The sequence below is a fragment of the Hibiscus syriacus genome, unplaced genomic scaffold (genome assembly GCF_006381635.1).
Source record: "Hibiscus syriacus cultivar Baekdansim isolate YM2019G1 unplaced genomic scaffold, ASM638163v2 tig00110160_pilon, whole genome shotgun sequence".
NCBI lineage: Eukaryota > Viridiplantae > Streptophyta > Magnoliopsida > Malvales > Malvaceae > Hibiscus > Hibiscus syriacus.
In genome coordinates, this window is record NW_024062608.1 from 2,549,692 (window position 1) to 2,621,780 (window position 72,089).

Below are 72,089 nucleotides of genomic sequence, written 5' to 3' on the forward strand. Positions count from 1 at the left end.
CGTCCATTGACTATTAAAAGTTATAAAATGGTAACTTGACTATTCATTATGTTTCAAAAACATCCTTTTTCGTTAAAAAGTTAATAATCATCTGAGTTGGACGTTAATATATAACTATGATGTAGTTTGAGATTATGACATCATATTTTATCATACAACAATCAGTAAGTTAATGTACATCTTAGACCACCATCAATTTTTTAACAGAAAAAGACGGATTTGAAAATAATGAATAGCCGATGATCATTTTGTAAATTCTAATAGCCAAGAGACTCAACAAACAATTCCGTATAGTCGAGAATTATTTTAATTTCTAATATCCAAGGGACTTAATAAAAATATCTATAATCAGGGGACCATTTATATATTTATCCTAAGAAATAATATAATGTAAATAAATTCACTCAGTTGGAAGTCTCCAGGTATAAACTAAAAAAAGTTTATTTTTTATAATTTAAAATCAATGATTTGTTAAATTTTTAATAAGATGATGGTATCTAATTTTATGTGCGGTCAATGAACTAAATAATAAGACATGTTAATAATTTATCATTATTTAATTTACTAGCCATGAAAAGATTTACGAGTGTATAAATAATAGTTTATATGTGAATTCTTTTTAAATTCAAACTCTTTCCCTATTAAATTTTACCTAATAAAAATGAGTGTTGGGATAATTAAATTGAAATCATGAAACTTACAAAATTTTTATTAGTAAATTACGATTTCTTTAATTGAAGGAAAAAGAAATATATCAGTTCTTCCCGTGAGATTAAATAACGAAATCTTGTAGGGACGGGGACATAAAGAAACGGTGGCAAAAGACGTTAGGAAGGATCATAGGTACACAAAAGTAAAGCAAAGCTCTTTACATTTCAATGGTTTGGGTGTTCTATGTGTGAGGCCCACAGCTCCTATTTTATGAGCAGATGGGTTGTGATCAAGGAAGCTTCTCTTCTCTTAGGTGATGTTTGTTTTTACTGTGTAAGGTCTGTAAAGTTCTTATTTCTATATCGCGCAGACCACGCAAAAACATTAGGCTTCGCAGACCGTTTGTTTTTAGAAGACAGAAGCTCTTCTAACGTCTGCGCGTGGTCTGCGCGGCGCAGACGTGATCTTTTGTCTGTAGACGTCTTTTAACCTCTTTAAAGAGGTTTTATATTTAATTTTATATTATATTTGATTTTGATTTAATGTTAATTTTTTAAATAAATTAAATATTAATTTTAATATTATATTATATATTAATTTTAATATTAAATTTTTAAATAAATTAAATATTACTTTTTTAATATTATATATAGATATTTAATTTATATCATATAAATTATTTATATATTATTAAAATTTTATATTTATTTTAATTATTTTGATTTAAGTTTAAATATAATATTTTTTGGATTTGTTATTTTTAAATTATATTTAAACTTTTTTATACAATGTAAGTATTTAAACCACATTGCTTAATAAAAAATTTCATTGTTTGATAATTAAGATTTTAAAATATAAAAAAATATAAATTATGTTAAAATTATAAAATATAATCACAATTAAATAAAAAAATAATCATAAAATTTTTCTAAAAATATCATAATTATAAAAATAAATTATGAATATATTTAAAAAATTAAAAGTATTACATAATTGCATATTTAAAAAACATATAATTAATGATCATTTATAAATTTTATTCTATAAAACTAATAATATATGTGATTATGTGAGACTTATAATAGAATTAATAAGGTGGTGTTTGTTTTTCTAAAAAAAATTATTATTGTAGTTGTATGAATGATTTAAATTTCAGTATTGTAAAACTAAAATTATTTAAATCTCAATATTGTAAAACTCTTTTAAGTTTAAAAAATCAGTTTATTTATTGTCGTAACCGTCTTTCAGTTAGGCCCGGAATTGGGTTTCGACTTGAAAAATGTGGATTGGGAGTCGCCACCGATCATTTATTTAAAACAATAGGTTATCGGATACCCTATTTCTTACATGATCTGCGTCTTTCCAAAGATGTCGGGTTCGGGAGTCGGTTACGGTCAAGGAAGGATTAGCACCCTTGAACCGCCCTTTCGGTACTACGTAATTTCCAGTTGTCTTTGATTAAGAAAATTGCAAGTTAAATTAAAGGTAAAATTTGATCCGAATTACTTACCCTTAATGAGTTTACGGAAATACCCTTAAAATTAAAAAGATGTTAAAAGAAAAATAATAATAAAAGAAAGTAACAAAACTAAAGTGTAAACCAAGGAAATAAATGAAACCAATAAGAATAAAAAAATAATTAGATGAAACAAATATAAAAAAAAATGAAATTGAATAAAATAAAATAAATGAAGAAAAAATATAAATACAAAAAAAATAAAAAAGGTAAAGTGTTTTTTAAAAAAAGAAAATAATAATAAGAGCAAAGAAACTAAAAAAATAATGAAAATAAAATAGTATAAATAATAAAATAAAATATATATAATATAAAAATGTATGTTTATATAATAAATACTAAATAGTAAGAATAATAAATAAATGAAAATAAATATACATAATATTAAATAAAAAATAGTAATCATAGAATATAAAATAAATGAAGTATATATATATATATAACGTTAGGAAAATATAGTAAAAAAACATAGTAAATAAGTAAAATAGATAAAAAATATAATAAATATATATATATAATAATAAAATAATATATATAACGCAAAGAAAAATGAAAAAAAATTATAAATAATAAATAAATAAAATATAATTAAATATATATATACATATAAATAATAAGGGTTAAATTAAAATAAATGAATTAGTGGCAAAATTAAAAGCCAATCGAAGAAAAAAATGACAAAACACGCGGATCCACACGACCCGTTTATAAAAATCTGAATAGTTTTTCAAAAACACAAGCCTCGGAGACTAGATCTACAAAAATAGATCTCGAAAACTCCCCCGTTCATCGGCTAAAAACACTTCTCTCAGTTTTCTTTCGAATCAAAACACAACAAGGGTAAGGAAAAATAACATGCGAAGGTATGAACTTTACCTTTCAAAATATAAATGTTTCGAAAAACGGCTACAAGTTGCTTGTAATTTTTTGCTTGGTATTTCGTATATCCTCTTCCGAATGTGTTACAATAGTGAGTTACAATGACTATTTATAATGCTTGTGGATCCTATCTTTAGGAGTTTAAATAATAGTAGAACTCTATCCTATTTTTAGGAGTTTGAATCCTAGCAAAATTCTATCCTATTTTTAGGAGTTTGAATCCTAGTAGGACGGAAATGTGTGTTGACAGCTGTCATTCTTTGCCCATAGTCGTGTAACGGGGATAGGGCAAAGATTAAAAGACACACTTTTCGTTCAGTGGAGTTGAAAATTGACTCTGATGTTTCAATAACTCCCTGTCGAATTGAGTTACGGATGACTCCTCCATCGTGAAGTCGAGTTCATCTTGAAATGATATGAAATTGAAGCCGTAGTTCGGAATTTGAATCAGCACGTGGCTTCTCGTTGCCCTTCGGTCTTCTTCTCGGTTTAAAGACCTTGGATCGGAATCGAACTCAAAAATCTTCATTAACAGATAGTTTTTTCTTGACTTAAGCTATGCTGTTTGAAAATGGTTGCTTGTCACTCAGGCACGGCTAACCCAGGTCCTCTTCTCGACTTGAAAACCTCGACTGCAATCGGAAAGTAGTGCGATTGATGTGTCATCGAGCTGAATGGAATCGAACTCGACAATTTTGATGGCAGATAACCCTTCTAGCGTTGAGTTATGTTGTAATGATATGCCTTGGAGCTGAGCGTAGTCAAATTCGAAGATCTTTGTTGACAGATCCTTCTTTGAGTTGGATATCCCTCGTCATGAAGTTGAATCCAATCTAAAGATGGATGATGCTTGTGTGCACGATTCCCTTCGTCATGAAGTTGAAATCCAAGTAAGTAGCATTGTTCCAAGTCCAATATCCTCCGTCGTGAATTTGAAATTGACTCTGGAATCGGGAAATTGTTGACCAGACCTTCGTTGTGAAGTTGAACTTGTATTGTATCGAGTCCAATATCCTTTGTTGTGAAGTTGAAATTGGCTCCGAAATGGGAAATTGTTTATTGACAACCAGCGGTCCCCATCGTGAAGTTGAACTTGCGTTGTCTCGAGTCCAATATCCTTCGCTGTGAAGTTGAAATTGGCTCTGAAATTGGGAAGTTGTTTGTTGACAACCAGCGGTCCCTTTGTCGCAAAGTTAAACTTGCATTGTCTGGAGTCCAATATCCTTCGTTGTGAAGTTGAAATTGGCTCTGAAAATGAGAAGTTGTTTGTTGACAACCAGCGGTCCCTTCGTCGTGAAGTTGAACTTGCATTGTCTGGAGTCCAATATCCTTCGCTGTGAAGTTGAAATTGGCTCCAAAATTGGGAAATTATTTGTTGCAACCAGCGGTCCTTCGTCGTGAAGTTGAACTTGCGTCTGGAGTCCAATATCTTTCGCTGTGAAGTTGAAATTGGCTCCGAAATTGGGAAATTTTTTGTTAACAACCAGCGGTCCCTTCGTCGTGAAGTTGAACTTGCGTTGTCTCGAGTCCAATATCCTTCGCTGTAAAGTTGAAATTGGCTCTGAAATTGGGAAGTTGTTTGTTGACAACCAGCGGTCCCTTCGTCATGAAGTTGAACTTGCGTTGTCTGGAGTCCAATATCCTTCGTTGTGAAGTTGAAATTGGCTCTGAAATTGAGAAGTTGTTTATTGACAACCAGCGGGGTCTTCGTCATGAAGTTGAACTTGCGTTGTCTTGAGTCCAATACCCTTCGCTGTGAAGTTGAAATTGGCTCTGAAATTGGGAAATTGTTTATTGACAACCAGATGTCCCTTCGTCGTGAAGTTGAACTTGCGTTGTCTGGAGTCCAATATCCTTCGTTGTGAAGTTGAAATTGGCTCTGAAATTGAGAAGTTGTTTGTTGACAACCAGCGGTCCCTTCGTCGTGAAGTTGAACTTGTGTTGTCTGGAGTCCAATATCCTTCGCTGTGAAGTTGAAATTGGCTCGAATTTGGGAAGTTGTTTGTTGACAACCAGGCGTCCTTCGTGTGAAGTTGAACTTGTTTGTCTCGAGTGGCACGATATCCTCCGCGTGGAGAAATCGCGGATAGCCACTTCGTTGTGAAGTTGAGCCTTGACTTGAATATCTTTCGTAGTGAAGTTGAAATCCAAGTATTGTATGTTGCGGGTGGACACAATTCCCTTCGCCGTGAAGTTGAAACCGTGGAGACCCCTTTATTGTGAAGTTTGGCTTCGAGCTAGATATCCTTCATCGTGAAGTTGAAATCCACTCTCGAGCAAATTGTGTTGTTTCGAGAGAAACTTTCAATCTGTCGAGTTGGTCGAAGTGTAGCTTCTTGCTGCTGATTTAAGCAACCAACATGAATCTTTAAAGGTGATTTTGAATCGAATATCCTTCGTCTTGAAATTGAAACTTGACTCTAAAAGCTGCAAAAAATTATGTATGTGGAAAATGATAAATATGATGCTCTAAAATGTATGCATAAGATGCATGTAACATGAATTGGTTTATTTTATCTCCTGAAAAGGTCTGATAATTTGCATTAGTATGTTGAATCCCCAAATGATGCCCCAATATCCAAAAATGCCCAATTTGATGTTGAATCTCCAAGATGCCCCAAATATTCCTCATTTCTTGCTTCAACATTGTTTCTGAGCATGAGTTTTGTCTAAGAGTCACATGTCATTTACCAATCCACTCTAGAGACTGTCTTGTTTGAAAAAAATGTTTTTCTTTTCTTTTAATATCATTAAAAGAGTTTTGAAAAATGTTTGATCCAAGTTTTGAAAATATTATCACTTTCACGGTTTTACAATTGAGACGAATCATAAAACTAGTTCATCGGATATCAAAGAATTAATTATACTGTTAATCCTTCAATGAATTATAGCTATTTGATAAGTGCCAAGATCAAAGCATTTTTGGAAGTGGTTAAGTAAGGAAAGGATAAAAAATCTCAGGTTATTGTGTTTGGTCAAAGGTTTGGCATTTGATGTTCAAAGGTTGGCATTTGATGCTCAAGGTTTGATGGGTAGCTTGCATGTTTCTCTGCTGGAAGTGTTCTCTGACTCCCAACCTTCGTTGTCACACTCGGATTGTGCGATGCCTTATCAAGGAATTTGTGTGATCACCTCAGTTGCATAATTTTTATATTCGAGCCACCTTTTCAGGTTTTCAACTCGAATCCTCCTTTGGTTTCAAGATGTTATTCAGGATTTACGTCTTGAACCCCCCTTTGTTATTTTTCTCTACCATGCATTAATTACATTGTGTTTACAAACAAAGATAATCCTGATGGGCGGGATGAAATCTGAAGATAGTTCTTCTGTTTAGAAATCCATGTATGATTAGAAGGGACTTTTAAGGCACGTAATGTAGGTCAGGGTTCATGGTTATGAAGAAAAGGATAAATAGGCCCAAACAAGTGTTTCAGGGTGTTGAACCAAGGATCAATTCATTCTGATGCCTTCAATCATGTCTTGCTCAAAAGTCTCTTTCTTGATGCTCTATGATCTTCGAGTGAAGTGATTCAGTGATTCAGGAATGTTTGTGTTTGATCAATCTCATAGTTTGAAGCTTGATATGCCATTTGTCTTTAGGGAATCTTTGCATGTGCTTTTTGTCCCTTTCTTTTTGATTTTTGTTCTTTTTTTTTGTTTTCTTCTTTTGCTTCTTTTCTTTTTTTTTTGCCCTTTTTATTCTGATTGAATCTTCACACTTGGCATTTGGTTCACCTTTTGGTATCTCATCTGAATCAATGTCTTCGCTCATGTGAGCATATTTTCCACCTTACTCCCCAGTGTGGAGGGTGATCCTTGGTAGGGTTGAATCAGAAGAAAATACTACAGGCTTAAAAGGGGACACAAGGGATATATTTTTCTGTTGTGAAGGGATAAAGAAAGAAAGCCGTTCAACATTTCATACATGTAAATCTTCACAGAAGAGGTATCCCAGGGGATAGATTTCAAGATTAATATTCACATGAAAACAGTGTAATTAATGCATGATAGATTATTAGAATTTTTCTTCTTTTTTCCCATAGTCTCAATGTTCAGGCTCCCCGCGAGATGCCCCAAGTTGGTTCTTTAGAAGAATGCTCATGTTAAAATGTACAACTCAATGCCTTGGGTTTTAATGGTAAGAAAATTATTTTTGAGTCTAAAAAAGACAGTGGTGTGATCTTATTGACTCAAAGAAAGGTATGAGTATCAAAAAGATAAAGGCAATGTTCAAGAATTTCAAAAGGAGGTAATGTCAAAATTTTGTCTTTTGGTAATGACCACGAGTTGTTTTGGGCAAAGAATCAAGGTATTTTATTCTGGGGTTTGAGACAGAGTAAGAAAGGTCTAATCTTTCCATATGTCAAAAATCTAAATTCTTGAAGAATTAAAAGAATCATTAATTCATTTAATATTCGAAGAACTAAAGATAAAATTTGTTCAATTGCTCCACCTTAGAAAATAGCATAAATTCAATCATTTAAAAGATTAAGCAAACATGAAGATCAAAGACGTGTTCAAACAAAACAATCCTCTAAGTGCAATGGTATATGCCATGCCCCTTCTTCGGCAAGCGCCTTACAGTTTTCAGAGGAATGTTTGGGGCTTCTTATGTGGTAACAGCTAACAACTTTAACATCGTAGCTCTTAGGATATGGGGATTCTTTTCTTAGATCATCCTGGCAGGCTTTGTCCTATAATCAGCTAATCAGGCTCCCACTGTATTGTTTTCATTTTTTTTATGTTACAATCTTGCTTCCATGTGGTGTCATGTGGTTAAAACCACTTCATCGAATCCTCCATGAAGAAATTTCATGTTATGAAAATGCTTAAAAATGAAATGTAGATGCACAACGCAAAATGAAAAAAATGCATGAAATGTTCGAGGCATTGATCCAGAAAATGTCCATTATTATAAATAATTATTTTGACAAAAATGTTTTATCTTGTAAGAGACATAAAAACAATCAAAGGTACATTCGGACTAAATCCTCTAGACCCCGAACAGCTTCCAGCAGGTTGACAAGTCTTCTGTTTTTATCTGTCACTGGTTGTATACCTTGTCGAACCACTCCAGCTTCCCTTGTCAGGCCATGTAGATGGCGAGCTGCCTTCTGTACTTGATCCAGGAAGTCTCGGATGCTGCGTCTCTGGCCTTCACCCTTTATTGTGCTTGCTCCCAACGGAAACACCACTGCAAACGCTTGTCGAAGGGCATCTCGCTCGCTTGCTTTTTGAATCCATCTACAATATTCTAACTCAGCTATTGTTTTAATCTCTCATGTTGTTTCTCCAGATCAGCCATTGGATTCTCAGACGTTGATTTTGATGCTGACTGTCTGCTAAGCGCCTCTGGGCATCTTCATTTGTTCCTTCCAAGTTCTCTCATCAGGCCCTTCGAATTTTCTTTTCAGGCTATGGGCTTCATCTTTCTAATACTCAGAGAACACTTTCGACTTGGAGTTATCCTTGACAGCATCTTGATACCCCTTTCTCAAATCTTCGAGCTCAAAACGGACTCTTTTCTGCTCTCTTTCCAGTTTATCTGCTCGATCTTTCTAAGAGTCGGCATCTAGCTTTCACTGATAGCGCTCGCTTCAAGTTCTCTGACTTTCTGCTTTAACTCATTTTTCACAGCTTCAAACTCTGCCTTAGCTATCTCAAGTTCAGAAGGGACATGCCTAAGATGCTCTTCCATGGTCCGTGTGTCCTCACAGTCTGGCACCGGGATGTTATCATTCTTTCTCAATCTTCGCCATTCCACATAATCCGGAGTGAGCATATTTCTAGCAGCCACAACATCCATTCGGGATCTTTCTTCCATGACTCGGCTATCTCTTTGATCTTCTTCTTATAACTGTCACCGTGATACACAAGCTCTGATATAGATAATCCGTATGTTGTTGGGACAAACTAACGTGCCCCATACTGTCTAAGTGTCAACAACGGAGATACCAACTGCACCCCAAAGTCCAAGTAAGGTCATAGTATTAGAATCCCCAAATCAAAAAAGAACGTCACTGAGAAACAACCAGGGGACTCTCCAAGTAATATCTCGGTCCTAAAGATGTGTGAAGACCTTCATCCATTTTTCCTTCGAAGCGCCTTCAAGCCATTTCATGGTGATGAACTCTCTCAAAGGTGAATACGTAGTGCTAAATCGGCGGTAGACAACCCCATTAGTCTTCCAGAAGTGGCTGTGAATCCAGACTTGAAGGAGCTGAACACATCCAATGAATCTACCTCCGCCAGCTCTTCGGCAATGGTTAAGAGACCGAAAGGTCTCGGCTAAGATAGTTGGTGCTGGGTTGACTCGTTTCGGAAGTTGCTCAATCAGTTCCACCACGGTTGCGTCAATGCATCCCGAAATCTTCGGAAAGATGATCAAGCCATACAGACCTAGTGCAAAAAAGGTCTATAGTCTTCCATTCATCAGGGTGGTCATTCATTAGTTTCCTTATAGGATCCACTCAATTCCTTACCCGTTACCTGTTTCGGAGTCGGTCAGTCACCCACTTTTCATCAACCCCTGCAATCTTGGCCAGTCTGTTCTTGAAAGGCTGACTCTTGATGTGTTTGATGTAGGCTCGCTCCAGTTTAATACTTTCACAGTGCAATAGTGTAGTATACTCCTTGATGGTAGGTACCATGTCCTCTTGGTTAAAAGTGAAGCAATTGTATCACGGGTTCCAGAATTGAACCAAGGCTCTGATTAAGGGCTCATCGGTTAACATGAAGCAAAAGTGCAATGTCACCATACCGCTGACTGAACTTCTATTTTCGATCTTCTTCCAACTGTCCCAGATGTCTCGAAGTTCTTGCACATTGTTCTATTTTAGGCTGATAGAGGCATAGCTAACAAGCTCTGACACATAACTTCCTTGAAGACTGTCTTCCTTTTCTTTCTGAGTTCTCGGACCATAGTCGTACTCGGGTTTTTAATCTCCTGTGTACAACACCTTTGTCCATTAATGCAGATTATTTATGGTTAACGAACACGTTTTTTGGTGGATCAAAACCTCTTTTGAATGATGCAGATGATGGAAATAAAATAAAAGAGGAAAAAAATGAAAATAGTTAGTAAGGTAAAGATAATCAAAGCAATCATGAAAATAAAAGTCCTACCCCACATGATATCTACCCCACATGCTTATTATTCCTACCCTGACATGATCTCTATCCGCAAGTTGATTTTTGAACAAGTCCTAACTGCATAAATTCTAGTTCACATGTTTTGAACAGAAAGTAAAGCAGAAAATAATTTCAGCATCCTAGGGTTTAAAACGAGGTTTTGGGGTGGGCTCTATTCTCCATAGCTTCCCGGTTTAGGTTCTAAAAAATGGTACCTAGTTCTCCTGCCGGTGCCCCCGTGGGCTTGCCAGACCCTTAGTCTTAAACCTATCACAGGCTTGTGTGGACTAAGTTAAACTCGAGAGGACACATTCCCTTATGCCCATACGGAGAATAAATTCACACGAAGACATAAGGTATATGAATCCCGAAGGCTACTTGCTAGGCCCATACGGTGAATAAATTCACACGAAGGCGTCGCTTTTACCCCCACTTAAAATGGGTTTGGAGCTCGGGTTTAGAGCCTTAAGTGAAAAAACTTTGAAGGCTGAAATCATGAGAAAACGATTAGTACAACTATTTACTCGAAATATAATCAAAAGTAAGTAAAAATGATCGAAATATTACCTCAATTTAAACTTACCCTTTTCGTTAAAAAGAACTAGGAATTACTTAGCCTGACTCACTTACCTGTTCCCCAGCAGAGTCGCCAAGCTGTCATAATCGTCTTTCGATTGGGCCCCAGAATTGGGTTTCGACTTGAAAAATGTGGATTGGGAGTCGCCACCGATCATTTATTTAAACAATGGGTTGATCGGATACCCTATTTCTTACCTGATCTGTGTCTTTCCAAAGATGTGTCCGGTTCGGGAGTCAGTTACGGTCAAGGAAGGATTAGCACCCTTGAACCCCTTTCGGTACTACGTAATTTCCAGTTGTCTTTGATTAAGAAAATTACAAGTTAAATTAAAAGGTAAAATTTGATCCGAATTACTACCCTTAATGAGTTTACAGAAATACCCTTAAAAAATTAAAATAAGATGTTAAAGAAAATAATAATAATAAAAGAAGTAACAAAACTAAAGAGTAAACCAAGGAAATAATGAAACCAATAATAATAAACATAAAATAATTGGATGAAACAAATATAAAAAAGAAATGAATAAATAAAATAAATGAAGAAAAAAATATACAAAAAGAATAAAAAGTAAATTTTTTAAAAAAAAAAAATAATAAGAGCAAAGAAACTAAAACATAATGAAAATAAATAATAGATAAATAAAATAAAAAAAAAATATATAAAATATAAAAATGTATGTATAATATAATAAAATACTAAATAGTACAATAATAATAAATAAATGAAAAATATATACATATAATATTAACTAAAAAAATAATCATAGAAATATAAAAAAATGAAGTAAGAATATATATATATACGTTAGGAAAATATAGTAAAAAATAATAAATAAGTAAATAATAAAAAAATATATATATATATATATATATATATATATATAATAGGAAAATAATATAATATAAAGAAAAAAAATGAAAAAAAAAATAAAAAAAATAATTAAATATATATATATATATATATAAAATAAGGGTTAAATTAAAAAAAAATGAATTAGGGGTCAAAATTAAAAGTCAATCGAAGAAAAAAAACGACAAAACACGCGGATCCACGACCTTTTATAAAAATCCGAATAGTTTTTCAAAAACACAAGCCTCGAGGACTAGATCTACAAAAATAGACCACGAAAACGCCCCCGTTCATCGGCCAAAAACACTTCTCTCAGTTTTTTTTCGAATCAAAACACAGCAGGGTAAGGAAAAAAACATGCGAAGGTATGAACTTTACCTTTCAAAATAAATGCTTCGAAAAATGGCTGCGAGTTGCTTGTAATTTTTTGCTTGGTATTTCGTATATCCTCTTCCGAATGTGTTACAATAGTGAGTTACAATGACTATTTATAATGCTTGTGGATCCTATATTATGAGTTTAAATAATAGTAGAATTCTATCCTATTTTTAGGAGTTTGAATCCTAGTAGGACGAAAAGGTGTGTTGACATTTATATTTCAGTTATTTTAACAGTCTGCAGACGTTAAAAAACAAACAGTTTTCTTCTTGCATACTGCAGACTTTGTCCCCCTTCTGCTGTAGATGCCTGCAGATGTGGTCCGCAGACTGCAGACATTTACCTCTGCAAAAACAAACACCACCTTGTTTGAATTTTGATAATAACCCACCTAGTGTGTTGTATTCATGTATTAGATTCTGGGACAGACACACAATATGTAAAAAAAAATCAAACTTTATAATATACTATATCTCAAGTCATGGACAATTGTGAAATTATTGAAATTATTTTTATCTTTTATAAATGTTTTTATTTATTTATTTATTCAATTTACTATTTTTTTGATTTAATTATCTTTAAAGATCTTTAAATTTAGAATTAGTTAAATTAAATCCGGATATTTTATTTTTATAATTTTTTTTAAATCGTATTCGTCCAAAACTAAACAATATATCCCTTTACAGATTCTAACTCTATATCTTATTAGATTGTGATCTAAATGTTGTTCTTAATGCTCAACATAAATCGCCTTTTAAAGCTTTTAGGCTCAACGATGTTAGTTTTGATTTTTTTTTTTTTGTAAATATCATGTTCAATTAAATTTCATCCTTCAATATATATATATATATAATCACCTAACTTTCATTGTATTATAAATTTGATATCACTTATGTTTTAAGTCTACTAAATTAATGATTATTATATATTGGCTAAATTATCATCTGAGACTAAAGAGAACCTCATAATCTTAGAATTTTACAATAATATTGAAAATTTCGTCATGATATGTCTTAATAGCGTCATGGAGGATGCATCACCTCGATAAGTTTGATGGAAGAGGGTACAAGGGGGTGCATGGAGGATGCCTCTTGGGTGGGTGCTAAGCATTAGGAGATGCGCAAGCTAGATACTAAGGGGTGCAAAGGGTAATCGTATCATATGGAAATTAATGATCATTATATTTGATGTTTTGAGATCTTTCGTTAATATGATGTCGATTATCCGCTTTTCAAACACTTCACTCAAGTTTAAAAAAAAAAAACCGATGCAAGACATTAACTAGGAGAGGCTACATTATAGTATTATCAACTAAAGGAGACAAACGTTAACGCAAAATGTTAAGTTAAAATAAACGCTTCCACTTCTTAAAGCATTAGTCAAATAAGTTGATCTTTCGAAGCATAACTATTTATTGAATCGACAAAGCAAGAATTCTCAGAGAATTTTCAAAGCTCTTAGAAATGCTTAAAACCAAAGTAATATGAGAGCTATGTGGCACAACTTCCCATCCAAATCAAGAAGGGAATCGTCCATCATCATAGAATTCCATCATGATCAACACAAAAGATGTAAAGAATCATTTTATAACCTTTACTCAATTAAGAGAGACAAGTGCTATACCCTTAATAATTTAATAATAATATCAAAGGGGTTCACAGCAGAAGAGAGTTTCTCTTCTCTCTTCGAGAGGTTTTCCTTTTTTTAGAGCGGTATTTGTTAGAAAATGTTACTCCGAGAATTAAAATAATATTATTATAAATTGAACGAAACAAAATAAATAAAGAATTAAAATAGAGAAACAAATTCTTTACTCATATAGACGTATATTGAATCAGCGGAGTCAAAACATAGAAGATGGATTTGTTGGGTTGTATGAACATTTTTCTTAAGACATGTTTGTCTTTTCCTTGGTGCTTTGAGTAACGTTGGACTTCAATCTCTCAGGATAAAACAAAAAAAAAAGATTACAATAGCAAGCAAAACCGTAATATCAATCGAATACAATCTTGTCTTTCTCTATCATTGAAAATAACAAATTTGGAATGAATTTTCTAAGTATTTTTCTTATTCCAAAGTTCTAAGTTATAAGATTTGTGCCTTAACTACCTATATAAAGGGATAAATGATTGAAAGGTTACTACCTTGACGAAGAGTTAAGACATTTTGATGAAGATTTTTGAAAAATTAAGAGGCATATTGAATGGATACTATCACAACCAGAGATCGAATCTCAACTTAAAGTGAATTTTACCTTTTAGGAGTCACCACCAACCTTTTTGATTTGGTAAGGTTAGATACCTAAATTTTACCTTTTACCAATACATCTTACAAGAGGTTCACTTGTAAGGGTTTGATAGTCGATTACTATAGGGAAAGATGAGAACTCTCGCATCGTCCATTCGATATCAACATGGTTATGAGTTGTCTTAATAGATAAAATTGAAGTTAGAGTCAAATTTAAATAGAATATTCAGATTATTTACCTTTGGGTTTTATTACCGTAAAATAAAATATATTAAGAATTTTAAAAAGAAAAGATCGAATCTAATCTTTAAAAAACATTGCTCTTTTATTGCTCTTAATCTCCATATTAAATGCCTTTAGTGACTTTTTTTCTCTCTCCTTGTAATACCCAAATCTGATCCGACCTGAAATCCACGGATTTGAATATTACACATAACTACTGAAGTCGCTAACAAGCAATATTTCTTTTAAAACAAAATTTAAATCATCATCAAATCAATCATAAAAATAACATAGGAATTAATTATACATTTTAATGTTACAAAATATGAGCTCACATAGTATACTTCAAAATACATAAATTTATTAAAATAAAGTTTACGACTCGAATACAATAAGGTCACTGTAAAGTACATGCCCATTTAAATATTCAAGACATACTCTAATCACTAGATCCTCGCTGGAAATATGAACTAACGATAGCTAGTCTTTCATCCTCCTAAGAACCTCATATGAAAACATATTATGAATGTTGAGTCATAAGCTTAGTGCCCTACAAATAACTCTACTATATTGCATGCATTAATTATGAGTGTACGAACAAGTAGAGTCATGAACATACACGTAAATTAACAAAACAACATGGGTAGGCATCATGGTGCAATCGAGGGTCCTTAGCATCTCGGGACTCACACCTCTATCTTCGCAAGGTACCTTAGATAAGACTTGGGTCACTTAGTATCAGAATCTTCATCTAGAAAGGCCCTCATTGTCTAGTACCTAATATGCCTCCGAGGCACATAGCATGAGAGCTTATGTTTTGCTAGTCTACCCCTTGGAGTACTTAGACGCCTCTAAGGTCACAATAACATCAAAGCCTCATCTAACTAGCTTTTAAATTCCTCGACATTTACTTATACATATCCATATATTTTTAATAACAAGTGATCATCAAAGTCATATAAGTAACTCGAGTGTCCTTGTTGTTTCCCGAGTGTCACACAAACACTAGCATTATGACATCTTTCCTTATAAATTTTTGAGTTTTGTTATATTCATTGTTTTTCTCACTTGTAGAGTCATAAGAGAAGTGTTCATGATCCTAAACCCCTTCCCAAACCTTAACCCAAAGTTAGATTTTTGTCAAAACATCAATGTAATGGTATTGATATTGACCCTTTTTGTATCACTACTGATTCTCGGTATCAGTACCCACCCTTGGTGCCATACTAAATTTGGTTACTAGAATTAATAAAGCTTTGTTGTACCGGTACTCCTATGTGGAGTATCCATATATCTTTATTATGGTACTAATAATATCTTAGGTATTGATAACCATATTAGGATTTGATGTTTGGAAAAAAATAATTTAGTATCAATAATCACTACTGATATCTCGGTATCAGTACCCACCCTTGGTGCCAATACTAAATTTGGTTACTAGAATTTAATAAAGCTTTGTTGTACCGGTACTCCTATGTGGAGTATCCATATATCTTTATTATGGTACTAATAATATCTTAGGTATTGATACCATATTAGGATTTGATGTTTGGAAAAATAATTTAGTATCAATAATCTTGGATATGGTAGCGATACGTCTTCTTTAATCAATATTGATATTCCCCGAGTACTGATACTAATCTAGTTACTAGAATTTGTAAAATGATGATAATATCGATACCATATCTATCAGTATCAATACATGAAGATCTGTATCGATATTACTCAATTAAAAACCTTTCGTTTTAACTAATTGATAAATAGTATCAATACTGTTCATTTAGTACCAATACCTAATCCTAGAAATAATTTGTTTTTACGCGAATTTGTCACTTAATTCAACTCATAAGTCCATCTAAGGCCATTAAGCGTTATGAAACTTATATAAGTTAAAAGGGGTCATAAGTTTTTACCAACCATTAAAATGTTTATTATTCAAACACATCTTCAAACCAAAATGTTCTTATATGTTTGTACACTCATTCAAGTCCAACAAGCACATAAAATGATCTAAAATTATATAGACAAGTTACAAGTGTGTTACCTTATCCTAAGATGTAAAAGAATCACTCCAAGCACACCCAAAAACAAGTTTCTCTTTTTCTTACTTTTGGAGCTCTCTCACACTTCTTTCACTAATTACAAGCAAGAAAACGAGTTACTAACTCACTTAGAAACTTTAGAAGAGTAGAAATGTGATTCCTAAGCTCTAAAATGAATTAAAACTTCTTTAATCTTAAAACCATCCTAAACCCTCAACTAAGGTTTTTATAGCCAAAACTTAAAAGAATGAGCTTGAATGAAAGCTTAGGAGAAACAACCTTTCTTATCTTCACAAATTAGAACATTTGATTCTGGCCAACAAAGTTATCACATTTGATAACAAAAAACTTTAATAAAAGAGAAAGATGAAGAGGAGAAGACAAAACTTGGGAGGGAAAATGAGGGAGGGAAAATGAGGGAATGAAAATGGCTTATTCCCCTACACGTTGGCATCATTCCCTTAATTGAAAATTAGTTTTTATGACAATAAAAAGGTTAATAGCTCTCCTATTCATTCTTCTTTTATCCTCAAATTAAAAAAAATTATGGCTAAATGGGCTCCAACCCAAACTAAAACAAACGTAACTTAACCTAAAAATTCCAAATAAACACCTAGGTTACCTAACTCACTCGGGCTTACCCAAAAAACTGCTAACCCAGAAAGGGGGGGTTACAATTTTCCTTAAAAAGAAATTTTTTCCTCGAAACTTACTTAAATGGAATAAATGTGGATATTAAAATTGCATAACCTCTTCGGTTTCTCAAGTTGCCTCTTTGGTACTATAGTTTCTCCATATGGTCTTCTCTAAATCGATCATCTTATTCCTCATCTCTTTAACCTCACGTGCCAAATCCTCAAGGGTTCTTCCACTTAGGACAAGTCTTGACTCACCTCGAGTTGATTTAACGAAATGATATGAGAAGGTCAGAATGATATTGCCTAAGCATCAATATGTGAAACATGTTTTGAATGCTCTCTATCTCAGGTGGAAAAGTTAACCGGTAAGTCATGGGACTAACTCTCTTGAGTACCTCATAAGGTTAAATGAAAAGTGGGGTCAACTTTCCCTTACGCCCAAAATGAAATACCTTTCTCCAAGGAGATACCTTAAGGAAAACTTTATCTCCCACAGCGGAATCGATCATTTTTTGCTTTAAATGTACATACAACCTCTATCTATCAAAGGCTTTCTTAAATCGACCTTAAATTAACATGAATTTTTTTACTTCTAATTAAGTATGGACCAACTATCTTTTTGTCACTAATTTATGTCCAACAAAGGGGTCCTACACTTCCTCTCGTATAAAGACTCATAAGGAGCCATCTGAATGCTTGACCAATAGCTATTGTTGTATGTGAACTTCACTGATGATAGATGGTCTTCTCAACTACCCTTAAAGTTTATGATACAAAATCTGAGCATATCCTCAAGAATTTGTATTACCCTTTCAGAGTAACCATCAATTTACAGGTGGAATACACTGCTTAAATACAATTGGGTACCTAAGGCTTCATGAAGTACTTTCCAAAATCTCGAAGTGAAGAACATATATTGATTAAAAATGATCAAGTTGGTACTCCATTAAATCTTACTATCTCTCAAACATACAATTGAGCCAACTTCTTTGATGAAATCCATTCGCAACGGAAAACGTGTCATCTTAGTTAACATATCTACTATGACCTAAATGGCATCATGTTTTAATCATATCCTGTCACAAAATCCATGGTCACCCTATCCCATTTCCACTGCAAAATTTGGATAAGTTAAAGCAGACCCAAATGAACCTAATATTCCTCTTTTACTTGTTGGAAAGTCAAACACTTAGAGATGAATTTGGAAACCTCTTTCTTTATTCCTGACCACTAATACAATTGTCGAAGCTCTTAGTACATTTTATTACTCTCGGTGTGAATAGAAAGTGAACTGCAATACGCCTCATGTAGGATCTTACCACGTAATTGCTTATCGTCCAGAACATATAATCGACCCCTAAAGTATAACATACCCTCTTCTCACATTTCAAAAATAGGTATTAAACCTTGATGGGCTTGTTTCATTCGGATTCTCAACTTGTCATCAGAGCCTTGTAATTTTTTCACTTCACCTACTAGCTCGGGCTCGACTTGTAACTCTTTTAGTGAACCCCAATCTTTGGTCAAACTTAAACGCATTAACAAGGCCCCTAACTCAGTCATCGATTTTCTACTTAGGGAATCTGTGACTATATTTACTTTTCCAGGGAGGTAGTTGATAACACAATCATAATCCTTCAAAAGTTCAACCCACCTACGCTACCTCATTTTCAACTCCTTTTGAGTGAACATGTTTTTAAGACTCTTGTGGTTGGTGAATGTGTAGTACTTTTCTCCAAACAGGTAGTGTCTCTAAATTTACAAAGTGAATACTACCACAGCTGGATCTAAATCATAGGTGGGGTAATTACGTTCGCGGCTTGAGCTGATGAGATGCATAGGCTAAACATTTTCTTCTTATTATGACCCCCAACCCATTCAAAGATGCCTCATTGAACATAGTGAGGTCCTTACTTGACATTGACTAAGTTAAAAACATGTTCTTCAGTTAGGATAGATTTAGTTGTTCGAAGGTTTCTAATGCATATCGTCCCACACAAAAATGACTCATTTCTGAAGTAGTTTGGTCATAGAAACAACTATCATGGAGAATCTCTTGACGAAACAACGATAATACCCTACAAGACTTAAAAAGCTATACACTTCAAATACATTATTGGGTAGTTCCCACTTGACTATTGTCTGAATCTTCTAATGTCATCTTTAATGTCATCCGCTACCATGACGTGTCATAGAAAAAAACCTCTAGAAACCATAATTCACACTTATTAAACTTGGCGTATAATGGAATTCCCTAAGTATCTACAACACGACACGGAGGTGGTGGTCATATCCCCTTCTGACTGTGAATACAAAGAATGTCGCTAATGAACACCAACCGAAATTCATCGAGATATGAGTGAAAAAATTGATTCAATGTCCATGAATGTTATCGGGGCGTTAGTGAGTCCAAACATAATCACTAGGAATTCATAGTGGTCGTAACAAGTTCTGAATGTTATCTTCATAGTGTTGGCTTCCTTAAGCCTTAGCTGGTAGTACCTAAACCTCAAATAAATCTTAGATAACATACATAGTTCTGATCTGGTCAAGAGGTCGTTAATTCTCGAGATGGGATATTGATTCTTTACAGCCAACTTGTTTAACTATCAATAATCAATATACAAATTAACCTATTTTTCATCCTCTTAAACAACACCAATGCTCCCTAAAGGGATATTCTCTACTGGATGAAGCCCCTATCCAATAACTCTTAAATTTGGGTATAAGTTTTTTTATCTCTGTAGGTGCCATATGGTATGAGCAATAAACACCGGGGTTGATCCTGGTAAAACTTCTATCCCAAATTCCAACTCTCGATCTGACAGTAATCCTGGCAATTCTTTTAGAAATATTCTGAGAATTTTGGAATGGTACGAATATCTTCTAACATTGGGTTTGTAATTATTGCATCGATCACATATGCCAAAAAAGTTTCACAAACTTGGTTGATTAACATCTGGGTTGCCAATGAAGAAATTATTCGAGAAGTACACAATTCCTTTACTAGAAATCACTACCTTAGATACTTCATTTTTTCTGAACTTGAGTTATCTCGCACTACACCTCAGACTTACATCATGATCAGTTAGCCAATTAATTCCAAAATCACATTAGATTCTCTAAAGGCGGCTTCATCATATCAGCTAAGAAGGTTTTACCTTGAACCTATATGGGCATCAATGATGAATTTAGTCTATTAGGAAGCCTAAAGGGCTCGAGACTCGAACTCCTACCTCTAAATCCTTAGCAAGATACCCCTCTTAAGAAAGATCACTACATATATATGAATGAGTAGATCTTAGATCGACTAATACAATAATTGAGAAAGAAAATACTGTAAAGACACTTAAAATCACATAGATGGTGGCGCACTCCTCTTGAGCCCTCATATTGTACTACCTTAAAGCCACTCTTGGCGTGGGTCTGATTACAAATCTAGTAGTACCTCAATTATGCTGAGCGAAAGTAGAATCACCACTTCTAGGGGGCCCTCAAATCTTTGAACAAATGACATTAACCCCTATATCGTAATGGTTTCCGCTTTGAGTTACAAAGATAATCTCGAATGAAGTGATCACGAGAGTCACACCTGAAATAAGATTTTGACACTCAATAACATTATTCGTGATGTTTGTTCTATAATTATTGTATCTGGGGTGAACCACACCTCTTGTCGGTCCACTAGCACTCGCCACTGATGCTGAAGTCAACCTTCTGCGGAACTCAGACCTACTTATTCGATTTAAACTTTGACTTGTTCTTTAAGACTGTACAACCGGGAACCTCAATGATCCCTAAGAGTCTCTGACCATCTTGTTTTAAGTTTAATGGGTTATCACCAACTCTTAGGTCCTCTAACTATGCTCAGAAGAACTGCTCATCAAAAGCCCTTCATTTTGATTGTTTGACGAATAATATCAGTATTGTTCATCCAATATTGATACTCGAACCCATAAATACCATGTTTTTATGTGAATTTATCACCCAACTTAACCTATAAGTCCTTCTAAGACCATTAAATTATGTGAAGGTATATAAGTTAAAAAGGGCATAATCGGTCTTACCAAACATCGAAAATGTTTATTTTATCCAAATTTGTTTTCAAGCCAAAGATGTTCATATATAGTATATACACTCATACAAGTCCAACAAACACATGAATGCTCTAAAAAATATAGAAGAGTTATAAGTGTACCTCACTCCTAAGTTGTAAGAAACTCCTCCAACTTCACTCAAGAACAAGTTTCTCATTGCCTTTGCTTTTGGAGATCTCTTCGACTTTTTCCCTAATTACAAGCAAGAAAATGGTTACTAACTCGCCCACAACTTAATATGAGTAAAAACATGATTCCTAAGCTCTAAAAAAAATTGGGACCTCTTTGAACCATAACCCAAGACCCATCCTAAATCCCAACAACTAAGGTTTCTATGGCTAAAATTTAGAACATTTGATGTTGCAAACAAAGTTATCACTTTTTATAACAAAAACCTTTTAAAAAAGAGAGAAAGGGGAGAATAAAATAAACTTGGAAGGGAAAATGAGGGAGTTAAAATGACTTTTTTCCTTGCATATAGACATTATTCCCTTAATTGAAAAGTAGTATTTATGATAATAAAAGTGTTAATTCCTCTAATAGTCATTCTTCTTTCAAACCAAAAAAAAAAATGACATTTTATGGCTAAATGGGCTCCAACCCAAACTAAAACAAGCCCAACTCATCCCTAAAGCTTCCAATAAACACTTAAGTTACCTAAACTCACTCAAGTTTACCCGAAACTACTAACCCAAAAATCGGGGCATTACACTCTCTTTTTCATTATATAAGATGAGTGCCTATTTATAGGCCTTCAAAAAATCCTAAAACAAAACTCTAGTATATGTTCATTAAATTATATACACAAATTAAAAGAAAATAAATCCTAACATAATAAAAAAGATCTTAAATCATCCTAAATAAATAAACAAAAGTCCAAGGTTGAATGTAGTACAAATAATCAATTAAAATTAAAAATATGTTAAATTAAAAACCTCTTATTAGACCCTTATTCAATTTTCTACACATGTTGTCTTTGTTAAAACAAGCATATATTGAGTTCATGATTTCTAGTTGAGGCATTTCAAAACGTATTAGAAAGCTAATTGAAAGTTGGTTTTGTTTAATAAGACATCATGTCTTAGAATATGAGAATCCTGTCCAAAATTTATTACATATCAGTTGATGTATCGAGCTTTAAAATCTGCTTCAATAAAAATGTTTGAGTCTTATAAATGGTAAGATGGAAAAATTGAATATTACAAATACAACTTTAAACCAAAATATTAGTGTATTCACCAAGTAACATGACTATTATAATAAGTCTATTCACCAAGAAATATGACTTATTATAAAGAGAATCAATTTATTAAATTAATTTACTATTTCTAACAATTACTCACATTAATGAAATTGATAACTTCAAACACTAACTCGATGTGGTGATAGATTCCATGTTTGATATTTTCATAGGATAGGTAGGCACCACCCTTTGGTCTTTCTCTTGTTAAAATATGTTTACCTTACTAGTTTTCCAGTTGACGTGATGTCCTTCAATTATTCTGTCATTTGTGTTAGCGATGACATACCTTACGCAAATATATCTCTGAAAAGAATTTGGTTCTCATGATTATGTCCATATATTCGTAGGCATATATTGGTTCTACAAAAGTTTGTTGAAACTACGCCCCCATAGTCTCTTTGGAGTTGTTCTATTTACTTTCACATAGGTGATTTATGTTGTTCGATTTATCAAAACATATATTAGTCATTAAAAGTATTGCTTGACATTTTCACATTTAGCCATTGTTTCATTATAGGAATGGATTGGGGATAAGAACTCTTATTGTGACCTCACAAGGTCTATGCAGTAGGTTGTCCCATTAAACTTGGATCTTGGGATCCAGTCAAATAGGTTGGTTTCCATCACATAGCTCCTTAAATATTCATGAGCTTTTAGTTATGTTTATTTCAATGTTTTATCAATATGATCTCATTTCGACCCTTTAGTTGATTTTATAAAATCAATATAGATAACTCTAGTTGAGTTCAATTGTCTAATGATATGTGTCGATAACACATGTGTGTCTATCAGTATATATTACGTTTCGTGCACTACCAAATTTGCTTGGTTATCACATTGTTTTCCTATTTTGGGCGTATACTTTGGCCATTCAAAATATTTATAGAAATTACCTTTGCAAGACACCCCTACACTTTCAAGTGTTTGTAGGAAAGTTTTTCTACATTTTCATAATTCATATGGCGTTGTCTCTAATAGAACAACTTTCCCCACAATTTTTATTTCTTTTAAGTTCTAATTCTTCTATTTTGTATTTATGGAACAATGTCATCCGTAATTCTTTAATCGTTTTATAGATATTACACTTCATGCATTGTATCTAACAATCTATTCAGGATGTAATTCGATATAGATAGTCGGAATGCTAAAAATACTAAACACGATAATAACATACCTATATTCTCTAATAATAGGAGAATAAAAAATAATTTGTTGTCATATCTTAAAATTATGTCACATAAATCCGTAGGCTTCTTATTATGGCTTATGACACCAACATTTTTAAATTTTGATTCGAAGCCTAAGTAGGAACCAATGGTCTATATAACAAGTTTAGTAAATTTGTCGGGTTACTCAATGTTTCGTTTAAGACACGAAAACTAGAACTAATAATAATTTCAGTAATAAATCAAAATAATATTGGTTATTTTATCCTTTGATTTTGTTAAACGATAGAATTTAATTATAAATTAAATTCTAAAATAAAAAATTGTAACATTGTTGTTACTTACAAATAATTTTATTAATATTAAATCTAGTAACATCTGTTGGATGACAAAATTCAAATCCTAAAATAGAATTATTCAAAGATATCGAATAAATTAGTTAAAAGAAATTATTAAATTCAGAAATAGAAATATAGGCCCTATTTCTATTTACAAATATGTCACACAATTTCATTTTGATACCCTTTTATTGTAACAAGTTTTAGTCAAAAACTAAAATCAACAATTGAGTAATTTCTATAAACAAAAAGAATTAGTAAAACTAAAATTCGAAACAGAAGTTCACAATCAACACTTTTTATTGAATTTGTTAAATTTATGGTTTTAGTTAAAACTAAAACCAAACATAATAATCCTCTATCAAACAATGGAAATTTAGTTCAATGAATGAATTCACGCTAAAGAATATTCCAAATGAATTCACGCTACGATATCAATGAATTCAATGGTTCGTCGTTCTTCCATTGTCTATTCGCGGATATAACTCTCTAAAAGATTTATTTAGAGCCTTTATACTTACGTTAAGATTTTATTTTAGCATTTTTAGAATCACATTTAGATTTATTTTAACATTTTTACACCATTTACATATTGGAGTGAATTGATGATACTGGGCTGATTTTAATGTTTTGTTGCAAATTGATATACTGATTTGTAACATTGTTAATGATGTATTCATTGTTGTATGTTGATGTTGGATGGATTGTCAAGCTGAATTCACAACAATTCTAAGTCACCAAGCTATTAGAAAAATTTTAGGAATTTATAAAGCTATGGGAAAAAAGATTGAAATTTGAATTTAAAAAGAGATTTTCAGGAAAAAATTATTTCCCTACTAGTGAAAAGTTTGAATTTTATTGACTATAATAATTATTTTGACACATTTTATTCATCTTTGAAAACCCTGTTTTCTTAGTCGTCTTCTATTTTCCTCACCTACCGTCGTTATGGCAACCTAAAAACCTTTGGAAAACAACACTTAGACTTGAAGCATATTGCAACTGTGAGAGTGGTGGTCGATGATCAATTGGGCAACATCTTAGCAATTTAGCTTGAACTTTAAAAGGGTGATTTTTGTTACGATGATTTATTTTATTTTATGTTAAGATGTTAAACTTAGATTTTTTTTTTTGAATATATTATGAATTTCATGTTTATTCACTTTACCTTAGTATTATTGATTTATGTTGCTTGAGTTTAATTTTCAGCTTGTTTGTAGAGATATAAATTGCCCAGTAATGCTATAAGAGTTGGCTACATCATGAATAATATCACGTATGTGAGAACAACATTTAACATAAAAAATATTCTTAATGATTGTTTTATCTTAGCATTCTTTGTATTTTATCTGAATTATTATAGACATATAGTCATTCTGTAAATTGTTGGTGAATATTTATAGAGAAGAATAACCTACTAGATCAATGCTAGACACATCAGTCGTAATGATACAACATTGTTAATTGCATGTTTTTGTTTGACATCCCACAATAATTTGCCTAAATCGATCATTGCTCCATTTACTTGTGTTGTAATGCTATTTATTCTATATTAGTTTCTATTACATTGTTGTAACAGTTCTCCCTACATCAATACACAATTTACGTTTGTTGCAAAACAATTCTTTGAGTTATACTAGTATATGTGGATATGATACTAGGTGCACTAATTTGCATCCACTTTATTACTTGATATGATAGTGTATGCTTGTACTTTTGTTGTTACATTATTCAAAACATTAAGTTTTTAGTGACATTTTTCGGAGAAGGGCGACATCACTATTGTTTCTAATAGAAGAATGAGATAGTCCATACTCGCACCAAGACTAGTTGGCGCGTTTGTATGGACTATAGGAAGTGAACAATGCCAAAAGGAATTATCATTTTCCATTATCGTTCATTGACCAGATGTGGATAGACTTGTTGGTAAAGCATTCTATTGCTTCCTCGATGGTTAAAATGCTACAATCAGATAGCGATTACACCAGAAGACCAAGAGAATACTACTTTTACTGTCTATATGGAACATTCGTTGTTTGGAAGATGTCTTTTAGTTTGTGCAATGCTTCAGAAACGTTGTAGCGTTGTATGACGGCCATATTTTCTGAAATGGTTTAAGACGAGATATTCATGGACAATTTTTCTACTTTGGCCAAAGAGTACTAGGGTATCGAATTTCACATTGTAGCATTGAGGTAGATAAAGCCAAAGTTGAAGTAAATGAAAAGTTACCACCTCCCACCAATGTCAAGGCAATAAGAAGTTTTTAGGCCATGGTGGTTTCTATCGAAGTTCATAAGGATTTCTCATAGATTGCAAGACCATTTTGATCATTGTTGAAGCAAAGAAAAAATTATCTTTGATGAAACATTTGTTGCCATTGAATATATTAAGTTAAAATTGATGAATGCTTCCATTGTTATTGCACCTGATTGGACTTTCATTTTTAGTTGATGGTGACGCAAGTGATCATATGTTGGTGCAATGCTAAGACAAAGAAAGCATCATATATTCCATACTATTCACTATGCCAACAAAACATTCAATAATGCACAAATAAAACTATACAACAACTGAAAAACATATTGTTGTAGTCTTGCTTTTTATAAATTTAGATCTTATATTGTGGGAACAAAAGTGATTTTATATAGATCATTCAACATTGAACACTTACTAGAAAGAAAGATACCACATCGAGATTAATGTGATGAATGTTACTGCTGTAAGAGTTTGACATTGAAATTAAAGAAAACGGCTCCGAAAATTAAGTGGGTTGATCACTTGTCTCATTTAGAATTTGAAAGTGATGATAGAAGTAAATTGTCGATTCCTATCATTTTTTGGATTAATGACTTCTTGTTGTCGAAGTTTTGCCTTGGTATGTAGACATTGTGAATTACTTGATGAGTGGGTTGCTGTCACCATACCTAATCACCAAGGAATGAAGGAATTCTTGAGGATGTGAAGTTTTATCACTGAGATGAGCCTTATTTTTCAAATAATGCAATGATCCAAATTGTGAGGCGATATGTTTCAGATAGTGAGACACATAACATTCTACGTTACTATCATAATGCACCCTATGGTGGTTACTTTGGAGGGATACGCATGCGGTCAAAGTCCTTCAATGTGGCTTCTTTCTGGCCAACTCTATTTAAAGATATAAATGCTTTATCAAGCATTTTGGTTGTTGTCAGCGTATTTGGCAGTATTTCTCGCCACAACGAAAGTCAATGCAACCAATATTAGAAATTGAGATTTTGAAATTTAGTCAATGCAACCAATATTAGAAATTGAGATGTTTGAAATTTAGGTACTAGACTTCATAAAGCCTTACCCATCATCATTTTTTAATCTATATATTCTTGTTATTGTGGACTATGTCTCCAAATAGATTGAAGGTGTAGCATTACCTACAATGATGTTAAATTAGTTTTGAAGTTCCTTTACAAGAACATCTTTACCTACTTTAGAACATCGAAAGCTTTTGTTAGTGATGAGGGATCTCATTTTAAATGTAAACAGATTAATAATGCCTTACTATAGTATAGGGTAAAACATCACATTACTATAGCATATTATCCTCATTCCAACCATAAATCGGGTTTTCAAACTAGGAAATCAAACTTTAGAAAAAAGTTGTGAACCCATCTAGTAAGGACCAATCTTTTTTATTGGATAAAACATTGTGGCATATCATATAACATTCTAAACCTTATTAGGTATATCTTCATTCCGTTTAGTTTATGGGAAATCATGTTATTTATCGGTCGAGTTAGAGCACAAAGCAATGTGGGCACAAAGCAATATGGGCACTTAAGAAACTAAATTTTGATCTTGATGTTGTGACAAAGAATATTGCTTGAGTTGAATGAGTTGGAAGAAATTTGTAACAATGCCTATGAGAATACGATGATCTGCAAAGACAAAAGCAAGTGATGACATGATAAACACATAATGCCACAACATTTCCAAGCTGGACAACAAAATTTCTATTCAATTCAAGATTGAAGCTATTCCCAGGGAAGTTGAAATCTAGGTGGTCTGGACCGTTTGAAGTAGCTGAAACATTTCCTCATAGTGTGGTGCTTATCAAGAACTTAAAGGATGAAAGCATGTTCAAAGTTAATGGCTAATGTTTGAAGAATTATTATGGTGAACTACCTCAGAACATTGCTTTCATTTCGCTAAACAAAATTTCTTTCACCTAGTCTTTTTATTGTTTTCAATAGTCATTTTGGACATTAAATTAGTTTTTACATTTTATTTTCTCTTTATTCATTTTACGTTTTGTAAATAGTGTTCACATCGATCTTTGCACCATAAGTTATCAAATGCTCATTTACTTCAAAGCATCAGATGGAGTTACAAACAATCATTATTAGCCAACATCTTTTTGAATTTCATACTATCATTGTTGGAGCGTTTGTAATACATTCACACAGTTATTGCTACACAACATCTTCAACAACATTAAGGGAGTATTGTTATCCCTTCTCCCATGTTTTATTATTTATTTTATATATGCATTGAGGCAATACACATATCAGGTTTGGGGGCGTCGTTCGTTTGTGTTGTTTATTGTTATGTTCATTTCATGCTTATGCTTTGTGTTGCTCATTTGAGTTTTTCATGTTGTTTAGCTGCCACGTCATTTAAATAAGCAAACGATTGCTGAGACTTTACATTTACCTATGATGAGATAATTATCGGTAGCAATCTAATGCCTAGAACCTTATGATTTAGAGGCATGTGAGATTGCCTTAATGATTTTATGATGCAATAATTATTTACCGAATCTAGTGCTTGATTGACTTGTGGGTATTTGGGAGAATATTTAGGTATCTTGCATGTTTAAAAAAAAAAATCTAAGTTCCGTGTGAATTGTTAGAGGTGCACAACTAGCTCTAGCCGAATAAATTGTTCACAATAAACTTTAGATCTATGACACTCCGCTGCTAAGGCAAGTCTGGTACGCTTAGTGAATACTAAGTAGGAAATATAGTCTCATAACATGAGTGAATGAAAGCTTTTACGGGATGACTCTACTTAAAATGCTAAGAGGATCGTTGTTCACAACTTACTACTCAAGTACTGGCTAGTAGTTGTGATTAGCTAAAAGTATAGTTAAGCTAAATAGTAATTGTTGTAACATTTCTTTTGTTTTATTAATTACTTTGATAATTTTGATATTCTTTACAAATACACATGGTGGAGAACTGTCACGACTAAAAGCGCACATGCACGAGTATTAAAAGTTGTTTTGAGTTGATTTCTTATTATCTTGAGATTCAAAGGTGATTGACAGAAAATTAGATTTATACGTAAAAACAATAAATACTAGTGAATTAAATTCTCAAATACTTTCAACCATATATATATTGATTAAATATCTATATATTTAAATAAGATTATATGTTGATTATTATTTTTGGGTAAGTATCTGTTGTTATTGTTATTAGTGAGGAAACTTAACATTTACCTATTATATACTTTATCAAGGGTATTGCATCAATTTTTAATTAATTATTTATTTATTATAGATGAGTTTTTCCATAATTAGTTAATTATTTGTTGTTAAAATTAATAGCCGATACTACTATTGCTCAGTGTAGTTTACTAATTTCTTTTTCATCATTATTATAATTAAGAACAATTAAATAATCTTTTAAATAAACTGACATTTCATAAACTAAATAATAAAAATTATATCTCAATCAAATAAAAAAATAGAATTACCAGTCGAAAAAATATCGGATAAAAATGGCTTCCAAAGTTGTTGGAAATTATTGCAAAACCTAGAAATAGTAGAAGGATCCCCACCAGATATAAAATCTTTTTTAAACAATTCCACCAATTATTTTCTGTTTGACAGTTTAGTCCTCCTCCCACAAAACAACCTTCGCTATTCCGCATTGCCTCAACCAACCAGATTATTGTTTTGTTTATTAAATTCCGTTCTTTAATTCTAAAAAAATAGCTGACTCTTATTCTTATATGTAATGCGGTAAGGGGAGGTAGGCTGCTCCGAACGTCAGATTGAGAGTAGTTTCCGTGAGAGACCTTCAAATTATAAAATGTATTCAATAGAACTCGATCCCACGACCTCAAAATTAAGAACCTTACGCTTTACCATCTGAGTTGGATGGTCATTTCTCCATTATTTAATTCTCATTTCCACAAATTATTCTCTCCTTTTTTTTTCTTTGAACTTGAAAGACTTCGCCTTGCTTCAGGTATTAGCGGTCAGGTTTTCTCCTACTTTCCTTCCCTTTCATTGCTTAAGTTAAAAATACTTTCTGGTGTTTGTCTTCCTCTCTCTCTTTCTTTCTATATATATATATGTAGACTCTTTATTTCAATAGATTTCGCCTTCTAATCCGTATATAAAGAAGGATCCCCGCCTGGGTCTCCATTCTCAGCTGGTGATTCTTCAATTTCCTTCTTCTTCTTTTTTCTTTTTTCAGGTGCCATTTTTTATCTCCATATTTCATATGTTTACTTCGTGGGGTTTTCTGGGTTTTTGTTTTTTTTTTTTTATTAACCTGACATTTGGTTGAAAGCAGAGAAACATGGAATATATGTAAAAGGTTTGTGAAGGTAAATTTGAGTGGTGAAACAATGGAGAAATGCGTAGAAAGTTCTTCAAAGCAAGGGAAAGGGAAGAGATTATGGAAGAAGATGAAGTATCAGCTGGTGGAATACCACTCATTGCTGCATATTTGAGGGACAATGAGTATTATCGGCCATTATAGATCAGAATGGCCGATGAAGCAGCTTTTACTCAGTGCCTTCTCGATCCACAACGAGACTTTGAACGTTTGGGCGTAAGTTTATAACCCATTTTACGTTTGTACCATTATAATGTTAAAGAGTATGACAATTAACTTGTAGGCATTTGATTGGGTTCTTCTCTTCCTTTCCCTTACCATATACACTGCAATCAAGATTCCGAAGGTTGATATTCATGATATTAAGAAGGGCTGATTTGCAAAAATTGCATTCCGAAACTTAACATGCCTACCTTCGTTACCGAATATCTCCAGTTTACACTAACTCAGTGACGAGCTGAATACTCTTCCGTCACTCTGCAATATCGGCGAACTTTTATAATTGTTTGCCTGACCGTTTCTCCACTACGAATCAATCCAGTGTATGTGTTTTTTTTCTTTTATCGTTTTTCATTACTTGATCATGAATTTGAGGTTTTGGTCATGCTGTCGCATTAACTTATATTAAGATAATTGCAGAGGAGTATGGAGGAGGATGCGGAAAGCAAAAACGCCGTTGATGGTGAGACCGTAACTCGATGGCCGTTTTTCGCCTTCTTGGGTGGTGCGATGTTTTGCCTATTAGCTAGCGGCGCGTGTCACCTCTTGTCGTGCCACTCCAAGCGCATATCATATATCGTTCACAGGCTAGACTATGCCGGCATTGCTGCGCTATTTCGACTTCCTTCTTCCCACCTGTGTATTACTCCTTCATATGTGAACCATTCTTTGTAAACCTATACTTGGGATTCATAACCATCCTCGGAGTTGCGACGATCTCGTTTTCCTTCTCACCAGGGTTCCATCGACCCGAATTACGAACACTTTGTGCATCCTCTTCTTCGGGATGGGGACGTCGGGTGTAGCACCGATAGTTCAGAAGCTTACCTTGTTCTGGCACCAACCCGAAGCATTTCATACCTCCTGGTACGAGGTTGTGATGGGGATATTGTATAGTACTGGAGGTTTGGTGTATGCAACAAGGATACCGGAGCGATGGCCGGGGAAATTCGACATTGCGGGGCAGAGCCATCAGCTATTTCACGTCTTGGTTGTTGCTGGGGCATACACTCATTATCGTGCGGGCCTGGTATACCTCAAATGGAGGGATGTACACGGATGTTAAACAACTTAAATTGTTGGAATAATAATTTTGACTATTGATGATTCCTCTCTTTGAAAGTATTTTTTTTCTTCTTCTTATGTTCAATTCAACACAACGTATATGATTCTTCGAAAACAATCTCAAAGTGGAACGTTAATATTATTCTATGACACAGTAAGTTGCTTGCGGAGCTTTCTTATTGATGAGCAGGCGACATGAACAAAAATTTATTGCTATTGCTTTCACATTGAGAGTTGAAATCAAGACCTCCCTCTTACTAAAGCGTGGTCTAACCAACCGAGCTATGAATGCCACCATGTAACAAAAGTGGTGCTCACATCTCAAGTACCTTGTATTACTCAACTTGGCCAGTCTTCCGATAGCAGTTACTATACACTGTCAACCTTAGTTTTGATATTGTATAATATTAAATACACAAAATTAAAAAATAATTTTCTCAATTTATTATATATTTTTTAATTTTATTAGAAAATTAATAATTTTTTCATAAATAATTATTTAATACAACTACTAAAAATTATATTAAAAAATTAACAAGCTGCTTGCGAATTTATTGAGTCGAGTTGGACTTCGCTAAACTCAACTCGTTAAGGTCTCGAGTTCAACTCGTTAAGGTTGAGGTAAGATTTTTAAAATTTGGGATTTGAGATTGGGACACAAGAGATGTTGCTTTACTGTAAGTTAAAAGATATTTATTTATGGTCTACAAATTTTAAATAAATCTAAGTCATTTATTTATTGGGATTGGAATAAAAATTTCTTTAATTCACGATAAAATAATATTTTTACCCCAAATATTTAAATCTCAAACCCCAAACCTAAACCCTAGATCTCAAATACCAAAATATTAAACTTAAACTTTGTACCCTAAGCTCAAAACTATAAACTCAAAATCCTAATTTTATGTCATAAAATTTAAATCTTAAACTCTAACTAAAAAGAGAAAAATATTATTTTATTATGATTTAAAAATATTATTTATGGATTATAAATTTTAATTAAGTATATGTTATTTATTTATTTAAATCTAATGACTATAACAATAGTCTAAAACTGTTAATTTTACAGTGTAGTGGATTATAACTCATATATAAACTCATATTTTTGGAAATTGATTATAATCTAGAATATGAATTTATTAAGGAAGGAATACATACCATGTAAATTTGTCAAAACAAAATCTATGCATCTAAAATATTTTTACAGAACTAAATTATATCAGTGGTTATAGAATAGTTAATATTATTAGAGGTTTTAGGTTTGAGCACTATAGATAACAAGAATATTAAGTTTTCATTGTCAAATTAAGGATCTTTAGAAATAAATATACCTTATAATTGCTATATTATAAAAAAGAATATTTTATTATATTAATGTAAAAAAATTATTAATAAAAATAGTATTTATGTTATAATGTCCTAAATTTTCTACATCTTAAACAAATCCCACCAAATTAGATTATTTTCTTAGAAAAATGGCATAGTGATGGATACACAGCAGTGCCGCAAGAGGATGAACGGTGCCGTTTACCCTAATGCATCCACCTCTACCTATTATCCACCCTGTGAAAAAGTATTCCCAACTATACAAGTTATGATTACAATACAAATTCAGGGAGAAACCATAAAAATGTCGTGGTTAGCTAGATCGATTGCTAACTCGCTCAAGCTTGACTAAGACGAAGAGGATCAAACCAATGCAGCCTGAATCAGAATTCCGAATCCGATCAAATCCCAACCACGCCTCATCGGATCCCAACACTCCACGTGGCGTCAAAGACGACCTCTCCGAGTTCACCAAAAGCCTAACTAGTCAATTCTGGGGCGTTGTTTCCTTCCTCGCTCCGCCTCCTCCCGATTCAACGGAACGAAAGCACGAGCATCCGGTTGAGAAGGCAAATCCCTCGGTCGCCGTCTGATGATCCGGATGAGTTGTCCGATGAGGATTGATAGGTGGAATCTGTAATAATTTATCAGAGATCGGTGGAAATTCAAGAGTGGAATCTCGCATCTGTAGTAAAATAAACGTCTCGGAGTTCACTAAGTTCGCTTCGAATTTCCTTCAGTTGCGTCCGAGGAAGATGGTCTTGAAAAATACGCGATTGGACGCAGTCGGTGTGACCTAAGAAGTGATTGCTTTCGCCAGGATATGGCGATGCATCCAGAAACTTGGCTCGATTTCCCGATTCCGATGATGGTGATTTTGATGGTATTACTTAATTTGAACATTTAAAACAAGCTGAATTCTTGTTACTTAATTTCTACCTTCTGTTTTTTTATGTGCAATTTCTTTTTCTTTTTGTTCTTTTGCAAATTTTGAATTTTATTTGATTAACTCTGTTGAAAAAATGTCGTGGTTAGCTAGATTGATTGCTAACTCGCTCAAGCTTGACTAAGACGAAGAGGATCAAACCAATGCAGCCCTGAATCAGAATTCCGAATCCGATCAAATCCCAACCACGCCTCATCGGATCCCAACACTCCACGTGGCGTCAAAGACGACCTCTCCGAGTTCACCAAAAGCCTAACGCGTCAATTCTGGGGCGTTGTTTCCTTCCTCGCTCCGCCTCCTCCCGATTCAACGGAACAAAAGCACGAGCATCCGATTGAGAAGGCAAAATCCCTCGGGTCGCCGTCTGATGATCCGGATGAGTTGTCCGATGAGGAATTGATAGGTGGAATCCGTAATAATTTATCAGAGATTGGTGGAAAATTCAAGAGTGGAATCTCGCATCTGTCTAGTAATATAAACGTCTCGGAGTTCACTAAGTTCGCTTCGAATTTCCTTCAGTTTGCGTCCGAGGAAGATGGTCTTGAAAAATACGCGATTGGATACGCAGTTGGTGTGACCTAAGAAGTGATTGCTTTCGCCAGGGATATGGGGCTATTTGACATGACATCAATTTTTTTTAATATTCTCTTTCTTTCTGACATCGTTTTACCAATATTTTTCGAAGTAACACTTTTTTTGTTGAGTTGGCAAAGGTACGTCCCCGGGGACGCGCTTTACTCGTGTTTTCGCTGAGTTGGATGCCACGTGTGGAATGCGCATCCCCAGGGACGCGCCTTCACTGACTCGACTGCCACGTGTGGAAAACGCATCTCCGGGGACGCGCCTTCCATTAAATGCCATAAATACCCCCATCCGTTTTTCCTAACTACCTCTCCTCCTCCCCTATATAAACCCCCTCAACCCTTCCTCATTCTTCACACCAAAATCATATTCTCCTCTTTTATATAACTCAAATTCTCCAACTATTTGAGTTTTAAATTTGTTATTAGTGGTAAGAAATTTATTTTTATGTTAGTATTTTTTTAAATAGTTATTATTTTTTATATTAATATATTTATGTAAATATTATTTTTTTTAAAATAATATTTATATAATTATTATTTATTTAGAATTATTAATTTTTTTTGCTAATTATATTGTTTTATCTACAGTTATAATGGAAAACGAAATGCTGTTGCGATTGGATATTGATCATATCTCCAGACATTTTAGCGATGGTAATATTTTTTATAATTAATGTTAATATTTAAATTTATTTTTATTTTAAAGTTATTATGAATTTATATTAATTTTTATTTTTTATAATGTATATTATTTAGGATACTGATCGTATTTTAGAGACTTTTATTAAAAATCCACGTATACCGACACCGGAACGTATTTTGCCATATTTGGCTTCTGCCGGGTTCGGGTATATTGCAACAATTATAGGCGGTTGCAAACTCGAACATGTCCTAATTTCTGCACTGATTGAGAGGTGGAGGCCCGAGACACACACTTTTCACCTTCCATGTGGAGAGGCCACAATTACATTGGAGGATGTCTCTATGCATCTGGGGCTTCCCGTCGACGGAAATATGATGTGTGGTATGGCGGATGGTGATTGGCAATCAATGTGCATTGATTATCTTGGAGCTGCTCCGCCAGAGTTTAATGGAGGTAGAATAGCTTTATCTTGGTTGAAAGCTAATTTTGAGGTTTTAAATGAAAATGCTTCAGAGGATCAAGCAAAGGCATGTGCTCGGGCATATATTCTACGAATAATTGGAGGAATATTGATGCCCGACAAATCTCGCAACCAGGTGCATTGTATGTGGTTGCGGCATCTGATCGATTTTGATGAAGCTGGAAGATATAGTTGGGGCGCTGCAGTTTTGGCATTTCTCTTTAGAGAAATGTGTCGGGCGACGAATTATAAGAAAACTGCTATCGGTAGATGTCTTCTGCTTCTACAATCATGGGTGTGGTTCCGCATGCCTTTCTTATGCCCGATCGTGAATGAACCATACGTATTCCCCTTATTGTTTAGGTAATTTTCAAACTAAATTTTGATTTAAATATTTTCAATTAAATAGGGTGATATTTAGTTTATATTATATTTCATAGGTGGTCAATGAAAAGAAAGTACCATAAAAGTATACCTACTGGGTTAGAGGAAATTCGTTTACTTATTGATACGAAAGCTGGGTCTGAGGTATGTTTTTAAATTTGTTTAATTATTAATATTTTAATTTAAAATGCTAGATATAATTAGAATATTTTATTTATTTGAATTGTATATTTATATTTCAGTTTCAGTGGATACCTTATGCGAGCGATGAAGTGAAAGCTTGCATCCCACCCCACCTTAGTGGGTCATTAGAGGTATGGATATCGGTTATACCTCTTATATGTTATGCTATTATTGAGTGGCATCCAGTTGATCGCGTGCTCCGTCAGTATGGTTGTACGTAATATATTCCTGGAGCACCTAGGAATTTAGACGACATGCATAACATAGATAGACGAGGAAAGAAAGATGTTAACTGGGTGGTGAGACACAGAGATTGGATTGCGCTTTGGGAGAACTGATATACACTGTTGGCCCCTCGACAATATTACGCTGAAACTGGTCATATGGTTACGGATAACTATATGGACTGGTTTAATGAAAATGGGAAGCCGTTTCTACTTTCGGCGGAAGCACGAGGGGTTAACATTCTTAGGCGCCGAGAAAGACGTCAACCGTCTCAATATCATCGTCCCCCGACGCGTGGACGGAGAGAAGGCGCTACCGGTTCTGCATCAGTCCCACCACAACATCCTTATTCGTCGATGCCGCAGGGGTACATGCCCAGCCCTCCACTTCATATGCCAAGCCCACCAGTTTATATGCCATCTCCGCAGGGTTACATTCCGAGCCCGCAGGGTTACATTCCGAGCCTGCAGGGTTACATTCCTAGCCCGCCAGGTTACATGCCTAGCCCGCAGGGTTTTATACCATATGGAGGTGCATATACGACTATGTTTAATGATCCAGCATATGGTTCATATGCATCTTATTTGGCTGGTGGTGCTTCTCCGCAGACACCTCAATCTCCATTTTATACAGGCCCTTCAGCCCCTTCAGCGTTCATCTCACCAAATGAAGAAAATGCTGCTGATGATGATAGTGAAGATGAGGAGACTGAAGAACAAGTTCCACGAAGAAATCCTCCGAAATAGACACCACCGCCATGTGGAACTCATTCGAGAATACGACATCGGTGATCCAGTTGTATTTAATGTTATTTAAATAATTATATTTCAGAATTTATGTAATTTGGTTATGTTATTTAAATTTCATGGTTGTTACATACATATTTTTAATGTTATTTTTTATTCACATTTAACATTAATGTTTGATCAATGTTTTTAAAATACAAATTATATTATTCAAAATTTAAAATAAAAATAAAATATATTATTCGAAATTTAAATTTAAAATATAAATTATAGTATTCGAAATTTAACATTAAATTTCAACTTAATATTCCAATTGTATTCGAAATTAAAAGTTATATCCAATTATAGTTCACAATACTTAAATTGAAATTAAATTTATCCATACATATGATTTTATCATTACATATATATTAAAACGTATACATTAAAATCAACTTTTGTTGAGTTAATCGATCGACGAAATCGGCCAAGAGGGGGGTGAATTGGCAATTTATTCAAGTCACATTTCAATGCTATTCCATACAATTTCAATGTCACAATCAACTTATCACTTCACATTTATTCATTTATCCAAACATTTTATCTAATTTATTCAAACTTCACATAACGTTTTAATTTAAGTTTTCTTAACTTGCTGAACTTTCAAAAGAAGTTAAATTTTGGTTATAATTTACCTATTTACTGATATCTAGTGTCCCCGAGGACATGAGTGACATAATAGGGCAATGATAACATATTCTATGACAAAATAATGGAAGGCGCGCCCCGGGAACACGCCTTCAAGTCCCTGAAATAATAGGTACTGATATGATAATGTCCCGAGGGACATGAGTGACATAATAGGGCAATGATAAATATTCTCTGACAAAATAATGGAAGGCACGCCCCCGGGAACGCCCCTTCATGTGAATAGTGAAATAATAGGTACTGATATATCTAGTGTCCCCGAGGGACATGAGTGACATAATAGGGCAATGATAACATATTCTCTGACAAAATAATGGAAGGCGCGCCCCCGGGAACACGCCTTCATGTGAATAGTGAAATAATAGGTACTGATATATCTAGTGTCCCCGAGGGACATGAATGACATAATAGGCCAATGATAACATATTCTCTGACAAAATAATGGAAGGTGCGTGTTGAGTTAATCGAATGACGAAATTGGCCAAGAGGGGGGTGAATTGGCAATAAAAAATTTGTGGAAGCTTTTGCAGAAAATTGAAAGTAATTGCACAGCGATTTACAGTGGTTCGACTTTCTCAAACAAAGTCTACGTCCACTACCTTAGCTATCCACACTAAGGATTTTCCAACAAATTCACTAATTTGTTCTTTCTTTTGAGGCCAAAGAGATAACCTTACAATTCCCTCAAGAGTATACCCCAACTCTTGAGAACACTCTTTTCTCAAAGAGAAGATTACAAATTTGCAAACTTACAAGAAAACCTCACAAGGTAAGATGTTTGCACAATTCTAGAACAAAGAAAAGAACACTCAAAGATGAATACAATTGAGCACAAAAAGTGTTCTTGAAAGCAAAATGAATATTGAATGAAAATAGGCTTGAAATGCTCAAACTTGAGGTTTGATGCTTTCTCTTTGATTCTCTCTTGATTCTAGTTGCTTGATGTTTCTTGTTCCTGATCAATGGCTTCTAAGCTTGCTTAAATACACCTTGGATCACTTCTGAACGTTGGGGATGATTAGAGAAGATATTATAGCCGTTTTAGTGTGAAAACATTTAATAAAACAGCTTGGAGCGTGGGGGGAATCGGTTCCCCCTCATAGGGAATCGGTTCCCTAAGTGTAAAATTCAAAATATTTCGACCGTTGAATAGGGGGAATCGGTACCCCCTTGGGGGGGATCGGTTCCCTCCGAGCATACTGGAATTCTCGGAACAAAAATGTTTAGGGGGGAATCGGTTCCTCCTATGGGGGAATCAGTTCCCTCCGAGCATTCTGGAAATCTCGGAGCCAAACCATTCAGAGGGGAATCGGTTCCTCCTATGGGGGGAAATCGGTTCCCTCTGAGCAATCTGTAATTTTTGGCTTTGAATTGGTTCGAAATACTTTGTAAAATTATTTTAAAATTGTTTTATGATTAAAACTTAATTTTACACTTCAGTAAGGATTAAAAATGATTTTTGAAATATTTGGAGTAATGTTTTGATATTCGAATAGTTATATCGAATATACTTAGAAATCATTTGGAAAATCTTAAATCCATTTAACTTAATTTGTTATATCGAAATATTAAAATGTTTCAACAATCTCCCCCTTTTTGATATAACAAAACATTTTAGTAATTTTAAGATTTTTGAAATCAAGTTTTGAAATTACTCCCCCTTACTTTAACACATATTCTTCTCCCCCTTTTTGTTAAATCAAAAAGACATTGTAAAACAAGGTTTTGAAATTATTTAGCCAATTGATTTATTAATTATAAGCTTAAGCTGCTAAGATCACAATCAAAAGAGAGGTTAGCCATTAGTTTAATAAATCAATATTCATAAATAATGTGATATGGCAAAATTGGTCATATTGCTAATGATGATGTAAATGATGCAAAAACGAATAAAACACACCAAACATAAGTTCACACTATCCATAAATCCAAAATCCAACAATCCACAAAATCAAACAATTCAAAATGTTGAAACAATATTCATTTTGTTCAAAGTTTTTAAAGCTAAACATAAAATCAAGCATCCGGATCGGTAGGAGGAAAACGGGCTCGCATAGCAGCCATTTCATGAGTTAGTTCATTGATACGAGCGTTGGTTGATTCATTGTTTGCACGCATCTCCCGAAGAATCTCTAATTGTTGAGCTCCCATTGTGGATAAATGAGACTCTATAGAGGAAAAGCGCGAGTCCATGGTAGCGTATCGGAAATCGAATGTCTCCATAAAGGATTGAAAATATGGAGGCATTTGATGCGTTTGTTGTGCTTGCTCCTCGGGCTGCTCTTCAGGCTGATCAGGCTCATCTTCGGCTTCATCGATATCTTGCATTAATTGCTCAAGCTCGGGATCTTCGTCAGCTTCGGGTGGAGCTTGTGAAGAACTAGCTCCCGGAGTAGAAGATCGAACCCATTCACCGTTTCTTTGTTCTTTACCCATCCCGCTCTCGTTAATGAAAGATTTATTTGTTTTTCTTAAGAGGAAAAACGGCATCTAGACCGACTCTAAGCCCAGCTTTGGAAAACATATTACTCAAAAAGCAACCGTAAACTAGAGATGAACAAAGTTTCTTGTTAGGAACAAGATTTACGGTTTCAACAATTTCAGCAAAAATAATCTGAGGTAGGTTAATTTTAATACGGTTTTCGAAACAATGTAACCACCAAAGATCCAAAGCTCTAAGAGTATAATAACGACCTCCGGATGGTCGAAACCACCAAGAAATCATTAGATGAAGAAAACGCTCATGTAGGTCTAAGACACTCGCACTATCTCTTCTTTTATAACGAGAACCTAAAATTTGTTTTTCATTCGAAATACCATCATTATCTAATCCAAATGTATTGGCTATATATGCCGGGTCAATATATAAGAATTGTCCTAGGAGGTAGGAACGAATTCCTATGGTTTCGGTTTCATCTTGATTTTTAATACAAACGGCATTAGAGTAGAATATACGAACAAGTTGATGGTAAACGATGGGTTCAAGATCAAATAGTTTATCAAATTTCCATTCTTGTAAAATGGGAAGATATTTAAAATTGATAGCTATCATAGCTTGATGAGAAGGAATACGTTCTTCCCGGATTTTGTAAGAATCGAAATATTGATAATACCAATATCGGTGATTTCTAGACCCAGGATGATTAAAACACGAAATTTGAATAGTCAAGTTAGGATCAATGGGATTGGGATTAGGAATAGGATTTTGAGGAATAGGAGGAGGATTTGGTTGACGACTAGAACGACTAGATGAATACCTAGGACGTTTAGGATTTGACATGGTGAAGGAAATCAGAATAGATAGAATAACCTGCAATTTTAAAACAGATGTATGCAATTCAATTAATCCCAAAACTCAAATGAGTCCTCAATATTTCAAGATTCTCTAAATCAATCCTAATGGGCAAAGTTTTTGAAAAACTTTTGAAAAATATGGTTTTGAGAAACAATATATGTATAGTTTTTCATAACAACAACATAATTTAATCAAAACACAATAATTTGAAAAATAACAATTTTTTTTTTATTTCGAAAATTTAAAATTTTTTGAAAAATTCTTGTGTTTTTGATGAAATTAGTTGTAACATCTAGTTTCTAATCCCTAAATAAGCAATGCCCGATCACTATTTCAACCTAGAACTAATTACAACTAATCCTATGTTCAAAATAATGAAATAGAGAGTTTAGAAAAATTACCTTGAAAGATGAAGATTGAGGGGATTTAGATGTTGTTTGCACGACTTAATGATTTCAACAGGTTTAGAAGATGATATTTGAAGTAAATTCCGATTAATATCGTCGATTTGAGACAAAAATGGAGATTTGAGGGTGTAGGAGGTGAAAAACGGCGGAAGAGAGGGAGAGAAGAGGGTTTTGGGATTTTGGGGTGTTCTGCCCGATTTTAACAGAACCCCAGGGGGGTATCGATTCCCCTGTGGGGGGAATCGGTTCCCCTTCAAAGGGGAATCGGTTCCCTCAGGGGGGGATCGATTCCCTCTGCACCAAAATGCTAAAATCCGATTTTTTAAGCACAAAATGCTAAATTAATCTTTTCTAGTGGTATTGGCAACTCATATATCAAACATTAATTATGTTCAAACAATAAATTAATCTTTAATTGATTTTTGAACATAAATTAATTTTCACTAAGAATCACAACTCCCCCTAACTAATAGCAAGAATGCAATCAAAAATTATTATTATAAGCATTTTTCAAGATTTATTAAAAGTGCTAAAATTATTTTAAACACTAAGTGAAGATAGGTTGGTCAAATCTAATTCTCTCCTAAGTGTCCAAAATCTTTCCTTGTCTAAGGGTTTTGTAAAGATATCCGCTAATTGGTGCAAAGTATCAACAAATTCTAGAACTACATCTTCCTTAGTGACATGGTCTCTAATGAAGTGATGTCTTATTCAATGTGTTTAGTTCTAGAGTGTTGGATGGGATTTTTAGTGAGACAAATAGCACTAGTATTGTCACACTTGATAGGAATGGTACTTACTTCAATTCCATAATCAAAAAGTTTGTTGTTTCATCCATAAAACTTGTGCACAACAACTACCAGCTGAAATGTATTCGGCTTCAGTGGTAGATAATGCAACACAATTTTGTTCTTTGAAAACCAAGAAATCAGCATATTTCCAAGGAATTGGTAAGTACCCGGAGGTGCTTTTCCTATCTAATTTGCATCCTCCATAATCCGCATCAGAAAAGCATGCAAGCTAAAGCTAGAGTCTCTAGGATACCAAAGTCCTAAACTAGGAGTGTCCTTAAGGTATCTAAAGATTCTCTTAACAGCTAGTAAATGTGATTCCTTAGGACATGATTGAAATCTAGCACATAAGCAAACACTAAACATAATGTCCGTCTACTTGCAGTTAGATAAGCAAAGAGCCAATCATTGACCTATATAATTTAACATCTACACATTTACCTCCTTCATCTAAGTTAAGCTTTGTTGAAGAGCTCATTGGAGTGTTATGAGGTTTCCCATTTTCCAGTCCAAACTTCTTGAGCATATCTTTGACGTACTTAGCTTGATTGATGAAGATACCATCTTTTCTTTGCTTGATTTGGAGCCCCAAGAAATATGAGAGATCCCCCATCATGCTCATCTCAAACTCACTTTGCATTAGCTTAGAAAATTCTTGACAAAGAACATCATTAGTAGAACCAAATATTCATCAACATAAATTTGAACTACTAATAAATCTTTACCTTTCTCTTTAAAAACAATGTAGTGTCAACCTTTCCTTTTAAACCCTTTTTCAATTAAAAAATTTGACAATCTTTCATACCAAGCTCTAGGAGTTTGTTTTAAACCATAAAGAGCTTTTGTCAATTTTAAAACATGATCCGGAAAATTTGAATCTTCAAAACCTGGAGGTTGTTCCACGTACACTTCTTCTTTTATAAAACCATTTAAAAATGCACTTTTAACATCCTTTGATATAATTTAAATTCATTGAAACATGCAAATGCCATAACATTCTAATTGCTTCCATCCTAGCTACGGGAGCGTATGTTTCATCGTAGTCTATGCCCTCTTCTTGAGTATACCCTTGAGCAACAAGTCTAGCCTTGTTTCTCACTATATTACCACTTTCTTCAAGTTTATTTCTAAAAACCCATCTAGTACCTACAGTAGATTTATTACTAGGCCTTTCAACTAATGTCCATACTTTACTTCTCTCAAATTGATTTAATTCTTCTTGCATAGCCATAATCCAATGTTCATCTTTAATGCTTCTTTGATGTTCTTAGGCTCTATGCATGAAATAAATGCAACATAATTACAGATATTTCTAAGAGAAGATCGAGTAGTTACCCCTTTTGATGGATCACCTATAATTTCACCATCCTTGACATAGTTTACTCTCTTGGAAAAGATACTTCCCTTTCTTCAATGGTTGGATTCTCGGGGGATCATGAGTTTCCTCATCTTTTGTTTCTTCCTTTGATGATGATTTTCCAACGTCATTTCTAACGTCATTTGCTTGTACAATACCTACATCATCATTAACAGAAGAATCATTCCTCGGAAGGGGATTATCATCGAAAACAACATGTATAGACTCTTCTACAACTAAAGTTCTTTTATTAAATACACGATAAGCTTTAGAATTTAAGGAATAACCCAGAAAAATTCCTTCATCACTTTTAGCATCAAATTTACCAAGATTTTCTTTATCGTTGTTTAAAACAAAAATTTACATCCAAAAGGATGAAAATAGCTAAGTTAGGCTTTTATTTTTTGAGAATTTCATATGGAGTTTTCTTTAAAATTGGCCTAATCATTACTCGATCACAACATAACAAGCGGTATTTGTGGCTTCCGCCCAAAAATATTTTGGCAAATTATTTTCACAAAGCATGGTTCTAGCCATTTCTTCTAAAGTTCGATTTTTCCTCTCAACAACTCCATATTTTTGAGGGGTTCTAGGTGCTGAAAAATTGTGGCTAATACCATTAGAATTACAAAACTCAATAAATCCAAGATTTTCAAATTCAGTTCCATGATCACTTCTAACACTAGTGATAGAGTAACCTTTTTCATTTTGGATTATTTTTGAAAATGTGATGAAATTTTCTAATGCTTCATCTTTAGTACTTAAGAATAGAACCCAAGTGTATTTAGAATAGTCATCTACCAAGACAAATGCATATGTTTTCCTCCCAAGCTAGTAGTTCTAGTTGGCCCAAAAGATCTAAATGGATCAATTGTAATACTCTACTAGTTGATACATCATTAATAGATTTAAAAGAAACTCGTTTTTGTTTTCCTTTAGCACAAGCATCACAGATTTTATCATTATCAAATTTAAGCTTAGGCAACCCTCTTACTAAGTTTCCTTGAATTAGCCGTTGCAAAACACTCATACTAGCATGACCTAGTCTCCTATGCCATAACCAACTATCATGCTCATCCTTAGCAACTAGGCATAAATTAGTCATACCAATAGAATCTAAATGCACCATGTAAATGTTTCCTATTCTATGACCAATAAGCATAATCCGATTAGATGCAATGTCAATAACTTTACAACCATTAATTTCAAATAAGACATTGAATCATTTATCGCATAATTGACTAATACTCAATAGATTATGCTTTAATCCATTCACATATAAAACATTTTTAATTTGTATGGAAGATGTATTACCTATTGTACCAATACCTTCAATGTGACCTTTTGAATTATCACCAAAAGTCACTTCTCCTCCATTTTTGACGTTAAGCTCTATGAACCGGCTTTTGTCTCCGGTCATGTGTCTTGAGCATCCACTATCAAGGTACCATGAATTTGAATTTGTTTCCCGTGCCTTGTAGCAATGCTCCTTTCCCTACAAACATAGATTAATTTTTGATTTTTGGTACCCAAATTCTTTTGGGTCCATATTCATTAGTTTCCAAAATCCTAGTTCCCTTAGGTATCCATTTGTGTAGGATATCTTTATCTTTAGTAGTAATGAGTCCTTTAGGAACCCATATACTTCTAAAGATTTTACCATTTAAGGTTCGTTAAGGATATCTATGATTGTAGTTTCTAAAATCTTTTCTAACAAAGTTGGATTTTGAATTTTCTCCTTTTTCAAAACGTTTAGTTCCAACTTTATCAAAAGAAGTTTTAAGATCATCAATTTTCTTTTGATGATCATCATCGACCTTTGAAAGTAAATTTTGCAAATCTAAATTTTTCTTTTCAAACTCTTCTAGTTTGATTTGCAAATCTTTGATTTTACTTTCAAGATCATTGTTGGTTTTGGATATGAGTTTATTTTCATTTTTCAACTTTGAAACATCATTTTTATATTTTAAAAATAATTTCTCATAATCCGAAGCCAACCCATTATATTCCTCTAATAGATCATCATAAGATAAATCATCAAAATCAGATGAGTTAGAGGTTACCTTAGAATCTTCCCCAAATGCCATTAAGCACAAGTTTGCTACTTCTTGTTCTTCTTCATCGGAACCTTCTTCATCGCTCCATGTAGCCACATGAGCCTTGTGCTTATTCTTTGATTGACCCTTCTTCTTCAATTGTGGGCAATCATATTTGACATGCCCTGGCTTTTTGCATTCATAGCAAATGATCGGTCCTTCTCTTTTGGTTCATCTTTGAGCCTTCATTTCGTTTGAATTTTCTTCCTCGGTAAGGTCTCATCATTTTTCTGAACCGTTGGCAAATAATGCCATTTCCTCGTCATCATCATCATCATTAGAATCACTCTCATATTTTGTGGATTTGAGAGCAACTCCAATGTTTTTTCTTCTTCTCCTTCTCCTTTGGTGTCTCTTCAACTTTATCAAGGTCCACCTCATCTTCAAGCATCATCTCATGAGGAGTGAACCGATAAGTTCTTCAAGAGTTAAGGACGATAGGTCCTTAGACTCGATGATTGCCGTCTTCTTTGATTGCCATGATTTTGGGAGGGAGTAACTAACTTCCTCACAAGCTTTTCATTGAGATGATCTCTCCATATGATTTGAGACCATTGACAATCGTTGAAAATCTATCCGTCATAGCTTTGATGTCTTCATTTGGTTTCATCCTGAAATTTTCATAGCTATGCGTTAGAATACTAATTTTTGATTTCTTTACCTCATCGGTACCTTCATGTGTGACTTGAAGCTTGTCCCATATTTCTTTGGCGGTTGTACACGATGAAACTCTTCTGTATTCATCTGGTCCAAGAGCACAAAAGATAATAGGATGGCTTTAGAGTTGAGCTGGAACATTTTTGTATCTCCTTCACTCCACAACCTTGGATGAGTGATAGGCTTAATGTATCCTTCTTCTACGGCATTCCATGCTCCCATGTCACTTGCTTGAATGAAGTACATCATTCTATTCTTCCAATAGGCGTAGTTAGCTCCATTGAAGAAAGGAGGCTTGTTGACGGGCATCGAATCGAGACCGGAGTCGAAGTTTGAAGCGGAGGCCATTGATGACTTTAATAATCGATATAACTCTTCCCGAATCGACTCAAGAGGCGATAAAACCTCAAATGAGTTAGGCTCTAATGCCAATTGTTGAGTTAATCGAATGACGAAATTGGCCAAGAGGGGGGTGAATTGGCAATAAAAATTTGTGGAAGCTTTTGCAGAAAATTGAAAGTAATTGCACAGCGATTTACAGTGGTTCGACTTTCTCAAACAAAGTCTACGTCCACTACCTTAGCTATCCACACTAAGGATTTTCTAACAAATTCACTAATTTGTTCTTTCTTTTGAGGCCAAAGAGATAACCTTACAATTCCCTCAAGAGTATACCCCAACTCTTGAGAACACTCTTTTCTCAAAGAGAAGATTACAAATTTGCAAACTTACAAGAAAACCTCACAAGGTAAGATGTTTGCACAATTCTAGAACAAGAAAAGAACACTCAAAGATGAATACAATTGAGCACAAAAAGTGTTCTTGAAAGCAAAATGAATATGAATGAAAATAGGCTTGAAATGCTCAAACTTGAGGTTTGATGCTTTCTCTTTGATTCTCTCTTGATTCTAGTTGCTTGATGTTCTTGTTCCTGATCAATGGCTTCTAAGCTTGCTTAAATACACCTTGGATCACTTCTGAACGTTGGGGATGATTAGAGAAGATATTATAGCCGTTTTAGTGTGAAAACATTTAATAAAACAGCTTGGAGCGTGGGGGGAATCGGTTCCCCTCATAGGGAATCGGTTCCCTAAGTGTAAAATTCAAATATTTCGACCGTTGAATAGGGGGGAATCGGTACCCCCTTGGGGGGGGATCGGTTCCCTCCGAGCATACTGGAATTCTCAGAACAAAAATGTTTAGGGGGGAATCGGTTCCTCCCTATGGGGGAATCGGTTCCCTCCGAGCATTCTGGAAATCTCGGAGCCAAACCATTCAGGGGGGAATCGGTTCCTCCTATGGGGGGGAATCGGTTCCCTCTGAGCAATATGTAATTTTTGGCTTTGAATTGGTTCGAAATACTTTATAAAATTATTTTAAAATTGTTTTATGATTAAAACTTAATTTTACACTTCAGTAAGGATTAAAAATGATTTTTGAAATATTTGGAGTAATGTTTTGATATTCGAATAGTTATATCGAATATACTTAGAAAATCATTTTGGAAAATCTTAAAATCCATTTAACTTAATTTGTTATATCGAAATATTAAAATGTTTCAACAGTGCGCCCCCGGGAACGCGCCTTCATGTGAATAGTACTCCGATTATAGACACTATTATATGTAACATATTATAAACTTTCAAAACAAACTTCAGTTCACAAGCTTTCAAATTCTCAAATTCCCAAACTCTAAATTCTCAAATTCTCTGAAAATGAGTCATCTTTCTGCTGTTGTTTTGTATGATGGACTAATTAAGGAAGCTGAAGAGGGGGTTATTTTTGAGTCAAATCATTATATCCCCTTAACCTTGAAGAGAAACATCACAATTGAGGAGTTAATCACAAAAATTTCGTTAAAGATTCGTGTAGCAGGCCAGAGAAGACTATCTTCACTTCAATACAGATTTCCTACTGAACTTTTTCCGCTCACGTATACATCATTTCAACTTTCAAACAATGATGATGTTTCTATGATGGTTGATGCTCATATGGGGAGTTCACAATCTCTTATTGAAATGTATGCCACTTTTATTGAGGTTCATGTAACTCGTGGTCTATCATATTCCTCTCACTTTGGCATTGCATATCAAACTGATCAAGTTAATAGCCCGACACAACTGATCTGTAATGATTTCACATCATTAATGGAGGATCCAACGCCAGATACCATGCCATCAAGTTCAATAGGAAGGCATTCATCTGCAACTGCTTATGATCTAAACCCACGTGGCTTCACCAATAATCCATATGGCAACATCTCTTCTACTTCAAGGGGCAGACATTCATCTGCCAATGTTTTCGACTTACATATGGAAATGCCAACGAGACGATAGTCTATTCACATCCCACATGATACAATGGCCTCAAGTTCAAGGAGAGGACACGCAAGCGGGAACTTATTTGACCTCAACATTAGATTATCGGAGGAACCCTCATCTCTACCAGAAGAACCTCTTCGGGAGCCAGGTGCAGATGGTGTTGAAACGGGATTATTCGTTGAACCTGACTCACCACAGTTTAACGTACATTCTGATGATGACGAGGATGACGTTCCGATAAATACAACTCCAGCCGAACTTCCTGCACATATGTATGAGGCTGATTATGATGCAATGTATGAGCCTGAATTTCCAGATCTTCCTGATGTTGGCAACTATGGACTTCAATCATCAGTCAATGACGGTAATTTACATATTGAAATGGAGTTCGCATCGAAGGAGGAAGCAATGATGGCAATAAAGAGTTACAATATTCGTAACTCAGTTCAGTCCCGATTTGATCGATCTAAAACGGAGAAATATGTCTGCTACTGTGTCCAACGTGACAACGGATGTCAATGGATGGTCCGTGTATCAAAGAGGAAGAGGAAGAACAACTTATGGGAACTAACCAGATACAACGATCCTCATACATGTTGTGCAACAGGTATAAACCAGGATCATCCCAACTTGGACTCCAACATTATTTGTCAAGCAATCATGCCCATTGTGAAGCAAAGCTCTCATATAGCTGTTGCAGTGTTGATTTCTGCTATACAGTCACAATATGGGTATATTGTCTCATATAAAAAAGCGTGGTTGGCAAAACAGAATGCCATTTGCAAACTTCATGGCGAATGGGATTCCTCTTACAACGAGCTGCCCAGTTGGTTTCATGTTGTGCAAAGACTTAATCCCGGGACAATTGTTGAGTTTGAAACTCAACATCATTACGTGAATGATCGAATGGTTCGCGATCGCTGCCAATTTTACCGTGTCTTTTGGACTTACCCTCAGTGTATTAATGCAGTCAAGTACTGTAAACCAGTTGTCCAAATTGATGGTACTTTCTTGTATGGGAAATACAAGCAAGTTTTATTATTGGCTGTGGTCCAAGATGGAAACCGCAATATTCTTCCTGTTGCGTTGCCCTCGTTCAAGGAGAAGACACTGAGTCTTGGGCTTTTTTCTTTAAAAATTTACGTTTTCATGTTGTCACCAGGGAACAAGTATGCATTATTTCAGACCGAGGAGCCGGGATAAAAGCAACAATGGACTCTTTGGGTACAATTTATAGACCTCCACATGTTCAACATCGTTATTGTGTCCATCATATTGCTGCAAACTATTACGGAAAATACAAGAATAACGATGAACGTCAGTTAGTCGTGCGGATGGGTATGTTACTTTTTCCCAATTTTTCTATCAATTTCTTATTACTTATTTATACTTCATATTAACTATTACATATTCTTAATGGCTTAGGTTACGAACTCTTACCTCAAAGGTTTGAGTCGATGCTACAAGAGCTGTTTGGCAAAAATAAGAAGGGGTGCGAGTACATTATGGACATCAGCAAAGAAATGTGGACAAATGCATATGACGGGGGGTATCGCTATGGTCATATGACAACAAACTTGGTTGAAGCAATAAATTCAACCTTAAAGGGGGTGCGTCATTTACCAGTCACGGCGTTGGTTAAAACGACTTATTTTCGTTTGGGTCAACTCTTTGCAAAGCTCGGTGGACAAGCTCTTACTTGGATGCAAAACTGACATATTTACCACCCAAGACTAGTAGTTGATTTACAGAAAAAAGTGGCTGCATCAAATGGGATGTTAGTTACAAATTTTTCTCGCACCCGTGAATTGTTTCGTGTAACCGAAATGCCACGTCCGCTGTAAGGGATTGAAGCTAACTCTTTCAGAGTTAATCTGCAAGAGAGGTGGTGTGATTGTGGTTTCTTTCAAGCACTCAAATATCCATGCTCTCATGTCATTGCTGCTTGCTCACATTCGCATTTGGACTACAAAAATTATGTTGATCTCGTATACCAACTTTCACAAGTATTCAAGGTATATGAATTTGAGTTTCCGCCCATAAGAAACGAAAGAGACCCAAATGAGATTCAAACTTGGCTTACAATTGTACCAGATCCATTGCTATTGAGGGACTCAGGTCGTCCAAAATCTACTAGAATATATTGTGATATGGATATTCGGGAGAAGTCAACAGAACAAAAACGATGTGGGCATTGCAGAAACATCGGGCACAATAGAAAAAAATGTCCAGCTCTGTTATCATCATATAACCGTTAACTCTTATGTAATTAATATTGTATTTAAATGAATGTTTTTGTTTCTAATAATTTAATGTTATTGCATTTATATAATTTGTCAATGTATGTACACCTAATAATTTTTTTAACTTTTAAATACATAAATATTTTTAATATATTTAATATAATAATTAATATTATTAGTTATAATTTTTTTAAAATATAATAATAATTCCACCTTCTAAGTAGAGAAAAATATTAAATTAAACAAATTAAAAGTTATTAAAAAATTTATGTATACGATGACACATTTCATGTTCTGATTGGAGGATTAAATTTATTAAATTAAATTTTCAATAAGACTAATTTCATAAAATATGTAAGTCTTGAAGATTAAATATGTAATTATACTAATTTATTAACTTATGCATCAATATTTTCGTTAAATATTGATATGAGATGACTATATTGATAACATTTAAATAATTAACTGATAAAATTAATAGATCGATAATCAAAATCAAAAATAATAATATAACCATATGTGTAATATTATAATTTCATACATTTTTCCTATAACTACAATAAAATCAAAACTGGTTTTCATATATTGTTATATCATATTAATGTAGATAATTCACTCTACCTTTAACACACATTAACAAAATACATTTGATAATTCTTACATTATAATCGAAACATTTTACATAATATATTATTAATTTATAATAATAATAAAAATAAAATATTTATTATTAAACAAAATACGTGGCAGTCGAGCTGGCGAAAAGCGCGTCCCCGGGGATGCGCCTTCCACACGTGGCATCCAACTCAGCGAAAACACGGGTAAAGCGTGTCCCCGGTGACGCGCCTTTCGCCAGCTCAGCAGAAAGGGTGCTACTTCGGGAAATATTGGTCAAACGGTGTCAGAAAGGGAATATTAAAGAAAATTGGTGTCAGTTATGTCAAATAGCCGGGATATGGCGATGCATCCAGAATCTTGGCTCGATTTCCCGATTCCCGATGTTGGTGATTTTGATGGTAATTTACTTAATTTCTAATTTTTTTTATTATTGGGCTAATTAAATTAGAATAATGAACATTTAAAACAAGCTGAATTCTTGTTACTTAATTTCTACCTTCTGTTTTTTTTATGTGCAATTTCTTTTTCTTTTTGTTCTTTTGCAAATTTTGAATTTTATTTGATTAACTCTGTTGCTAGATTTTGTAATGCGTAGCTGATATTGATAACTGATCATTGATTATAGAATGGTGTAATTTTTTTTTAAATCAGTGGATAATAAAATGAAGTAACTTATATTTTGATCCTTTATGGTTGCTATAAAGGATCTATCAATTTCTTTTTGCATTGTGGTTTCCAAATCCGTTGAAGTTTGATATCTCTGAGACTTGGATAACGAACCCTGTATAGGTAAGTTTGTTTGCTTTGACACAGGCATGGGAAATGCTCCCTTTCTGCCTCATGAGTACGTTAAGAGTTGATGGCTAATTGTTTGGCTGTAAAGCAACTCTCAGAACTGCTCATGAGTCTTATTTTAGACCTTTATGTGTATATTTATATAATGTATATAAGTTTGATCATGGTTTGAGAATCTCTGTCATTCAGTGCAATAAACATACAGGTGTGAAGTAGAAAATTTAGTCATAAAAGCTGGTACTTATTCCTGGTATATTTTGTTATAATGTGCTAAGCTTCTTTTTAATGCTCTTGAAGTTTTTAGTTATGCAAGTCTTGGTTGAATCACATTTTTTTTCCTTCCATTTAGATGACATACATGGCAAAAAATGCATATCGTGAATGTAGACAACCGTTTTTGTCCGAGTCTTTTTTTTATTATTTATTTAATTTAATTTTAATATATTATTATTATATTACTTGTTATTACTATTATTGTTGTTATTATTATTTTTTTTATTAATATTACATTTACATTTTGTTTGCAGGCCAACCCATTGCACTAACTCAAGCCCATTACAAGTTGGCCCAGCAGATTACATCAATACAACCCAAAGCCAACAGCCCAGCAACCTAGTAGCAAACCCGGGACCCTAACTGACCTGAACTAGGCCCAAATTTAACCCGATCCAGTGTAATTAGGGTTTTAAAACCCTAAAATATCAAGCCGCACCTAGTGACATTTCACCATCCCAGCCACGCGTGCACTGCACTGCCCCTCTCCCCGTACGCCTAAGCCGACCGCCGCCGAGTGTTCTCGCCCAAGGTTATCATCCACAGTGACCCCCAACAGTGACAACAAATCCATGTCAGCAAAAAACAGTGAAAATCAAAAAAGAAAATAATAAAAATCTCAACAAAATCCCAATGTAATCTTACCGTGTCAAATAAAATATAGGGTAATCAAACCCTATATTCTCGATGACCACAAATCCTTCAACAATCAACAATCACAAGAGGAACATAAAAATAGAAGGAAGAGAAGAACCAAGATCATTCGGGATTCTGGGAGAAAATTAAAAAATAGAGGGAGAGAGAGGGAGCTTAGAAGAGAGATTTGAAGAGAAAAATACAAAAAAAGAGAGTGAGAAGGGGCTTACCTTGGTCGATCTCTGATGAAAGCTCTGGGTTATCGGAGCCGTAGATCTATGGCGTTTGAGCCATTTTTTTTGCCAAACTAGGCTCAGACCCACATCCACGGCGAGAAGACGCTTAAATTGACGTCTTCCTCTCTTTTCTCCGACGCCGATGGATGGTGGTCGTCGTCGGTCGACGGAGGCCGACACAACAGAGTTGCCGGAAGCTGGGAGCTCTCTCTCTCTCTCTCTCTCTCTCTCTCTTTCTCTCTCATTTAGAAAAAAAGGGAGAAGCAAATGAGACTGATGAGATTTTGGGGCGTGTTTTCAAGCTTTAATAGGGGACACCAAACGACGACGTTTTCTAGGGGGACCAGTAGCATTTTCGCGCATGCGTTATTCATTGTAAAGGTCCTCCAGATCTTGTAATCCTCTATTTTAGTCATTAATAGAATGTTAGTTTCTTTTTAATTCGAGCTCTCGTTTTGTATATGTTGCAATTTGGTCCTATTATTATATATTATGCTACAACTGTTATTTTCTGAATTTGGTCACCATGTTTTATATTGTTGCTTTTTAGTCACTAATTTCGTGCTTTGTGTATTTTCGTTGATGTTTGAATTTGGCCACAAGATTTGTAAATTTATTATGTTAGTCACTGTTTTAGCATTTTGGTTTAATTACTTTTTGATCCTTAATGTTTATGTGAAATTTCATTTTAGTCCTAAATTTTATTTATGGATTATTTTATTTTTAGTACTTGTATTATTTAATATTTGCAATCTAGGCTCTGTTTTATTTGTAATTGTTGTTTTTACCCTTAAAGTTTATGCTATTACTATTTTAGTCCTTAAGTTTCTATTTTGGCTATTTTAGTCCTTTAGATTTCTATTTTTACTATTTTGGTCCCTTAACTTTCTATTTTTTCATTTATAGTGCTTTAAGTTTTGGTTTATTTTTAGTCCTTTAAGTGTCTATAATTACTGTTTCAGGCCTTTAAATTTTTTTGTTTAGCTATTTTAGCCCTTTGAGTTTGGTTAAATTATTATTTTGGTCTCGAAAATTATACCATGTGCTTATTTTGTTTGTATTTTGGGTTGAAATGTTTACTTATTTTTATTTTAGTCATTTAATGTATGAATATTTTATATCGTGTATGTATTATTTTTAAGTAAATATTATCAATGATTATTGTATGGAAATGTATATTGTTATTTTGTTGTTTAATATTTATTTCCTTCATGTTTTTATCTATCGTATAATATTCAATTATTTTCAAGAACATCGATTTTGTAGAACGAGCGTGGAAAGTTTCACTTGGCCGAAGTAATAGGATCCGATATAGCATTTTAACAAAATGTGAACTTGAAATAAATTAACTTTATTTTGTTAATTAATTCATCTCATATTTTAAATCAAACAACGCGATGCATGTTTCTCTAGATAACAAGTTATTTTATTTAATGCAAATGTCGATTTTCAATTTTTATTCGATTCGCGTCTTTTAGTCAATGAAGAGAAAATATTCTTTTACTGATAAGAAATATACGATATAGCTTTTTTGACAGAAGATTGCTCATTTCGAAGTTTCTTTTCGACTTAAAGAATTTTCCCTAACAATATAAATAATTCGAAGCAACTCAATAAATGAATCATACTTTAATTTTATATTTGATTCACGATTTTCACAATTTACGACAAAATATAAACGACACAGTATCAATTTAAGTGATGTGGAGTACTAACCTTTCCCTACATGTAACCAACTCCCGAATCCATTAAATCGAATCTTTGTAAACGCAAATCATTTTTGTCTTAAAATATTTTTTCTCAAAATTGTTTTTAAAATTTTTTTTAGGTATTCGTCCTACCTAACTTCAAAGGTCGATGGCGATTCCTTTTCAATTTAACCAAATCAATTAAAAACCGCTATTTTTCAAATTAAAGTCATAATTATTTTTTAAAATAATATTTATTTTTTTTCGAAAAAAAAATTATGACAGCAAATTCAAGGCTTTTGAAAATCTGTCTGAATATTTTGGTGTATTGTCTGAAGCTGCATTTAATGGAATATTTCCGTATCGCTGCTTTGCCATTTGGTTTTCCCTATGGGCTGCTCCACCCTTAATTCAATGATGTTGTTGTGCATATATGCACGGTATGAATGTGGCTAATTTCTATAATCCTTTTTATTGTTTTAAAATATCAGATTTTGATATGTCTGATGAGCAACATGAACATGCCTTAGCTGTTGAACGTCTTGCACCAAGATTGGCTGCTCACGCCTCTGTTCCGCTTACCTCTCTGCTTTTCTAACCGTTAAATGTAGACACCAGATTTTGTCTGGTTATAAATATTATATTATAATTATTACTATTATATTATTATTATTATTATTATATTATTATTATAACAATTATATTATAATAATTATTAATATTATTATTAATATCATTTATGTTCTTGTAGGTTGTACAACAAAACCATGCTTCCCACGCGCTGCTGTCACCTACCGAACAAGACCCATGCTTTAGCCAATAATGTCATATTCAGCCTTTCACGGGAAACCTACAGCAAAGTCATCCCACATTAAACCAAATCAAGAAAAAAAGTCAATCAATTATCCACCAAAATTGAGCAAAAAACAACCGAATCCATAAAAAATTAGAGAATTAGAGATTTCTACCTAAACATGTCATTATACTACCAAATGCAGAAAAAATTAACATGCAATATGACAAGAAGAATTCGGTGGAAAATATAGAAAAAGGGGGCTCGTCAACACAGAAAAGTGGGGGAGGCGATTGAAAAAATCGGGATCTTATTCTAAACACTGGTAACAAAAAGAGGGGGGTTTATTTTTCTTGAAGAAAACAACTGTAAACAAGGGAAATATTCCATCTCTCTATTCGAAAGCAATAAAAGCATTTTTGAGGTAATCCTAGTTTCGTTTTCATTTTCTAGTATATGTTGCTTTATTTGGTTTTTTATTTCGAACCCAAACCAGTAGTAGAACAATCTGTTCTTTATGTTTGTAACCATTTTCATATTCCAGTAACTAACCCAAAGAAATCAACACATGTTCGATCATAAGCAAAATAAGTAGTTCAAATATAATAATAATAATAAAACAAAGAGGATTTGGGGTTTATTTACCAGAGACGTTCGGGTTCCCTCACGGGAACTTACCACGCTTTGGTGAGGTTATTTGTCGCCGATGAACGGCAGTTTTCATGCTGGTTTAACTGCTGGAATTCAAGGCATGAAAGGGTTGGTTTCCATTAATTATTATTCGCAGGCTTAAGAGATAAAAAAACAGAAAAAAAATCATCAAATAAAAACGAAAAGAGAATACAAAAGATTTTAGTTCCAATACATTTTTTTAAGTAACACCAACATGGAAGCAGGTTATTTTCGTAACAACCAAACATAGAAAACTCAGATATTAGATAAACCAAGCAATCGAGATACAGAGAAAGCAAATAGTAAATAAAGGGGTTAATTCTTTCGTTCTTTTTGTAAAGCAGTACCAGTATAAATTCTTAGTTTTTAGTTTATTTTCCAGCAACCTTTTTCTTGTTTCTTCTCTCTTGATTCGAAATGAAAAGCATAGAGAGGGAGACAATAGTAGTTTACCTTAGCCTTGAGAGGTGGTCATCAGGGTTGTCGGAAGTCGGGGTCTCATGAGGTCACCGGAAAGCGTGAAGGTGAAGAGTTAGGCGAGTTTGGAAGCTCGGTTTTGGGTTTGGTCTTTGGGGCCTTGGTCGAGTAGAAAAGGGGTTGAGATGGAAAGACATTTTAGTACGATCGGGTGGTTGTTTTGGTTTGTTTTAGGTCGGGATAGGCGATTTTCGGGGTGAAGGTGGACACCAAGGCATGGTGGCCAGCCGGCGGCGTTGAATGGTGAGGAAGAAGGTCTCGGTCTAACCAGAGGAAGAGGAAAGGAGAGAGTAGAAGAAACGGCGCAGCAATGGGTTGTTTACAAGTGAGCCTAGGGTAATTTTAACCTAAAATAACATATATATTAACTCTCTAAAAACGGCAGTGTTTAGTCTAGGGGAGTTTGACTATTCACTTATGGGTTATTCATTTTATGGGCCATCCAAATTTTCAGTTTCATGCGTTTTGATCCTTAAATCATTGTTTTCGTTTTCCGATTGTGTCTCCATATTTTACCCATATTCAATTTCAGTCCCGTGTATCATTATATTTAAGTATGGTTATTTTAAACATTTAACTTTTAAGTTTCTGCATGTTTCTTTTTAGTCCAACGCATATTTAAGTTTATTTGATGTTAGTCCCTTAGAACGGTATTTGTTTGTTTAAGTTCCATTATTATTTATAATATATTTATTTTTTTAATTATTTTTTTTACATTCAAGATAGTAAAGTTGTATTTAGTCCTATTTTAATAAGTATATTATTTTCTAAGATTTGTAATTTCAGATGTTATGTTTTATTTGGTATGTTTAAGTCACATTTATAATTACATATTAATATCTAGATTATAATTATAGTACAATTAAATATGTGTATATTTGTGTATTAAAATGTCACATTATATGATAATTTTTATCTAAATACTTGTTTAATTAATTTTGGCATGACATCCCTTTTGCACAATGTGTATGTTACTCTCACGTGCATAACTCGACATTATTACATAATTGGATTAAGGGTAATATCCTTTTAATTTAAAATTATTTTAAGTGGGTTATCTTAACTGATTAGATATATGCTTTTGACAATTTTAAACTAGAAGTATATCCCATTAGTGACACCTAAAAATTGATTATCACTTTAAAATTTGGGAACGAAAGAAAAGAAATATTTGATTATTTAAATGTTTCAAGAAAGGTAGTTAGAACTATCTAAGATATTGTCTCGATATTGTCTGATTTATTTTCGGGTTTCGAAGCTCAGCTAAGTGGTTGGCTTCTTGATCTTCTTTTTTTGGGATTTTTTTGCTTTTCTTCTTAAATTGTAGTGGCATACAGTGCTTTAATATGGGTTTCCTGACAAAAGCAACATTGATTAAAGGATTAGTATTTCACCGAGGCCCTCTTCAACCCTTGCGTATCTGTTCAAGATCTTGGGGAATTTCAATTCGATTCCATCAAAATTCTCTCAAGGCTCTTTGGGTATTTGTATCTCTTTCTTCTGATCTATATATTATATTCTCTACAGCTTCATCACAGTTTCTCACAAATACCAAATCTGTTCTAGTTCATCATATGTTTCAGGGGATCCGATCATCTAAAGAGCCAGTTATCGAAAATGCCCTGAGGGATTGGGTATAATGTGATATCGGAAGAAAAAATCAAAGATTGAAGGGTTATGGGAATCTATCTTGCACCACCAGACTTTGTGCTAAACAATTGGACTGCAGAAGAATTACATGTAGTTTACAAAACTGTTTCAGAGTAATGCAAAAAAACTTTCCCTATTGTCTAAACCCCGAAACAATAGGTGATCTTTTTTTAAGGGTTAATCTATTTGTTTTCTATTTTTAATGAATGATGCATTCCTATTAATTCACGAAATGGCAAACATCATCCTTGTATTTTTTTTATTTCTTTATTTCTTTATTATATATATTATTTCATTTTATTTGATATGGGATAGATACTCATGTATTTGTATGTATATATATCCTCTCGTTTGTTATTCTTTCAAGACCTCCGGTATCAATAGTATAAATGCTGATGACTCTGACCCGAAGATAGATTTCGAGCTGCCCATTGTTTAGGGGAAGTTGGATGTTATGATAATGATGAGGGAAGTGACTTACCTTCTGAACTACTAAAAATGGTAGAGAGAGAAGATAAACAAATTCTACCTCATGAAGAGACCATTGAAATCTTGAATCTGGGATCAGAGGAAGACAAAAAGGAGATAAAAAGTGGCACCATCATATTGGCTAAGGGACGACAAAGTCTGATTGAGCTGCTACGAGAGTACAAAGATGTGTTTGCTTGGTCGTATGAGGACATGTCAGGTTTAGACACTGAGTTAGTGTACATAAATTACCAAAAAGCCCAAATGTAAACCGGTACAACAAAAGCTCAGAAGGATACCCTAAATGCTGATTAAATTGAAGAAGAAGTAAAGAAGCAATTTGATGCTGGGTTCCTAAAAGTGGCTAAATATCCAGAATGGGTAGAGAATGGTGTTCCAGTACCAAAGAAAGATGGAAAAGTTCGTATGTGCGTCGACTATAGAGATCTTAATCGGGCCAATCCGAAGGATAATTTCCCTTTGCCACACATAGACACCCTGGTGGACAATACAGATGGAACTTCCTATTTTCGTTTAATGGATGGATTTCAAGTTACAATCAAATAAGATGCATCTAGATGATATGGAAAAAACTACGTTTGTCTCCATGTGGGGCACGATCTATTACAAGGTGATGTCGTTTGGGCTAAAGAATGCAGGGATAACCTATCAAAGGGCCATGGTAACACTATTTCATGAAATGATGCATAAGGAAATAAAGGTCTATGTCGATGATATGATTGTTAAAGCTAGAACGGAGGAAGAACACATCAAGAATCTGAGGAAACTCTTCCAAAGATTAAATAAATGCCAGTTAAAACTCAATCCAAGCAAGTGTACCGTCGGGGTAACATCGCGAAAACTCTTGGGGTCTGTAGTAAGCAAAAAAGGGATTGAAGTGGATCCTGACAAGGTCAAAGCTATTCAGGAGTTATCACCCCCACAAACACAAAAAGAAGTTCGAGGATTCCTGGGAAAATTAAACTATATCGCCTGATTTATTTTGCAATTAACCGAGAAGTGCGATCCTATTTTTCGCCTCCTCTGTAAAAATAACCCAGGGGTATGGAATGATGATTGCCAAGGAGCTTTTGAAGCGATAAAAGGATATTTGTCAAATGCCTTAGTCTTAATGCCACCAATATCAGGCAAACCATTAATCCTCTACTTGTAAATCTTTGAGAATTTAATGGGATGTGTATTAGAGCAACAAGACTAAACCGAGAAAACAGAAAGAGCAATCTACTACCTCAGCAAAAAGTTCACTGATTGTGAGGAAAGGTACTCACCAATAGAGAAGTTGTGTTGTGCTTTAGTTTGGACTACCCGAAGGCTCAGACAGTATATGTTGTATCACACTACTTGGCTAATATCTAAACTTGACCCTCTGAAATATCTAATGGGTGTACCTGCTTTATCTGGAAGATTGGCTCTTTGGAAAATCTTATTGTCTGAATTTGACATCGAATATGTAAGCCAAAAAGCAGTTAAAGGAAGTGTTGTGGCCGATTTCATTACAAGTAGGGCTTCCGAAGAGTATGAACCACTGAACTTCGATTTTCCAGATGAAGATTTAATGGTTGTTTCAACAGAGGATGCAGTTTCCTCTACTAATGAATAGTGGAAGATGAATTTCGATGGTGCCTCGAATGCCTTGGGGTACGGGATTGGGGCAATTCTCGTCTCACCTGATGGAAAGCACTATCCTTTCACCAGCCAATTGAACTTTGATTGCACAAATAATATGGCCGAGTATGAAGCATGTATTCTGGGTCTTAGAGTTGCCATTGAACGTAAAGTGAAAATACTCAAAGTATACGGGGATTCAGCCTTGGTAATTTATCAACTCAGAGGTTAATGGGAAACAAATGATACAAAGTTGGTGGAATACCGTAAGTTGGTCCTAGAGCTTATTAAAGAATTCGAGAGGGTGACGTTCCATTACCTCCCCAGAGAAGAGAATCAAATGGTGGATGCTCTGGCCACCTTGGCAGCAACCTTTAAAGTCAATAAATATTCAAGCATGATGCCTATTACGATGCAAGCTTACAAGTATCCAGCCCATTGATATAGTACAGAAGAGGATGGAAATTCCTGGTATTATGACATCCTGCAATACATTAAATATCAAATCTACCCTGAGCATGCCACTGAGAATGACAAAAGAACTATTCGAAAAATAGTGGCAGGATATGTGCTTGATGGTGATATCTTGTACAATAAGAGTCATGATCATGTCTTGTTGCAATGTGTGGATACCAAAGAAGCCAGAACGATCATTGAAGAAGTGCATGAAGGAGTATGCGGTACCCATGCTAATGGACATGCAATGGCTAAACAAATAATGAGATTTGGATATTATTGGTCAACCCTGGAAACTGATTGTATCAATTTTTCCAGAAAATATCACAAATGCCAGATTTATGGAGATAAGCTCTACACCCCTCCTCATCCGTTGCACATAATGATTGCTCCATGGCTATTCTCTATGTGGGGCATGTATGTCATTGGGAAAATTTCACCCAAATCTTCTAATAGCAATCGTTTCATATTTGTGGCAATAAACTACTTCACTAAATAGGTAAAAGCGGCCTCATATGCAAATGTCACTCAGTCAACAGTTTGTAAGTTCTTGAAAAGAGAAATTATCTGTCGGTATGGGCTACCAGAAGGGATCATCACCGACAATGCCTTGAATTTAAACAATAAGATGATGGAGTTAGCATGTAAACAGTTCCAGATTAAACATCATAATTCCACCACTTATCTCTCAAAGATGAATGGAGCGGTAGAGGCAGCTAATAAGAACATCAAGAGGCTCATACAGAAAATGACTGAGACTTATAGAGACTGGCATGAAAAGCTACTATTTGCTCTATTTGCCTATTGAACTTCAGTGAGGACGTCCACTAGGGCAACTCTATTTTCTTTAGCTTATTGGATAGAGGCTGTATTACCCATCGAGGTTGAGATTCCATCGCTACGGGTGCTGTCAGAGGTTAAGCTAGATGAAACAGAATGGGTGCAAGCTAGGTATGACCAGTTGAATATGATTGAGGAGAAAAGATTAAAAACTATCTTCCATGGACAAATGTACCAGAAACGTATGATAAGGGCACATAACAAAAAGGTTCACCCACGAGAGTTTTAGGAGGGAGATCTGGTGCTGAGAAAGATTTTGCCAATTCAAAAATACTTCCGAGGAAAATGGATGCCAAATTGGGAAGGAACCTATGTGGTATAGAAGGCCTTTTCTGGAGGAGCTTTGATACTCACTGAGATGGATGGACCAGAATTACCTAACCCCGTGAATGCTGAGGCTGTCAAGAAATACTTTATCTAAAAAAAGATGGTTTAAAATGAAAACCCGTAAAGGGCGTCTTGAAACTAGAGAAGGTCTCAGGTTGAAAACCCGTAAAAGGCAGCTTGAGAATTGCGTGAATTCAGAATTCGTGCATGACGGAGGTTCTGAATTAGTTTTGAAGACTTGAAATGGTAGTCATGGGTTAGGGTTGGATATCGAAAAGCTTGGGTAACCAGAAAGTAAATGAGATTCAAACACTGGCTTATGGCATCTAACAGTCGGGAATTTGGCAGTACATGGGGAACTTCACACCCTTACGCATTACCATAATCCTCAAGATCCCCTTGACAGAAGCTACACTCAGGTCCTCTTACGGCGTGTCAGTTCAAAAGCATTCGTACTATTGATATATGATGATGCCTACTGTATTTTCTTTTGATTATTCCAGTTAAAAGTTTTCCATGTATTCACCCAAAAACTCTATTTATAAATAAAAAATGTTTTTAACCATGTTGCAAGTATCCTGATTAAAAATAAATACATGTAGATTAGCTCGGGAAACATGAGATCATCGTGCCTTATTATACAAAAAGTTTTGGAAAATACATATATTCTGAAGCCGAAAATGGTTTTAGCATAAGGCTTACGCAATGTCAGGCCACAAGAAGTTAAAGTCTTGGGATACACGCGATTGCTCAACAATGTGGGATAACCCAAGAGGTTTTGTCACTGATTAAATAGTGGGTCATGAGAAGCACAGGGGTTCAAAGAGTAAAGAGAATCAGAGTCAGGCTCAACCAAAGAGTGTCTAACCAGGGTTGTTGATCGAGATGAAATTATGTTGATTTTTCATTCCCAAATCAGTGTGAAGTACAAGGTCATTAACAAAAGAAAATTTTCGTTTGAAAAGAAAATACCCTCAAAATAATTACATCATTGCAAACAATTTAGGTATAAACAGGATCATGACATAAAATGCATAATAATGAGTGCTTGCAAGTTCTCTTAAAAGAAATGACAGAGATGTAAAGACCCAACATAGAAATAACCAATTCGAATTTCCATGTTTGGTCGTTACAAGACAAGCTTCCGCAAGAGAAATCTCTTTCAAAAATTATCATCCCGAGACTTTCAGATATGATCTTTCCTTTAGAGTAAGCGGAATAGGTCTTTCTTTTCCAAGATTTGATATTCCCTTCAGAGTAAGTGAAACAAGTCTGCCTCGATTCAATGAATAAGCTCCCCTAGATCTGATCTTACCTTCAGAGTAAGCGGAACATGTCTCTCTTTTCTAAGATTTGATATTCCCTTCAGAGTAAGTGGAACAAATCTGCCTCGATTCAATGAATCAACTCTCCCAGATCTGATATTCCCTTCAGAGTAAGCGGAACAAGTCTCTCTTTTCCAAGATTTGATATTCCCTTCAGAGTAAGTGAAACAAGTCTCTCTTTTCCAAGATTTGATATTCCCTTCAGAGTAAGTGGAACAAGTCTGCCTCGATTTATTGAATCAACTTTCCCATATCTGATATTCCCTTCAGAGTAAGCGGAACAGGTCTCTCTTTTCCAAGATTTGATATTCCATGAGTGACAGCGGAATAAGTCTACCCCGATTCAATCTTCCCTGAAGAACAGTGGAGTGGATCAATATCCCCAGATCTGATATTCCCTGAGTGATAGCGGAACATATCTCTTATCAAATTTAAAAGCACAACAATGGAACTGGACAAAAACGCAATGTCTCTTTTATCTTTGCCCTATTCTTATTAACACAAGAATGGGCAAAGAGGGATAGATGTAGACATGAGTTTTTGTCTTGGTTATAAATATTATATTATAATTATTACTATTATATTATTATATTATAACAATTATTATAACAATTATTAGTATTATTATATCATTTATGTTCTTGCAGGTTGTACAACAAGCCCATGCTTCCCACGTACTGCTGTCACCTACCGAACAAGACCCATGCTTTAGCCAATAATGCCATCTTCAACCTTTCATCGGAAACTTACAGCAAAGTCATCCCACATTGACCCAAATCAAGAAAAAAAGTCAATCAATCATCCACCAAAATTGAGCAAAAGGTAACCTAATCCATAAAAAATTAGATATTGCTACCTAAACATGTCATTATACTACCAAATGCAGAGAAAATTAACATGCAAAATTACAAAAAGAATTTGGTGGAAAAATATAGAAAAAATGGGCTCGTCAACACAGAAAAGGGGGGAAGCGATTGAAAAAATCGGGATCTTATTCGAAACACTGGTAACAAAAAGAGGGGGTTTATTTTTCTTGAAGAAAACAACTGTAAACAAGGGAAATATTCCATCTCTCTATTCGAAAGCAATAAAAGCATTTTTGAGGTAATCCTAGTTTCGTTTTCAATTTCTAGTATATTGTTTTATTTGTTTTTTTTATTTCGAACCCAAATCAGCAGTAGAACAATCTGTTCTTTGTATTTGTAACCATTTTCATATTCCAGTAACTAACCCAAAGAAATCAACACATGTTCGATCATAAGCAAAATAAGTAGTTCAAATATAATAATAATAAAACAAAGAGGATTTGGGGTTTATTTACCAGAGATGTTCGGGTTCCCTCACGGGAACTTACCACGCTTTGGTGAGGTTATTGTCACCGATGAACGACAGTTTTCATGCTGGTTTAATTGCTGGAATTCAAGGCATGAAAGGGTCAGTTTCCATTAACCATTATTCGCAGGCTTAAGAGATAAAAAAACAGTAAATAAAATCATCAAATAAAAAATGAACAGAGAATACAAAACAAGATTTTAGTTCCAATACATTTTTTTAAGTAACACCAACATGGAAGCATGTTATTTTCGTAACAACCAAACATAGAAAACTCATATGTTAGATCAACCAAGCAATCGAGATATAGAGAAAGCAAATAGTAAATAAAGGGGTTAATTCTTTCGTTCTTTTTGTAAAGTAATACCAGTGTAAATTCTTAGTTTTTAGTTTATTTTCCAGCAACCTTTTTCTTGTTTCTTCTCTCTTGATTCGAAATGAAAAGCATAGAGAGGGAGAGAATAGTAGTTTACCTTAGCCTTGAGAGGTGGTCATTAGGGTTGTCGGAAGTCGGGGTCTCATGAGGTCACTGGAAAGCGTGAAGGTGAAGAGTTAGGCGAGTTTGAAAGCTCGGTTTTGGGTTTGGTATTTGGGGCCTTGGTCGAGTAAAAAAGGGGTTGAGATGGAAATATATTTTAGTACGAACGAGGTGGTTGTTTTAGTTTGTTTTTAGGTCGGGCTAGGCGGTTGTCAGGGTGAAGGTGGCCACCAAGGCATGGTGGCTAGCTGGCAGTATTGAATGGTGAGGAAGAAGGTCTCAGTCGGACCATAAGAAGAGGAAAGGAGAGAGTAGAAGAAACGACGCAGCAATGAGTTGTTTACAAGTGAGCCTAGGGTTAATTTTAACCTAAAATAACATATATATTAACTCTCTAAAACGGCAGTGTTTAGTCTAGTGGAGTTTGACTATTCGCGTATGGGTTATTCATTTTATGGGCCATCCAAATTTTTAGTTTCATGCGTTTTGATCCTTAAATCATTGTTTTCGTGTTCCGATTGTGTCTCCATATTTTATCCGTATTCAATTTCAGTCTTTTGTATCATTATATTTAATTATGGTTATTTTAAACATTTAACTTTTAAGTTTCTGCACGTTTCATTTTAGTCCTACACATATTTAAGGTTTATTTTGATGTTAGTCCCTTAGAATGGTATTTTGTTTTGTTTAAGTTCCATTATTTTATAATATATTTATATTTTTTAATTATTTTTTTACATTCAAGATAGTAAAGTTGTATTTAGTCCTTATTTAATAAGTACAATTATTTTCTAAGATTTGTAATTTGAGATGTTATGTTTTTATTTGGTATGTTTAAGTCACATTTATACATTACATATTAATATTCTAGTTTATAATTTATAGTACAATTAAAATATGTATAATTTGTGTATTAAAATGTCACATTATATGATAATTTTTAATCTAAATACTTGTTTAATTAATTTTGGCATGACATCCCTTTTGCACAATGTGTATGGTACCCTCACGTGCATAACTCGACATTATTACATAATTGAATTAAGGGTAATATCCTTTTAATTTAAAATTGTTTTAAGTGGATTGTCTTAACTGATTAGATATCCGCTTTTGACAATTTTAAACTAGAAGTATATCCCATTAGTGACACCTAAAATTGATTTATCACTTTAAAATTTGGGAACGAAAAAGGAAATATTTGATTATTTAAATGTTTCGAGAAAAGGTAGTTAGAACTTATCTAAGATCTTGTCTCGATATTTTTAAATAACCGAATATTCTTTATCTTTCTAATGGCTTGGTAATTCTAATTTAATCAGTTTGGTGCTTCTGAATATATAAAATTCACATGTTTATTGTTTTGGGATCATAAATCAGTTAAAATCGAATTTGTAAATTTCATTGTAAAGATGTTAATTAATCAACTAGGTAATGATTTAGGGTGTTGTGGGGGTGCTAATCCTTCCCCATGCGTAATCGACTCCCGAACTCATTTTCTGGAAAAGCATACCTAAATTTGTCATTTTAATTAAAATTAATTTTTTATTTAAAATGGCAAAACGTTTTTGGGTGCCCAATCACACCCTAATCAAATATTGGTGGCGACTCCTCGAACCATATGTTTTTATAGTAAGGAATCCCAAATTTTTCGAAACGGGAGGTTTTCTAAATCGCATTACTTTTTAATTAAATTCAACCATAAAAGATAATTAAAAATGGTGTGCTTTTTAAAACCACGTTTCTTGAGAAAAAGACCATTTCGACATTAACTGTTGTGCTTGCTAGGGGTGTAAACGAGCCGAGTCGAGCTCGGGTATTGCTGAGCTCGACTCGACTCAAAAACTCAGAAATGGAGCTTGACTCGATTCGAAAACTTGCGAGTTTAAAATTTTCAAACTCGACTGGAAATCCTAAACTGAAGCTCGTGAGCAGCTCGAAATGAAAAAAAAATCTTAAACTTAACTCGATTGAAGCCTCAAACTCAAACTCGAACATGAATCTTAAATACATGAAAATCTTACTGTATTTAAAAAAAATCAATACATAATTATTAATAATTTATTTTTAAAAAAATAATATCTTAATATATTATATTTTCGAGTTTTTTACGAGCTTTTCGAGTCGAATATCGTGTAGCTCGTTTCGGCTCGTTAAGAACTCGAGTCGAGTCCATTTGATCCGAGTATTTATCGAGCCTTGATCGAGTCGATCTCGAGTAGCTCGTGATCTGTCTCGTCTCGTTTACAGCCCTAGTGCTTGCAGATAGCTAAAGCAAGAGCAGTGTTAATGCAAGGGATGCAGCACCCAACAAAGGCTAAGACTGCAGGAAGATCATTCTGAAAGTGGCACTTCAATTATAGAGGTTGATTTACCACATGAAGAGTCTCTTTCTGTTCCTTATTCAGCTCACTCAAAGTCAGTGCCATTCAAGGAATCTGAAACTGAGGTGGCCACTACTTCTGTGGCTGTTGAAATTCCAATAGAAAAGCACCCAGTTCAGAGTACTGAGGTTCAGGTCATTGACAAGTATGTCATTGAGGAAGAGCCAATAAAAGAAGCCAAACATCAACATTCGACATCCGGTTCTTCTGTAGTTTCTATTGAGAAATATGAAGATGATGCTGATGACTGGTTAAAAGAGGAAACTTCAGAGGCAGTTCGAACAAGTGCTACAACAGTCCCTTTTGATAATGATGAAGATGTTTCATTCAGTGATCTTGAGGATGAGGATGATGTGCCAATAAGTTACAAAAAAGTGTCATCTGGTTCTGATTCGTAAATGAAAGTCTCAAGAGATTGGATTCAGCTGGGCAGGAGCTCTACGGACTCGGTTAAAGATGTAAACTGTGTTGGTAACGAACATTCTGGGTTTGAGCAGGTACGTACTCGAAACCCTGAAACCAAGGAATCTAACTAACTTGGTATCGAAGAAATCATGTGAACCAATAAGCTTCGCGATATCTGTGTTCTGGTTTCGTCTTCCTTAATCTTGTTAATTCATTGCGTATGATTTCTTCAGTTTGAGCTCTGGTAACTGTATTTTGTACATAAAACTTTATCGAAATTGGATAATTACGCGTTAATGCAATAATATTCATGTAATTTTATGTCCAGTAATTGTTAAAAGTCAAATAATTTAGGCACCAAATTAGGCACCAAATAGTGCTTTGTCAAAGTCAAAAATTAGGCACCTAATTTTTGTTAAAATTGGGGTAATGGGATAATTAATTTTAGTCATTGTAATTTAGGGTATTTATAAGATTAATCTTTAAGTTTCAACTATAAATACCCTAGCTCATTTAGCTTCAAAATCATCCAAAAGCATTCTAGCTTTCTTCCAATACTAGAGAGATTTTAGAGAGTTTCTTGAGAGTTGTTTTCTCATTTTTATCTAGAGAGAATTATCATTGTTTTCTCCTTGGTAGATCGAGAGAGGTTGTAATTCCTATTTTCTCATAGTGAAATTCTTCTACCGTTGCCCGTGGTTTTTACCCTAAATTTTTAGGGGTTTTCTACGTAAATTTTGTGTCTCTTTTATCTTCATTTTTATTTTCTCAAATTATCAGTTGCGATTTTGCTCTATCCGATAGCCGTCTTCCGCAACAATTGGTATCAGAGCCAGATTTGAGTGTGTAATATATGTTATTGTCTTTGTAGCTGCCACCAAAAGGTGGATCCTCCAACATAAGAAAATAAGAAGGTATTACCAATTCTTTGAGGTTCTAGAGAACTATTCACGATAGTGAAATAGTGGGAGCTATCGATAATAGAAGCTATGGCAACGAAATTTGATATTGAAAAATTCAATGGGAGAAATTTCTCATTGTGGAAATTGAAGATGAAGGTCATCCCGAGGAAAGACGGTTGTCTAGCAACTATCAGTGAAAGGCCAGTGGATTTCACAGATGACAACAAATGGATCGAAATGGACGGGAATGCTATGGCAAACTTTCATCTAGCATTAGCAGATGAAGTATTGTCAAGCATCGAGGAGAATAAGACAGCTAAGGAGATATGGACCATCTCACCAATTGTACGAGGCCACATCGCTGCACAATAAAATTTTCCTTAAGAGAAAATTGTACACTCTCCGTATGCCAGAATCTACTTCAGTGACGGAGCACTTAAATACACTGAATACTTTATTTTCTCAGCTTACATCCTTAAGCTGTAAAATAAGAGAACAAGAACGTGTTGAACTTCTACTTCAAAGTCTACCTGATTCGTATGATCAACTCATCATCAACTTCACAAACAGTAATGTCACTAGTCTAGTCTTTGATGATGTTGCAACTGCTGTTCTACAAGAATAAAATCGGCGCAAGAACAAGGAAGACAAACAAGTAATTTTGCAACAAGCAGAAGCGTTGACAACGATGATAGGGAGATCAACAGAACGTGGCCAAAGCAGCAGTCACAAACATGGTAGATCGAAGTCGAGGAGCAAGAAGAATTTAAATTGTTACAACTGTGGAAAGAAGGGTCATTTGAAGAAGGATTGTTGGAGTCTAAATAAAAACTCCAATCCACAAGGCAATACTGCAAACACTTCAGATGATGGAGATGCTCTATGCTGTGAAGCGTCAACCACCGTGGAAAGAAGAAAACGATTTACAGATATATGGCTCATTGATTCGGGAGCAACATATCACATGACCTCAAGAAGAGAATGGTCTCATCATTATGAACCTGTCTCAAGAGGATCTGTTTATAGTTACAATGATCATGCCTTAGAGATCGTTGGCGTGGGAACCATCAAATTGAAGATGTATGACAGAACAATTAAAGTTATTCGAGATATGCGGTACGTGAAAGGCCTGAAGAAAAATTTATTATCATACGGATTGTTGGATAATAATGCAAGCAAGATTGAAACACGGAAAGGAATCATAAAGGTGTTCCGTGGAGCGCTTGTGGTGCTGAAAGGCAAAAAAATAGCTGCAAATTTGTACATGCTGAAGGGAGAGACTTTGGTAGAAGCAGAAGCCTCTTTTGCCTCATGTAGTTTAGATTCGACAATGCTATGGCATCAGAAACTTGGACATATGTCAGAACAAGGAATGAAAGTCCTTGTGGAGCAAAAGCTACTTTCAGGCTTAACAAAGGTATCACTTCCTTTGTGTGAACATTGCATAACAAGTAAGCAGCACCGGTTGAAATTCAACACATCAAATTCTAGAGGCAAAAGTGTTCTAGAATTGGTTCACTCTGACGTATGGCAAGCACCAGTAACGTCCCTAGGTGGAGCAAAATACTTTGTCTCATTTATTGATGACTACTCCAGTAGATGTTGGGTGCACCCTATTAAGAAGAAGTCAGACGTGTTTTCAACTTTCAAAAACTTCAAAGCGCGGGTGGAACTTGATTCTAGAAATAAGATCAAGTGTTTCAGAACAGATAATGGAGGAGAATACACAAGCGAAGAATTTAATGACTTTTGCAGGAAAGAAGGCATCAAAAGACAGTTCACAGTGGCGAACACTCCTCAAAAAAATGGAGTGGCAGAGCGGATGAACAAAACCTTGTTAGAAAGAACAAGAGCAATGTTGAGGATGCAGGCCTAGAAAAATCTTCTGGGCAGAAGTAGTCAATACGCCTGTTATTTGGTGAATCGAGCTCCATCAACTGAATAGAGCTGAAGACACCAATGGAGATGTGGACTGGAAAACCAGCTGATTATTCAAACCTCCATATATTTGGAAGTATAGTGTACGTGATGTACAACTCCCAAGAAATTTCAAAGTTGGATCCAAAATCCAGGAAATACAAATTCTTGGGGTATGCTGATGGAGTAAAGGGGTATCGCTTGTGGGATCCCACTGCCCGCAAAGTGATCATTAGTAGAGATGTTTATCTTTGTAGAAGATAAACTACAAAGAAAAGAAGACGATGATAGCGCTGAAAAGTCAGACTACTCAGATACATGTGGAAAAAGAGTTTGAAGAAGGAGATTCTTCTGAAGCAGAACCAGCACATGATGAACAAGAACCAGAGAGTTCTGAAGCTCCAACAACTCATCAATCAGATCGTGTGAGAAGAAATCCCAATTGGCACTCAAATTATATTATATAAGGTAATATTTCATATTGCCTTTTAACAGAGGACGGTGAGCCATCAACATACCAGGAGGTAATAAACAGCTCAGATGCTTCACTGTGGATGATGGCGATGCAAGA

The 72,089-nt window shown here is 34.4% G+C and overlaps 1 protein-coding gene and 1 pseudogene across 1 annotated transcript; both read left to right on the forward strand.

Moving 5' to 3' along the window:
* The first annotated feature begins 30,551 nt into the window (after window positions 1-30,551).
* On the forward strand, window positions 30,552-31,873 carry LOC120216352 (annotated as a pseudogene).
* A 1,696-nt stretch (window positions 31,874-33,569) lies between these two features.
* LOC120216518 lies at window positions 33,570-56,032 on the forward strand. Its single transcript, XM_039213912.1, is given in 4 exon segments — window positions 33,570-33,767; window positions 33,939-34,017; window positions 34,020-34,081; window positions 55,961-56,032. Coding segments are annotated over 4 exon segments (378 nt in total). The 3' UTR covers window positions 56,000-56,032.
* The last annotated feature ends 16,057 nt before the right edge of the window (window positions 56,033-72,089 follow it).